General features: G+C 41.4%; 5 protein-coding genes and 2 non-coding genes across 9 annotated transcripts; 3 read left to right on the top strand and 4 right to left on the bottom strand.

The window, feature by feature from the left end:
* Positions 1 to 5,397: 5,397 nt before the first annotated feature.
* On the bottom strand, positions 5,398 to 15,083 carry eif3ba (eukaryotic translation initiation factor 3, subunit Ba). The gene is made up of 19 exons (XM_049571186.1): positions 14,862 to 15,083; positions 13,063 to 13,255; positions 12,858 to 12,977; positions 12,708 to 12,765; positions 12,419 to 12,547; positions 12,155 to 12,312; positions 11,352 to 11,483; positions 10,188 to 10,254; positions 10,052 to 10,098; positions 9,741 to 9,951; positions 9,564 to 9,636; positions 9,348 to 9,470; positions 9,169 to 9,247; positions 8,804 to 8,942; positions 8,551 to 8,676; positions 7,497 to 7,574; positions 6,761 to 6,869; positions 6,560 to 6,672; positions 5,398 to 5,971 (listed from the first exon to the last, which is right to left on the bottom strand). The coding sequence occupies exons 1-18, from the start codon at positions 14,959 to 14,961 to the stop codon at positions 6,572 to 6,574; spliced, it is 2,043 nt and encodes a 680-aa protein (XP_049427143.1). The 5' UTR covers positions 14,962 to 15,083; the 3' UTR covers positions 5,398 to 5,971; positions 6,560 to 6,571.
* LOC125886677 (small nucleolar RNA SNORD60) lies at positions 7,697 to 7,772 on the bottom strand. The gene has a single exon (XR_007449086.1). It is a non-coding gene; the product is annotated as a small nucleolar RNA SNORD60 (small nucleolar RNA).
* Positions 9,025 to 9,106, bottom strand: LOC125886675 (small nucleolar RNA SNORD60). Its single transcript, XR_007449084.1, has one exon. It is a non-coding gene; the product is annotated as a small nucleolar RNA SNORD60 (small nucleolar RNA).
* Positions 15,084 to 15,185: 102 nt separating the features above from the next.
* On the top strand, positions 15,186 to 25,136 carry brat1 (BRCA1-associated ATM activator 1). Of its 3 annotated transcripts, none has more exons than XM_049571184.1 (12): positions 15,186 to 15,637; positions 17,309 to 17,457; positions 17,534 to 17,681; positions 17,831 to 18,290; positions 19,464 to 19,586; positions 19,747 to 19,838; positions 19,923 to 20,023; positions 20,125 to 20,311; positions 21,215 to 21,288; positions 21,910 to 21,994; positions 22,089 to 22,378; positions 23,732 to 25,136. In XM_049571184.1, exons 1-12 carry the CDS (start codon positions 15,511 to 15,513, stop codon positions 24,605 to 24,607), a joined length of 2,712 nt encoding a protein of 903 aa, XP_049427141.1. In that variant the 5' UTR covers positions 15,186 to 15,510; the 3' UTR covers positions 24,608 to 25,136. The 3 variants fall into 3 exon arrangements, with proteins under 3 accessions (XP_049427141.1, XP_049427142.1, XP_049427140.1); XM_049571185.1 differs by having other exon boundaries at positions 19,461 to 19,586; positions 19,926 to 20,023; XM_049571183.1 differs by having other exon boundaries at positions 19,461 to 19,586.
* A 1,940-nt stretch (positions 25,137 to 27,076) lies between these two features.
* On the top strand, positions 27,077 to 35,339 carry LOC125885705 (GRB2-related adapter protein-like). The gene is made up of 5 exons (XM_049571425.1): positions 27,077 to 27,280; positions 27,376 to 27,473; positions 27,915 to 28,034; positions 32,310 to 32,622; positions 32,712 to 35,339. Exons 1-5 carry the CDS (start codon positions 27,203 to 27,205, stop codon positions 32,889 to 32,891), a joined length of 789 nt encoding a protein of 262 aa, XP_049427382.1. The 5' UTR covers positions 27,077 to 27,202; the 3' UTR covers positions 32,892 to 35,339.
* Positions 35,340 to 35,455: 116 nt separating this feature from the next.
* Positions 35,456 to 63,842, bottom strand: slc5a10 (solute carrier family 5 member 10). Its single transcript, XM_049571213.1, has 15 exons — positions 63,390 to 63,842; positions 63,209 to 63,280; positions 61,991 to 62,095; positions 61,339 to 61,398; positions 60,925 to 61,029; positions 60,706 to 60,811; positions 60,523 to 60,603; positions 60,224 to 60,429; positions 55,406 to 55,541; positions 44,890 to 44,997; positions 44,644 to 44,794; positions 44,342 to 44,510; positions 39,903 to 40,118; positions 37,733 to 37,826; positions 35,456 to 37,553 (listed from the first exon to the last, which is right to left on the bottom strand). The coding sequence occupies exons 1-15, from the start codon at positions 63,495 to 63,497 to the stop codon at positions 37,360 to 37,362; spliced, it is 1,911 nt and encodes a 636-aa protein (XP_049427170.1). The 5' UTR covers positions 63,498 to 63,842; the 3' UTR covers positions 35,456 to 37,359.
* On the top strand, positions 46,838 to 58,755 carry LOC125885564 (protein FAM83G). Its single transcript, XM_049571211.1, has 5 exons — positions 46,838 to 48,196; positions 50,288 to 50,455; positions 51,412 to 51,536; positions 53,138 to 54,533; positions 57,626 to 58,755. Exons 1-5 carry the CDS (start codon positions 47,684 to 47,686, stop codon positions 57,995 to 57,997), a joined length of 2,574 nt encoding a protein of 857 aa, XP_049427168.1. The 5' UTR covers positions 46,838 to 47,683; the 3' UTR covers positions 57,998 to 58,755.
* Positions 63,843 to 64,242: the final 400 nt, after the last annotated feature.

Below are 64,242 nucleotides of genomic sequence, written 5' to 3'. Positions count from 1 at the left end.
ATTAAACATCTTGGTCATTTTTTAAGCTTATATTTTTATCGTGTTGCATATAGGTTTTAAGTTATTTCACCTATTTTGCTCCTCTGTCCCTCCATACATGTAGTAAATGAGACATAAAAAATATTAAAAGCAACCACAGTGGTGGAAGAATTATTCAGATCTTTTTTAAACTGCAGAAACACCGTGCTACAAGTAAAAGTCCTGAATTCAAAATTCTATTCAAGCAAAAGAACACAAAATTTGCAAAAAAAATATAAGGCAAAAGTACTCAATGGGCAGCAGAACAGCCCCTGTCAGTGTTATATTACTGTATTATATATTTATAGATTATTCCTGATGCAAATTAGAGATCTTATAGTGATGGGTGGTTATTCCAAGATAATGTGTAATTTAAATGTTTTCTGTGCAAAATCTCAATGTGATAAGTAACTGTCAGGTAAAAGGAAGTGGAGTAAAAAGTACTGTATTTTCTTCTTAGATGTAGTGGAGCAGAAGTAGCCTATGGTAAAACTCAAATTAAGTACATATACATCAAATCTGTAAATTGTATATATACTCAAGCAAAGTTATTTTCTACCACTGTCCAGCACAACACCACCATGAAGTACAGCCTACATAAGAAGTAGTCCAAAAAAAAAAAAGTTGAATATATGGAGATATTTATAGCAGGGCTGTTGTACTGAAATGCATTACTCTGCAGGTGTTTCTACAGTATTTTTCTTTTTACTCTGTATATATGCTGTCTTATTTTCTGACCTTATTTTGTGAGTTATAAAAGTCCAAACATGGCATCATCCATGTTTGAATGAAGAGCTGTCTCCTAATGAGTATTTATAACATCTGTGAGCGGATGGGAAAATGATGGGGTGGCCAGTGTCTCCACATCAAAGGGACCAGGCGGCTCAGCAGCAGTCCACACAACGTTAAGACCACACGGATCCTGTTACTAAAATAAGAGAGAGAGAAATTTCACTTAAGGCATTTTGTCCAGAAAGTAAAGAAGTGTTGGACAGTGCCACAACAAGTTTAGCAGATTTACAGTTTGACGCCTCTCTCTTAGGACCAGGTGGATCAATGTTTGGATAAATTACTGCCAGCTAATGAAGCTGTTTATATATAATATACTGCTTATGTCAAATGGAATTCAGCAGTTTTGACAGGCTGGTACTTTACTTGAGAACTGCCACTCTACACTAATTTATACCTCTGTTCAGCTATATTCCAGACGATGATACTGTACTTTTTACTCCACTACATTTATTTGACAGATATAGCTTTTACATAAAACACATGATAGGCGTCTGTGATCTGATGCAGTACTTTATAACTAATCAGCCCAGTGGTATATAAAGTATCTATAAAAAGGCAGGCTGTAACATCTGAATACTCATATTTGTTAGTAACAAAATCAGAATAATAATTCTCGAACACTCTGAAATGAGGCTTTCTGAGTGAATACTGTGGTTACTTTAAGCTGGCTACATTTTGCTATACTTGTACCTGTGTAAAGTTTGGACTTTTACTTGTAATGGAGTATTTTTCGACCATGTTTTTTCCTCTATTTTTACTCTAGTTAAAGGTCTAGGGCAGGGGTCGGCAACCTTTGCTATCATAAGAGCCACTTTTGACCAAAAATAATTTTCAAAAATCTGTGTGGAGCCACAAAATATATTTGAGACTTTTAATAAAGGTAAAAAGGCCTATTAAGTCTAAATTAGCCTATATTAATAGTCTAAATGATCATTCATTCATGTCTTACCACAAGGTGGCGACTCTACAGGGCACTGTTCATGATTATTTGGTACTTTATCTTTGCAGAGCTGGCGGTGGAAGCAAACAAATCTGTCCGCACACTAGTTAATTCTCTATCTTATTCTGAGACTTTTACTTTTTTGATCTGGCATCCATAGCTAACCAGCTAGGAGGACTCAAGACGAGCCTCTGCTGTGGAGGTTTGGCACAGTTTCAAGGCAAATGTGTCAGGCAGTAGATGTGTTACGCACATTTTAGTTATTTTCATTTGGTTTGGAGGCTTCACAGTTTCACAGTTGGAGAATGCAGGAGTTTCTTTAGGCCTACAACACTGACATATAAAAAATAAAATGTTAAAAAACAAGAACATTACTCATTTCCATGTAATTTTTTTTTGTCAAGGAGCCACTGGAGAGGTGCTAAAGAGCCACATGTGGCTCCTGAGCCTCAGGTTGCCTACCCCTGGTCTAGGGTGTAGGATTTAGGGGGATGTATTTGCAGAAATGGAATATAATATAACAAGTGGATTTTCTTTAGTGAATAATCACCTGAAAAACAGCATTGTTGCATATTTATTTATTTAGAATGAGCCATTTCTATCTCAAGAGGGAGCAGGTCCTCCTCCATGGAGTCCGCCATGTTGCACCAACATGTTTGCCCAGAATGGACAAACCAAACACTGGCTCTAGACAGGGCCTTTCGCATCTTTGTGTCGGCTACTGTAGTTAGCAGCCCCTCTGCGTAGTGAGTTTTTTAACATGAGACTGCTTTAAGCTGTGTTTTTATCAGTTTAAATGTGTTTGTTTTGGAGAGGAAGAGACCTCTGTGGACAATTCAGCTCCTGGTAAAAACTCTGCTGAATGTCTGGGTCTTAAATTATCAGGAAAAAAGTTGAGCAAAGGTTAGCAGGAAGTGGGCTACAGATGGAGAAACACTTAAACATTAAACTTTTATTTAGTGTTCTTACCGCTTTTTATCACCTGGTTCTTATGTTTTGGAGAGGAAGAGACCTCGGACAATCTGGCTCCGGGTAAACATTTCCTGAACAATGAACACTGAAGAAATTCTAACCAGGAGAATTTTAAGCTGGTTGTAATCTACAGTCCTCACCACTAGATGCCACTAAATCCCCCTGAATCTTAGACACTGCTCCTTTTAGGATCTGAGCACTGGCAAAACTAAAAGCAGCATCCTAAATTTAAGTCATGGTTCAGATAGTAACTATGAAGGTACATTTGGGGACTAAACTTTAACACCAAGTTTCCACCTCTTAGATAATGTCTCCTATAAATAAGTTGTTGGTTCACCCTGTCAAACATCCCAGTGAACATCTGTACATACATTAGGTCATGAAGTTAATGAGGTAAAAGATCTCTGCAGTCTATAGAGTCAATATATAGAGTGGTCCATCACTGTCTGACCTCAAATCTCCATTAAGGATTAACTAATGAAGTGAAATGGTGCTGGCACATCAAGAACTAACTGTTCCCTGTATGTCGAGTCTCTGCACAATCGCTTTGTCTTCATAACAGTGACACAAATGTTGAATATCAAACTCAAAACTGTGCTGTCATTATGAACTCTGGTAAAACCAACCTGCTAGAAAACGTATCAGCAATCTTTAGAACAGTTTATTTATCCCACACAAAAGAAATTATACTGTGTTTTACTTTCCACAAGCAGACTAAATTACTTGTGAGTCACTGGAGGGACGGCTTGATAAATTTATGAGGAAGACTTTCACCTTAATGACAGGCCAGCTATCCAGGGGAATACAGAGAACCCTGTCATCTTGGCTGCATGAAATCTTTCAGGACCACAAAATACACAGTAGATATGAAGCAGTGACTGACCTATACTTACAAATGTTTTGAACTATGGTGAAAGATAGCAATATTAAAGTCATCTGTGCAGACAGATTTGTACCCTTTAGCACTTCTGAGCTACAATTTAAGGCAGAGTTGCTCAAAGTGCAGCCGAAACATTTAGTGCGGCCCTTCAACTACATAAAATGCATAAATTATGTTTTGATCATCTGCAGTCCTTTTCTTTTTTTAAAGAGATTTTTTGGGGCGGCTTTTGGCCTTTGTTTAGTGGGGCGGATGTGGTGGGCTGTGGGTTACAATTGAGCCTGTGGCTGCTACGTCAGGGACACAGCATTTGTGCATGGGGCACCTGTTCTGCCAAGTGAGCTAGTGGGTGCCCCATCATCTGTGGTCCATTTTAATACTTTCACATTCAATAATGTACATTTAATATGCTGCTCAGGTACTGTTTCAATTTGCGCCCAACAACAAGCGTTTGTTACCCTGGAAATCCAGAGTTCTCGCAAGAGCACAATTTGAATTTGCTCAGCGAGTCACTCTGGCAATCAGTAATGATGCTCATTACCCATGCCGTTGGAGCCGAGCTGCACCAATCACATCGGTGTATCTGATATAGGCGGGACAGAGGTGTGCTAAACAGATGACAACAGCGCTGCAACGACGAAGTCTGGAATCAATCAGTAAACATTGCAAGATGGCTACGGATGAACACCAGCTGTTTGAAACGGCTTTGGCCGCTACAACGAACGAGTTAGACTTGGCTTTTTCTCTAAAAGAGGAACAGAAGGCAGCGCTCGAATCTTTCCTTTGCAAGAAGGGCGTTTTTGCTGTTTTGCCGATAGATACATCAAGAGTCTAATCTACCAGTTAGCTCCACTGGTAGCCAAGCTCTGGATACGTCACCCCGTGTATTGTTCTGATTGGTCGTAGTGTTATCCAATTGCGTGCAGTGATATTTTCAAAGCACGCTTGGTGCCGCCCCTCGAGTTGGGCCATTTGCATTACTCATAGCCAGACCCTAAATCTTTCTAGATTTGGGTCTGGATTTTCAGGCTAAGCGTTTGTAAGGTTAGGAATGGCAGCTTGCGGCATGTCGCAACTGTTGCGAGATTACATACTTTGAGCGGTACTATTGCAGATATCTTAAGTTAGCGATTTATGTGGACTACTGCAGTTTAAAGGTCCAGTGTGTAGGATTTAGTGGCATCTTGTGGTGAGATTGGAGATGGCAACCAACTCAACTCAGTGGGGGACTCTGTGGAAGACGACCCACTCCATATGTAGGAATAAATGGCTCATTCTTAGGTAACAAAAAAATCAGTGATTCTTATTTTAAGATGATTATAAAGTAATGAAAACATACTGTAGTTATGAATATTATACACCATACACTATGTCCTTAAATTCTACACACTAGGACTTAAATGTGGAAATGAGATGGAAAAGCCAGCAGAGCAATAAACGCTGTATGGTTGAGCAGAAAGCAGGTCTCAGGAAGTGTATTAACTTGCTGAGCCTAGGAGGAAATGCCTTATCTGCAAACAGCTAAATTCAGTGCTCACGGAATTCAATGTTAAATGCCATTATGGGCCCAAACACAAATCCTACAACCTTCTTTGTGACCGGCAGTGTTTGTGCTTCAGTGCAACCACCTGAGTTAACTAAATTAACTGTATTTTGTTTGTTTATTTTTGTCTTCTGTGAATCATTTGTGCAGATTATATATAAAGTACTCTTACTGGCCGTTTACTCGCAGAGCTTCTTCTTCTTGGACAACAGAAGATTCCCTCTTCAATAAAGAACCAAACACTAAGTCAGGTAGTATTGTGTTTGAATGTTTATTTAAAGTTATTCCCACTGCGCACCCCCCCCTCCCTGTGTGAAAGCCTAGTCTGAAAGGAGGAGGATACAGGCCACTATAGCGCCACATCAGCACATTTATAAAGAAGGCTACTTGTTTAGTCACAACACCTTCACCCCCCACTGGTTTGGCACTCTGTGCTGCCCTGTGATAACACACTAGCATGATGAGGCTAGTTCATAAAACAACCCTTGGAGAAAGAAGGTCCAATAAGAGACGGGGCTGAGATTAGACAGGGAGTGACTCCAATTAATGAATAGAAAAAAAAGGAGGCAGTATTACTGAATGTCAAGTTCCACAGAGAAAAAAAAAATACAGGGTTGGATGATGCTGAGAGACAGAGAGAAAATATTAAATACAAAGTATCGTCTCTCTCGTCCCTCGATGTGGCTGCTGATCCGCAAGGCGTGCTTTGATGATGTCACTAAAGTTGAACGTTGAGGCTTGTGAACCCCAAAATTCACAGCGTGGTCGTCGTCCTCCAATCAATGACGCAGTTCCTCTCTCCTCCTTCCACACAAAAATGGATGGACTGAAAGAGAAAGAATGACACATTACATACAGATGGAGAATATTTGTGTGTATTTACATTTTGGGTGTGATATTGTATCGTGATGAAACCAGTGATTTACACCCCTAATCATTATACAAGGCAGACTCAAGAATGTGACGAATTCTTCCCGGATGTTGTCAAATAATTGTGTTTTGTTCTATCTCTTTCTCTGAGCACACACACAAGAACAACTTTCATTCATAAAACTGCAGCTGCACGACAAATGAATGACTTGGTTCACAAAAGTTCAGCCATTTTCCACTGAATAGACATTTTCAATCAGAGACACTGTTGTGATTTGCAGCTGCTTTTTCAGAGCAGCACATTCTTAATTACATTCACCTCTGTAGTACTGGGCAGAATAATCATTTCTAAACCTCAAGCAAATAAAACTGAAATCATCTACACGGTCAGACACAATAGAGGGTAAATGTGAAAATATCTTTCAAGTAATTTGGGCAAGTCGACCCTTTAACTGGAACTAAAAATGGCAAAAGCAACGGCTGACTGAAAACTACACAATGACACAAATAAAAATAAAATATGTTTTTCACGTGCAAGTGTTACCTGCGTAGGGGACTACAGATCTCCAAGGGGAATGATTTCTTCGTTGATAAAAAACTCAATGGTCTCCTCCTCCCAGTCGTCCACATTGCTGTCCAGCTCATCAGTGTCCACTCCTGGAAGACACAAACAAACGTCAGCAATTCTCTTAATTAAAGACCATGGAGGGAGACAAGTAAAAGGTTGGTGAGAGAGAATTCCCACCTCCTCTGAGCTCGAGGCGAATGCTCTTCTGTTCCAGATAGGTCTGCTGCGCTGTCTCTCTGTAGCGACGGTAGTCCTCCATCATGGACCTGCGCTTGTCCACCAGCTCCTACTCACAAACCACACACATAAAAAATTCAGCTTCACAGCACAGTGTAATGTCTGCGAATGTAAACATGCAGGCTGTATCACTTCTTATTCCTAAAATCTCTGAAGTGTTAAAGGGGCTCCATAAATAGTTTGTCTTTAATATGGAAACTACAATTATGCTACAATAGATCTAGGGAACTTTAAAATTTCATCTCAAGGCACAAAGATTATTGAACCACAACTTCAAATGTGCTTAAACACACAAACTTGAATCATACTGTATGTTAACACTGTTTGAACTGGATAATGAAGGAGGAGAAAATACAGGAAAGCAGTTGTGAAAGATGCACTCCCAACAAACTACAAAATACAAGGTTCAGAGAGGTGTACAGAGACATCATTATCTGTATCTGTTCAACCAGCTAACACACTAGGCGTTTGAATCACTACTCAGCAAATGACACCTCCTCCTAATGCTTTCTCAGCCCACTGAACAAGTTAGTGAAACCCTTGGGTATAAATAATATCTGTTTTTAATCGAGTCATTTATGCTTTCCGGCATAAAATATTCAGATGCAGGTACATTCCTACGTGAAGATATAGATGTGAACAGTTTGGATCAGGTAAAGACATTAACAGGTCAAACCTTGGAGGCCTTGGACTGGCTCAGACGATCCTTCTGCTCAAAGATCTTGGAGTATTTCTTAAGATCCTTCTTGATCATCTGAAAAAGGAAGAGGATGATATTTAGTGCAAAGAAAGGTTTCACAGCCACATATAAAATAAAAAAAATATGGCAGTACAGTAGCAAGTAATGTGCTGCAACAGTTCTCAGGATGTATTTGTGAGCCTCAGATCAGAGTTAGAATCAGGAGCTGCGAGTGCAGTGTCAGAAAAGTTATTTAGTTTGTCATCACTGGCTCTACACACAGACACAGACACACACAGTAATAGGCTTGGGCGAAATCAATATACACATGCCTTTCTAAGGTTTCACTGGGGTATACACTTCATGACGGTACTTGTGTGGGGTGCTATCTGCTACCCACCCACCAGTGAGTTCGCTACATTCCACAAGTTTTTTCAGTCTAATAAAGGAACAATGTAACCCATGGGATGCCAGGAAAATAGGTGTAGGAATATTTCTTACACCTACTTCTGTATTAAACAAAGAAATACTGCAGTACACCTTCTGAATTCACCAAACTAAGACTGGTTTAATTGCTTTGTTAACTCAGTGAAAAACACTTTATTCAAACTCGACCGACACACAATAAAACTCACCAAAACCGTCTTAGTGTTCCCGCTGTTCCAATAATCATGAACTCTGGTTTGATCAAAATAAACCCTTGATTCACTGATTTAGATGTGAAAATATGCTGGTTTCCCAGCAGTCTCTCTCTGCAGTTGCTTGCGGGCTGTTTACAGCCCTGTAACATTTTCGCCACCACTTTCAGTCGCCATGTTTGTCAGCTCAGTTGCCTGTTACAACAGGAGAGACTGACCTCTGTTGGCGCAGCAAGTGTACTACATATAATACATCCTCAATACAGCCTCTCCATATGAGTTTAATAGAAAGATGTGTGCCTGTATTTTTGACGGACTTGAAAATCATGCCATCAAAAGTTTGAAATATCCTCAAAATAATACCATGATACCACCCAAGCCCACTCAGTATATACAAAGAGATAAAATGGTACCTTGATCTGGTCTGCACTGAGCAGGGTGGGGGGTCTGGGTCTCCACAGCAGCTGACAGAAGCGGTCCTTGTTGTTCTTCTGAAGAAGACGACCCTGGAACGTCCACAGCCAGTACGCATTGTCCACCTAGACACACATAAAAGGTGGTTGTGAGTGCAGGTTCTGTATGAAATTTTCCACCCATTAATGTTCATTTGGTCTGGCAGGGAAAAAAAAGACAAAATTATATGTGGCGTCACAAAGCAGCACGTACCTTGTGGCTCCACCAGGAGACGGAGGTGACCACATAGCGACCAGTTGGGTCCCACTCTACGTCAGAGGCCATGTAGTGCTCTGCTATGTTCATCATGGTGCAGTCTGACGTGTCCACAAAGGCAAGAGCTCCGTTCATACTGCGCACATACAGGAAAATAGATTATACCCAAACACACACAAGATACTGTTCAACTGACGCACATAAATTTAAAATACTGTGAGCCTCAGATCAAAGTTAGAATCAGGAGCTTAGCTCTCATACGAGGTGTCAGAAAAGTTATTTAGTTTGTCATCAGCGGCTTCCTGTGTCTGTTAATCACAGAAATAAAAATACACAGAGAGAAAGAGGGAGGTTTCACTAACCTCCTGAGTCCAGCCAGCACCAAAAACTGTCCCTGGGGGCTCCAGAAGATGCTGTTGGCCTGCTGCTTGTCGAACATCTCTGCAGGAAAAAAGGACAAAAAGTGTCACATACAGTGCTCCCAGATGGTGCAACACAGTGTCAACAGGGCAGTTAGCATACGTCTGTCTGATCTACTCACTTATGAGCTCGATCTTGCCGTTGTTTTTGACATGATAGAAGGAGACGTTGATTCTGGGAGACTCTCCGTGGAGAACAGCGAACTTGCTGCCGTTGGGTTCCCATGCGAATGCAATGATGCTTTCTAAAAAGACAAACACAACAACCAACAGATCAGGGATTTTTTTCCTTTAGAAAACATTGAAAAAGTTATCTTTGGTGTTTATTATGTTCTTACCCTTCATCTCCACCACATCAACAGGAACCTGCTTCTCCCTCATGCGGAAGATTTCGAAGTTGGTGACGACACCCTGAAAAGATTAAGAACTAAATTCAGCATTTCATTTTAATATATTTATTTTATTTTTCCAAGTGACGTCTCAGCTGTTTCCTCTCTTTCGCTTTTCCTCTCTACCTGTGTTCCTTTAGGAGTCCTGTCCACTTTCACACACAGGTAATCTCCATTTCTCTGCCAGTGCAGTTTGCAGTCGACGACGTTGAAGAGGTTGCGCACGCGGATCTCTTGACGGGAAGGCATCTGCATCAGAGTCACTCTGGCTGGGATATCTTTGTCCTCAGGTACCCAGAATGCAATGATGTTGTCACCAGGAGACCATGAGAAGTCCCTGTTGACACAAAAACACGCAGATTATTATCAAAATCTCAAAATTTAACAACTGTAAATTGTAAGAAACAGATTATAAAAGCATCATTCAGGCCTCTTACTTGATTCCTGTAATCTTGAGACTCTTCTTGTCGAGCAGGCCCATAGACTGATGGAGTAGAAACATGGCTTTAGTGTCAATTGAACACTTAACATTAATACAACTTTTTTTTTTTTTTTTTTGGTAAATTTACTTACTGGAGTCTCATAGATGCTCAGTGTGTCTGTGGTCATCCTGGCAAAGAACTTCCCATCGTGGCTCCATCTGTGAACAAATAGATCATAAGGGGCAATTCTTTTCCACAGCGCTTAACACATCAGACGAACGCACATACAACAGCACACAGTAACAACATACAATGACAGACAACAGTACACACTCAGGCCAGTTCAGTGAGGCCTATTGTTGAATGTCACTATGGCTGCGGGGATTAGGCTTCTCCCAAAGCAAGCCCTTCTGCACCCCAGGGCTCTGTACCTGCGCCTGGAGGGCAGTAGGGTAAGGTGGTGATTGAGCAGGTGTGTGATGTTCTGTCCTATTAAGGTTGTAATGGCCTTATTGTTTGGTTAGCAAGGTTGAATGCAGGGAGATGAATAATCCTGGCAGTGGTGCTGGTTATGCATCCGAGTCTGTTGTCCAGTGTCGTTCCGAGGTGTTGGAAATTGTCAAACATTTCAGCTCTTTAGTTATTAGTGAGAATGGGATGCTGTTGTGAGGCCGGACTAATTATAATTTGCAGTGTTAACCCTCTATTCATTCAGTGAATTATGAGCACTGCTGCTAAAATTTCACACAATTATTAATTTCTTGTTTCACCAAGTGCTGGGCTTAGCCCCTCCAAAAACATTCGGACCATGGGAGAGACTGCTGAAGTAAAGACAACATCCAGAGAACATTTTCTGTTAAAACAGATCTGTGCAAATAGCCTTTTAAATGCTCCATTGCTTGGCAATTTGGCCTTGTGTGCTCTGAGTAATTAGGCATGCAGTTAACACAACAGTCATATTTTTAGTTTAATGAAAACTCAACTCCTGGCATTTCTGTGTGGTGTTCTTCACGGCTGGAAATAATGGGAGCAGTGCATGAACTGGCTTTAAAAGTGACGTATTTTCATAAATATGCACAGCTGATCTAATTAATGCCAATGTGGAGAGTGGTTCATGTGAATTTTAAAAGATAACTTACACGTAGTTGGAAAAGTAAGTGATTAATATTTAAAGAAATATAGTGTTACATTGTGAACTGAATTTAATGTAGTGGTCGGTGTTTAATTGGGTTACATTTAAATCACTACAAGAGAAACAGATCTGAAAACAACAATGAAGTAGATGAAATCTTGACTATGAGAGAGAAAAACTGACTTGAAAATGGGCCAGTGTGCAGAGCTCTCGCAGTGGAAACCTCTCTTCTTCTGTCCGGTCAGAATGTCCCAGATGATGATGGCCTGTGGGTCCTCCTTGGTGTCCATCAGTGGACTAAAGGTCACCACATACCTGGAGGACACAACAACCACACATGGAGTTTCAGACAGCTCAGAGACAACACAGTTCATCTTAAATTATCCATCATCCTTTATCAATAAGTACAACTTATCAGCTTAATTGTTTTAAACCAGGACCTTCAGTATTTAGATCAAGTAGCTTGTGAAATCAACATGTAGGTAAATAAAAGTATCAGGCCCAGTGTCGGCAGATGTGCAATATCAAATGACTACAACTGGGAACTATAAAACTCTGCTTCCTTAAAAAGCAAAAAATGAAATCACTATTATGTTAATCTAGTTGAAAATCTACATTTCTCTATTAAGTATGAACCATACTGATCAAATTTTACAGGAAAGGAACAGGAAAACTTAAAATCAAATTGAAAAATGTCAAAAACTGTACAGTTTTTAATGGTTTGCCAACTTAACAGTGCTGGTAAGTGAGAGGGAGACTGTGTTTCTGTGCATTTCTTCTTTGGATGCCACAGATATTGCCACATTTTGCCACATTCCATAATTACAGCTGTATTCTAACAGCTGCATCAGTCTGACATCATCAAACAGTGCATCCATTCACATCACTCAATAACGCTTGAAGCTAATGCTTATACACGCTTCATCCAGTAATGACTAATGCTACGAAGGTGTCAATTAGTACTGCTAAACAGAAATATTGATTACCTCTCACATGGTGAGAAGTCGATGAGGGACACGCCCTGATGGCTGAACCTCTGGATCTGTTTGAACTTCTCGCCGCCCCACAGTGCAATGCCCCGCTGATGGAAGGTGGCCAGGTAGGTGCCTTTAGGAGACCAGCGGACATACGTCTCTGTCCAGCGCTGAAATCAAGGCACACAAAAAAAATTTATAGATTAGTCTGTAAGCCAAACACTACTGTTGAATGACGTTTAACATGACCCCAATTAACCCTTTGTTTCTACTTACTGCTCTCTCTTCAGCTGTGATTGGTTCTTTAGCATCGTTAGAGAAAATGGCGGTCCTCTCTCCAGCTTCGTAGATCACACTGTACTGATCACGGCAGTCAGGGTCCTCAATCCAATGGCGCATATTACCCTGAACAGACAGACATTTTGGCATATTAATTTGTTTTAAAGGGTTAAATAGGGGCATAACTTCACATTTTTATGAGGAGTTCAAAAAGCCTACATTTTAAACTACCTATGATCAGTAAAACAAAGTAGCAGCTGAAAAAAAAAAAAAAAAAACAACTCACAAAATCTTTGAATGGCTGCTTCTCTGGAGTTTCCCACTCATCACTGATGTTCATGTACCTGGAGAAATAAGCAAACAGGATTAATCTCCTTGTCTCACACACATCTGCCACCACATTTGCTGCATTCCTCATCAGACACGGCCCACTTACTTGTCAAAGTCAGTGAAGAGGTTCACCCTGAATGTATGCTGTTTGTCGAGTTTATATCCATCCGCGTTCTTAACTGCCTCAAGGGCCTGGGTGGGACCAGCATACTCCAAGAAGATGTACCTGCATGAGATATTGGTCTGTTTAACATCTTATATCCAACATAGCAAGTGTAATGCCATAACAGAGTACAGAGCAAATTACATACCCTTTGGTCAAGCCATCAGCCTCTGGATAGAATTCAGTGGTGATCTTGCCGAACTTGGAGAAAATCTTGTGTATGACATTCTTGAGTTTCTCCAAGCGCTCCGGGCCCACCTGAGGGACATTGTCCACCACCACCACCGAGTCTATGCCGTCAGCCTCCTGAGGCTTCTCCCTCAGGATGTCATCCAGGAGCTCTGAAGGGAACAGAAAGAAGGTGGAAAGACAGAAGAGAGAAACAGAACTGTTAGTCACTTATTTAATCTGTCTGTGTGAACCTGGGCTTCCAAATACATTTTTGTGCACTGACAGCTCTCAATTTAAACTGTTATGAGACCACTGGCTTCATTTTTTGAGATCATGGGTGTAACTGTCAGTACATTTTTTGCCTTTATTAGACAGCAGCAGAGTAAAAGACACACGGGGAAACATGGGAAGAGGAAGGAGAGGGTACGTGCAGCAAAAATCCTCAGATTGAATTGATTATTATGAGCCCCAACAAAGATGCCACCATGACATATCACTGGCGGGACTTCCATATTTATCAATAGTCTCAGTCGGCGGGATGTAAAGGGCAGTATAGTACAAAAACAGTCCAAGATAGTCTAAAATTATCTGACCTATGGTGTAGCCTACTACACTCTGTTGCCAGTTCAATAGGTACACCAAGTTTAAATTATTACAGTGAGTTCTCAAACTGAGGGGTGGGCTCATCTGGAGGGGCACAGAGCCACTGCAGGTGGGGCGTGGATGACCAGGAAAAAAATATGTAGTGAAACAAAGTTGAATGAATACACAAAACAAGGGTTTGCTGCTGCTGCTATCATGCTGACATTTATTTCACTAAAATTCAATGTGGATCCTTCTTTTGTTAGTTGCATCACCAATTATTGTCAATGACTGATAAAAAAAAAAGAAGTGACAGAAAACGTTTGACAATTGCTGAACTAATGCAATCTAAAGATATAGAGAAATATCAATCTAACTTTATGATTATCTGAAGCTGGAGGTTGTAGTTTGTGATGCTGCTCATACTAATTCTTCATACCAAGAAGTTTTTCTAGTATGTAGTCTATCCTTACTGATGTAGATGATGTGGGCAAAATATATTATCATCACCACAAGCTACAGACTCCAAAAGAACCATAAAACCATGTGTGACCAAATACTGAACATTACACACTTCACATGGGGACATTTTAATGCAGGGCTGTTATGTTAGACTTTACTAATTTCAGCTAGATGACCTTACACACTGTATTTCAGTGTTGCTCGTTTTGCTGGTGTGTCAACTGTTCATGTTTCATCTGCAGACCTGAGGGGCATTATGGATCAGACCACACCACCCTGCGTTGGGATTATCGTTACACTGATGTGAAAGGTATCTAATGTTTCAGACAAACCAGACAACAGGTTCGCAGTGATGGTCTTGGCCTTCATTATCCATGCAGCTATTACAAAATGTTCTTCATTTGTCAACTTCGCACCCGGTTTCGGTTTTTCAACTGACAGCGACAAGGCCACAGTGAGTGTAGTCTGGGTTCTGGGTGAGGTTTTCAATGGGCGTGAGATTACACTGAGATAACGTCGATTAACATTAGCAGATGTTGGGCATATGTTTAAGGAAAATGGCGATGTAACTGTTTAATTCCTAATTATCAGACATTTACATTTGTATACTGAAGCCCGGAGGCTAACAGACAAGCTAACTAGCTTTGTGGCATCTGTAGCCCCGTTAATACGGCTGTTAGCTAACTGTTAGCAACAGGCCGGAAAGCCGGCGCGTTTCCTGCTGCCGCTCACCCTCATCTTCGATGTCATCCACGAAGTCCTCTGGGTCGCTGAAGGAGGGCTCCTCTTCCTCATACTCTGGGTCGTCCACCATATCCACCGTGTCTTGCATTTATCAGCTACTACGAGACGGATTTCTCGCCACAATGGAGCAGAATGACAAAAATTAAGAGGCTGACGGTCCTCGGCCGGTGCGGCACCATGTGCGATTATGCGAAAATGGACGACGTGACGGAAACGGAACTGGCTCGGAGGCCAGGGCGCGCTGCGGGGAAAAATTAGAGTTGTAAAACATAGTGACCGGCGCTGCGCGGCGCCTGCTGTTGTAATGTCACCTATCAGTAAATATACAGATCAGTAAAAAGCGTAGGTGCTCCTGTTACGACGCTCATATTTTACACTGAAAGAAGCGGAAAGCCACGCACCGGTAGATCCGAAACTATTTCCCGCGAGATGGATGTTTAGCAAAACTACAAGGAAAAACTACATTTTGCTATTTAAGCTAGCTGCTCCCTTTCAGTCAATACTACATTACAAAGCTTCTAGCTGTATTTCCATATGTGTACGTCGACGTTAGCTATGTGTGCTAAAGTGTAACTGTTAGCTGTAAAGTTATTAAGGCTCATTAACATTAACACACACACACACACACGCTAGTACCATGGACAGAGAGTGTGTGTCGCTGCTGCCCAGTGTGTGTGAGGTGCTGGCGGACTCAGGGAGGTCTCTGCCCGATGACACCAGCCTGGAGAAACTGGTGGACTGGTTCACAGGGCTCGCCGAGGCTGGTTAGTACTGGAGTTGGTGGGATAGTTTGGTTTTCTGTGATTGTTCCTGCCTTCTGCTCTTCCTGGTTTCATCTCTGTCTGACCTCTTAAGATGGAGCCTTTAGGTGTTTTAGATACTTCTCTGTGGATTACTATAGGTAGATGTGAGGTGAGCTGCAGACAATTAAGTTACTTTACACCCAGGTAACTGTATGGATATAAGGCTGAGCAAAGTGAGCCTTGACCTCGAGGGTCCCCAAAGTTTAAAACCTCACAGTGTGGCAATTCATTTGTGGTAACTTGATTACATTTTGTTTGAGAACATGTACCACCAAATAACACCACGGTTTTGATCTACAGGGTATCATTTATTTTGATTCATAGATAAATCTTTTGTTTAGTCTCCAGCATGTCATAAAATATTGTCACAGCCCAGCTCTTAACTGGGCCAAAAAGGTGAGACACACAGATAAACTAAATAATAAACTATTTTTATTTACCACAAAATATTCAAAACAAACAAACAAACACCATAAAATTTCAATTAGTAGTCCAGGACATTATTTGCTTTAATCACTAAAATCAACAGGCCTATATTTGGGACAGGCCTTTAATTCCTTTCAAACAAAACTGTTGCTCAGCAAAGATGGGAAATACAATCAAGTTGTTTATTTAAACCAGTATGAATATTGCTTGTTTAAATATTAGGCTTCATATAACATATAAGTTATCAATCATTAATTCAATTTAGCTCCACCAGAGTTATGGTACTCAGGGATTACAGCACCCAGCATACCAACACAACACCACTTTATCCTGTTAAAACAATACTCACAACTTGGATTCATTTTGATCAAAAACCCTTTTCATTCTTTTGATCTGAGGACCCTTACGGACTAAAGGAATATAAATAATTTACAGGGTAATCGAGGAATAGAAATATAATTGTAGGTAGCCAACAACCTGGTTTTATACATCTGAAGAACTGCTACTACTTGTACAAAAAAAATGAGCTGCTTGGCAACCACATCAGGTCTTTAACTGAGGCAGGCGATTATTTGTCTAAATGTGTAGCCACAACAGGCTAGTAAAAGGGACTGGGTATTTAATTGGAACTAGGCTTTTGATTGACGTTTTACGGTAGATTGTAGTAATCTGTGAAGTCAGTACAGCATGAACAGACAAGTAAAAATGTGCTGCATGGATGCTCCACTGTGAAAACAAAGATTAAGAAATAAAAGCCACAGCACTGAGGGGATGAAAGGAAATCTGCCCACAGGACTGACTGCTGCTTTTATATGCATGTGGCACACTGGTCCCAGCTGTGTCCTATGCTGCTGATTAACCTCCAACAGGTCTGCAGCTCTGGAGACAGAAAGCACAGTAACAGCATAATGAACCAAGAAAAGGGGCTGTCACAACAGTAAAAAAAAATGCCACAGTTCACCAGAGTCCAAGGTGATACAGTAATTGTTTTCCAACAGTCCAAAACATAAAGAAATTCAGTATAATATCACATTGGACGAAGAAAAGCAGCAAATGGTCACATTTGAGAGGCTGGAATCAATGAATATTTATTAATTTTTGCTTAAAATCTGAGTCAAATGATTGTAGCTGCCAATTCATTTTTTTGTCAGTAGACTAGTTAATGAAACTGCCACTGTCTCATGTTGACCTTTTCCCCTGATGAAGGTGTATCTCTGCCGGAGGCCTGCCCATGTCTGCTTGAATTCATATCCACTGTGGTTCGTAACACAGCTTCAGACCCCGGTGTCCTCTCCTTCTCTCTCAGACTCACCGGACTGATGGCTGCCACTCAGGACGGCTTCAAAATGCTTCAGGTAGAGTTAACAACACTTTGTACTTTTACTAAATTGTTACAAACAATTTCTGACATTGGTGATGTCCCCTCGGCAGGAACACTCTGTTCTGAATCAGGTCTTCAATCTTCAGCACTGGCAGGATGCAGGACTCTGGGAGGATCCATGTTTACGAATCGGCTGGATCCAGGGCTTAAGGAGCATGCTGCAGCACCCTAAGGCTCTCAGTTTTTTTGTACAATCAGGTGACTCTTCATGCAGGAAATGAGATCATCTCTCCTAATATGTAATATATTATAAAGGACAATTTGATGAGAGGGAGACAGGCAATATTTAGGAATAAAGACTAAGAATTTAACCAATTGGTAACTAAAATCTGTCTTCCTCACTCCAGATTTCATTGGACCGCTCCTACAACTCCAGACAGACACCAGTCTATTCATCGCCTCAGCTGCCAATCAAATGCTCGCCCACATCCTGCTCTTCTTTCAGCCGGTCTCCTCTGCAGGATGTAACGGCGTAGCTAAGAAGGAAGAAGAAGAAGACAGGAGGACACATGTCTCCATCACAGACTCAGAAGACCCAGCCCTCACCCTGGAAACCAGCGCAGAGTACACCACTGTTGTCACGGTAATGTCAGAGTACCTCAAGGAGTCACTGGTTCCCCCAGAAAACACAAAGCTCCATCAGAGTCTGCAGATCCTCAAACTGCTGGCCCTGCTCCTGGCTCAGGCAGGGCCTCCTCTGCGGGACGAGCTGCTCCAGACAGTCGCAGACTCTCTGCAGGAACTGGTGACAGCAGGCTGCAGTCAGCTCACTCTACCTCTGATGGACGTCATTCTGGCTGCATGCAGGTAGACTTGCTCTCTCATATGAACGCAAACACAGTGTAACATGGGAAAATTCAGTTTAAAGACTTGAATTTATATGTTTTGTGCAAGAAGAGAAATTGAAGTTTGTTTGATATTGTCTGCCATCACTGCAACACAGCACAGTGAGAAGTGTTCACACATTCAAACCTCTGTCTGTGAGCTTCTGTAAAGCCTGCTAATTAAATGTCAGTGCTGTAACAGCAATTAACCTTTATCAATGTCTCAGACTATGACATGTTAGGTCCTTAAATTCGAGGGGAATTTGGCAAAAAAAGTATTTTAAAAGTCTTCGAATTTGATGTTTAGGAAGAGCGTGGGAACTCTGTAAAAAGCAAACATATGATGGAATAAAATAGATCTGAATCTGTAAGTGCCCCCTCAGATTGACATCTGTAACTTTATGGCACACTTTGCAATTTTCCCAGCTCACATAGGTGACTGTCACACACCAGTGGTGCTGATTTCAACGCTGTTATTGTATTTAACCTTTATTTAACCAGAATAACCTCTTGAGATTAAAAGGAGGAGGGTTTTCAAGACGGTCCTGGCCAAGACAGGCAGCAATATAAGTTACAGACAGACAACGTACAAGAAAATACAGAATAAAAATGCACAACTCTAAAACAAGCAATGTAAAACACAAAGTAAGATTACTATAAAGAAAAGCCAAAAAGTATGTCAATGTATATTAGAAGTCAACCATAAAAATGCAAAAAGGGTAGCTACAAATTATTTCAAAGACCAGCTAAGCTATGCCTGGCATATAGTATATATTCATTAAAAATACTGAGTCAAAGGAACAGTTCAGAGAAGCTGAAACGACTCCCCCCACTTGCACTCTCACAGAGCACCTGCTGTATAAATATAGCATAAAAAGAACAAGGGGATATTTCATTGTGATAATAGCATAGAGCTGAAACAGTCAGTCAATCAGAATCAGAAGCAGTTTTATTGCCAAATAGATTTTCACATAAACAGAATTAGCCTTGGTTTTGTGGTGCATAACTGGCACAATAAACCTAGTAAGAGAGAAGAAAAACAAGCACAGCAAAAAGTCAAGAACTAGTTAAACAGAAGAAAATTATTCACAACATATGACACCCTTTACAATGAGAGGATTCAGTGTTAAACAGTGTCCATGTTTGTCTTCAGCAGCTCGGGCACAGATGAACGTGTCCCAGACCAACGCGTCGCCCATCTTCTGTCGTCCATGTTGAACATTAACAAACCCGCTGACCTCATGCACGCTGCAGCTGCTTTTCTTCGCAGAGGTCACCAGTAAGCATCTGTTAACAACTTCACACTCACATACAGAATGTGGCTTCAGTGTCACCAATATGAGAATTGTAGTTTGGTTTTTGGCACCAAGTTATACAAGAAAACCAATATTTATTCACCTATGGGTGCTGCTTTCTTTTTCCTCTGTGTTTCTCTCCAGTGATGCAGTCCACACAGCCCGGGCAGTAAGAATACTACTGCTACCCCTGGACGTTATAACTGGTCAGACTCTACTGGGCACAAACACCACTGGTAAAACACACAGGAACACTCTATAATAAAGAAAGAAAACAGTCTGTAGTGTCTTTATAACTAAATATGTTTTTGTTCCTGCAGCAGACGAGCATCAGTTAATGGCGGAGCAGATGAAGAGTAAAACCTCCTGCATCTCTATGACATGTGTCTGCCTGACAAACACACCACTGATCACACTCAAGGTGAGGCTATAAGGACAAAACGGAGGACAAGAAACTATATCCTTCATGTGAAGCAGACTAACGTCGCTGTCTCTCTCTCTCTCTCTGTCTTTTGTCCTCAGCCTTCCAGCATCCTCCCCTGTCCTCCACAGCTAATTGTCACTGCAGTTTTATCATTGTTAAGAATCTGCAGTGGCGTCTCTTTCTCCTCATCCGCTGGTTGCAGTGAGGTTTGCGGGAATGTAATCGGCAGTGGCAAAGTTCAGAAGTGTGCCCTAGAGGCTCTGACGGCTCTCAGCAGCAGCCCAGGTAACGCTGTGTGTTTATGTGGGGTGATCCAAATAGAAAAATGTTCTCCTCTCTTTTACCAACCACTTTTACGTCAGCGTGAGGGAAAACTTTATTGGAGAGGAAGCCACAGTGGCAACAGAGTTTGAAGGGGACCTATTATGCTCTTTTTCAGGTTCATACTTTTGGTTTCTACCAGAACATGTTTACATGCTACACTGGTCAACAAACACTTTATTTTCCTCATGCCGTCTGAGCCGGAACTCCTCTATTTAATCTCTGTCTGAAATGCTCCATTTTAGCGCCTGTCTCCTTAAGCATCCCTTGCAAAAAGTCCAGTCTGCTCTGACTGGTCAGCATTTAAGGGTCTTCTGTATCTTAACGTCTCTGCACTGCCATTAAAGCTGGGAAATGACTGTAACAGAGTATAGCTGCACTTTCTACTGTGGGAAATCAGCAGTAAACGTTTCTAAGTGTGACTGGACATGTTCAAGCAGGAGTATGATCCAATATTAGGGAAAATTTAAAACATCAGCAACCAAATTTACACATTTCCCAGCATATGGCTTCATGTTGCCGTGGAGCTATGGAGCAGATGACCATATAAAGAAATCTGTCACGAGCTGTTTGTCTTCAAAGTAGAAAAAAAAGTTGGAAACTGAGTAATACTGGAAGCATAAAGCTGAACAGTACAGATGATCATAAGTCATGTTCTCAGCACTGAGAAGCTGAATCTCAAATAAAATAACTTAACAATTTGTAGGATTCTCCAGCAAAACAGAGTAAAGTAAGATAAAATATCATCATATACTGACACAAAAACAAATGCGATAAAACTTTATGATATATGATATGTGTTCAGTGTGTGAAAGTGATGTCAAGGTGAAAGTATTTAGCACGTATCCTCCATCTTGTGTGTTTCAGGAGCGAAGGAGAAAGTCAGTGAGGTGTTCACAGCTCTGATACAGTATCTGGACAATCCTGGCTCTGACCCCACTGTAAGTTGTGTTTCCTGTTTATGCATATTTGAATACAACTTATTTTGTCACTGACTTTCAACTACAACTGGAGAGCAGTGACCTAGCTCACTAAATGTCTTTACCATACGTGACTGGTGCACTTCTAGCTTGTGTTGGTTCGATGACAAAGATGCCGTGACACCTTGATCTCTTTATGGATTACCTCAGTTTATTCAGACAGACACCTAGGGAAAGAGAACCTCCATGTTAATCACACTGCCCACTCTAGCTCTTACACACATAAATCATACACAACAGAAGTAAGCTTCATTTACCACAACTTAACCCAGCAACACACACTCTTAAAACAACTGTTTCTAAGTGTCAGCTTGTTGAAATCGATATATATAAACAGGTTGTGACATACATTATAACATTATGGGGAAGGAAAATATAAATAGTAAATGGCTGTTTGTCTGGTTACATGAGCGTCTCTAACCACTAGAGAACTCCTCCACACTGACTGCTCCATATCTGAATTCATAAAGTCACAGTGAGATGTAGTCTCAGTCTCTTAGTATGTGGGTTACAAACTTATGCGTGAAGGATCTGTCTCACGTCGTTTTCTATCATTGTAATGACTCTGTCTGTGTTTCTTAGGTACTTCACAAGTCCTACCAGGTCTTAGTAAAGTGGATGAGTGTGTGCACAGACCTCTCCTTTATTACAGACCAGCTCAGACAAGGTAATGTGTCACCAGCAGCCTCGTCACTGAAGCTCATAAATACTTGTGGCTATACACAGGCATGTGTTACTGAAATTATGTTTCCATGTATTAGATCTTGTTGAGGTAGTGAGGAAGCGCGTGTGTGACATGCGTTGGGAGGTGAGAGACTCAACAGTGGAGTTTCTGGGACACCTGGCAGGTGTGCCGGTTCCCCCGAAATCAGCCGAGGAGGAGGAGGTGTGTGACGTGTCTGATGCTCTGCTGGGCAGCTGTTGTACCACTCCTCTACTGAGGGAGGCACTCCAGGATATGGAGAGTTATGTGAGAGCCAGCGCCGTCTCTGCACTGGCAAAGACACTGAGACACAGCTGGCAGCAGGGGGCAGCACTCACTCAGGAGGAGGTAGGCAGAAAAAGATTTACATTTGGCTCTGATGGGGATGAACTGTGGTGTGGTGGGCATGTATCAGATGTTGGTCCTTCTTCTATCCATCCAATCAGTCATGAGTTTGGATGTTTTAACAGAAGCTTCTACCTCACTTTTCTGCCACATTACAGTATCGTAATATAAACTTTTATCATTTTATCTTATTGTAAAGTGAGCCTTAATGTTGATCCTACCTTGTCTTATGTTCTGGTCATGCCCAACTTTCCACACGTACTGGGTTGTCATGACCTTCGCCTTCCACCTTGCCACCATTTCTAGAATAATCAGAAGCAGAACTTCTCATTCATGCATTCATCTCATCCAGACTGGATAACTTATTGCACTCTTCTCAGGCCTTCCTCTCTGTAGATTTACAAGAATACCAACTAGCCCAAAATGCAGCCACCAGGATCCTTACTAAACCACATTTAAACACGTAGTACTGATTCTGCCCTTACATCACTGAATCCCTATTTTATCTTGTGTTTTGTAGTTTGTTCACACCTTAAATTTACCCATGTACGCTCAGATCACTGAGTAGATGGAAGATTAAAAGTGATCTATTGGTGGCAGAGCACATTCTTATCTTACCCAATCAGAGGCAAACACTGTTGAGACTTTTCTCTTCGCTCTTATAATGGTTTTTGTCCTTTATTTACAGTCTTCTCTGTAAATAAGCAGTGGAAACTCATTTATTGTTTGCACGTATATTTGAGTATTTGTATAGTTAGCATTGTTATGTGTCTCTTTCTGTAATAGTCTTCTTTATTATTTTGTGATCTGTATTTACACTCAAAATAACTTCAGTGTTGTAAGCTTCAATGTTTGTTTTCAGACAAGTAAATATCAGTAGATAAATACCTCTGTACATGGAAAGATAAAGACAAAGTAATAGGGATTAAAAAAAAAAAAGTAAAAAAAGACTTAAAGGTCCAGTGTGTAGGATTTAGCGGCATCTGTTGGCAGGAATAGTATATAATATTCATAACTATGTTTTCATTTCTTTATAATCACCTCTCTCATGGAGTCCGCCATGTTGTTTCTATAGTCGCACAGAATGGACAAACCGAACACTGGCTCTAGATCGGGCCATTCAACGCTAGATGTCCCCCGCACACTAGACCTTTAATTAAATCAATAAATAAATAATAAAAAAAATAATAATAAATAAATAAAAAACTAAATAAAAAAGTGATATAAATAAATTAATGACAACAATAAAAATAAAATGAATTAAACAATGAAAATAAAGATATAAATGAAATAAAATTAAGAGATATTGTCAGTGATACAGACTCGACTCTTATTAATAAACGTGTGTCTTCCCAGACTGAAATCGTGGGCCGGCTGCTTGAGATCCTCTCCCAGGACACAGAGGGATTCCCCAGGAGGGCCGTTGTGCAATACTTCATCGCCTGGTTCTCTGTCCACGTCTCACACTCGCCTCCATCGTCGTCATCCTCCGCCTCTCTCCTGATGCAGTGTGTGCGCTCCGTCCTCTCACAAGGGAGCGCCGATCTGGACTGGGAGGTCAAAGTTCACACCCTGGAGCTGGCCGAGCTGCTGCTGGACAAAGCCTTTTCAGGTCACCGGGGTTACAGGAATGGCTCAGACGTAAATCGTGCCCCGCCGCACCCCTATGGTGTGATTTCTGAGCAGACTTACACACTTCACTCTCACACTGGTACACACACGGAGGGAGTGGAGTCAGATTTGGCCGGTGTGGTCGAGCAGGGAGTCGTCTCAGCGTTGTTGAGCGGTCTGGTTGACTGTGATAGACCTGTTGCTCTGAAGGCCTGCCGACTGTTGATAACACTCAGAGACACAGTCTGCCCTCCGTCGCTAGGGGCCCTGGATGCAACTGCTGCCATGGCAACAGTGTCCTGTGAGCTGCCTGGCTGGGGCTGGGGGCAGGAGATCAGACGGATACTGGGGATGAAGGAAAGCGATCGGGCCACAGAGACAGACACCGCAGCACAGAGGAGTTTCAGTGAAGCAGATGAGGGAGGTGACGGTGTGACTGTGAGTGTGTGTGAGACGTTGAGGTCTCTGGGTTTAGACGAGAGGCTGGACGTCCTGACTCAAAGCAGCGACCACATCCATAACTCCCCCCTGTCTCTGCTGCAGGACATACTGACTGCGAGTGCTGCTCACACACATCCAGACACACAGCAGGGGCAAGAGGTCATAGTGGACTGCTACTGACGCACATGCATACACATGCTGCCTTATGGTGGTTTGATATTAGTAATTAACAACACACTTAACTCAGGGTGCCTTTCCCTCCATGATTTTGTGATATTTTGGGTAATCTAGCAAAAAAAAAAAAATCATCCTTATTTTTACTGTTTTATACCTGTGTACTGTCTCCATACAGACCTGAGATCTCAGGCTCAGCAATATCTATATGTCAGCAATTTCATGATTTTTGATGTCACATAAAAAATTTGGATGAACGCTATATCGACCTTTTATTGACCATCAATTAATGAGCCATCTGGTTGTGAAATTTCTTAACATTTAATATTATACTTCCATTAAATACTGTGCAAGAAGCTGTTGATCTTTGTTGGCTATTTTCCTGATTTTTAAGATGCATTGATACAGTGCAATAACGCTTGTCTCTACACCCACTCACCAATCAGAGTTCTGCACAGGCCTAAGACTGAGAGTTGATCAGACCCGGACCCGTGTCTTTACAACCCGACCTGACTGATGCTGTCAAAATTTGTATCTATGCTTCATTTCATCCATTACTCATCTTTAGCTCAGCAGGATTCAACTCGTGCCTCCTTTGTGCATCCACACATGGGTGCAGATGATTAGGACAGTCACATGTTGTCCCAGGGGCTGTGCAGTGAAAGCAGCACACGAGACAGCTGTATTGATTCAAATTGAAAATTTGCCTGAAAAAACACCAAAAAACACTCTTTAAACATGTTCTGTGTAGATTTGTCTGTGAAGGAGAAGAAAGAGAAATGAAGACAAACAGACACATTGTTGGGTTTGTGTCTGGCAGCAGAACTCACTGAACTCATTCTCATATTAACATGTCCTCAATGTTGGAATACAGTTAAGTACATTTACTCATGTGCTGTTCTAATGTACAGTTTTGAGGCACTTGTACTTTACTTGAGTATTTTTATTTTATGCTACCTTACACTTCTACTGCCTTACATTTTAGAGGGAAATATTGTATTTTTACTCCACTACATTTCAATAACTTCAGTTACTAGTTGTTTTGCATATTAGGATTACTAATACAAAGTATAAACAACAAACTTCAAAATCAAATCTTCGCAAACAGATTTTATATTCACCATCCAGTTTTCCTGTCTTTTCAAAAACTTGTCCCAGTGCAGTCTAATAGAAAAAGTAATCCTTTCCATCCTAAAAATGTGTAATGTCAATCCAGTCATCCACTGTTGGTATTGCCGGCTGTAGCCACTGTCTGGTAATGGCTTTACTGCTAGCCAAGCAACTCTGTGCAGTTAAATAAGGAAGTACCACGATATTTCCACCATAAATTGATGCAGAGAAGAGACAAATTGGTGCAGGAATGTTGTAAATTAAGTGCTAGACCCTCAAAATATTGAGGGGCAGGACCCCCAGATCAGCAAATGTTAAAAAAACAAAACAACTATACCCCTGATGACACAAGCAGACTCACGAGGTGCATGCAGCACCAACCCTGCTGTCACAGCTGGTTATTAATCATGATGTGTAGTATTATCATGGATTAATCTACCCAGCTGTATGTAAAGTAATCAGAACCAGCTCCACCTTTACCAGCTGTACCATTAAAGTGATGAACACAACAATCCAGTAATATATGTTATTCTGAAAGGGGCCATGTTGCATAATGAGTACTTTTACTTTCTAATACTTTTATACTTAAGTAAAATTTTGAATGCAGGACTTTTACTTGTCACAGCGTATTTCTACACTGCTTCTTTTACAGCTCTGTACTCTGGTCCACAAATAAATTGTTGTAAATTATATATGCAGATGAATCTGTGAAATATGTGTAATTTATTTGGTCCAACATCTACTGACAGATGAGCAACCACATCCCCCTCTGCTTCCTCTAAATCTGTGCTGTTGAATTATTTACCTGTGCTATAATTAGACTTTTTCCATTTAGTTGCCAGTACTCTTAAGAAGAACCTTTTTTGCAAGCATAATTCAATTTTAATCTCTGAATCCTGCTCTTCTTAATTGCTGTAGCTGGTGAGAAACATTTTTTATATACATACACTGCTGTAGCTGACACCCTTTTCACTTGGTGGTGTAGCCTCTGTCGCTTTTATCATGTCAGATCATAATTTAAATCATGTGTGCGTCAGCTGGAGGCTCTTGGTTAACCTTTGCAAAGGCTTGTTATCATCATAAACACTTGAGGTCATCATCATGCTCATTCGCTCCCCTGCTCTCTTGCCTTCCACCCACTGTCACTGATTTCATCCCGTGGAAACGCTTCATTAACACCCCAGAGTTTAAAGTGTGTAGACATCAGAGATGGAGATGGAGCAGTCACCACCTCCACGTGTTCACACACACTCTCTCAACTCAGTCACATGGAGGAAAGAGGGACACACGCGCAGAGAAAACTCTCCTCATTAACTAATGAGCAGGATGTTAGCAACCGCCTACACACACACACACACACACACACACTGATTATCTCATCCTGTAATAGGGTGTCATCGTCCTGCCGCGCTCTAATCACACAGCTGTATTCTCTCTCTTCATTCATGAGGTGAAACTATTTTGGTGGCCAACTCGACTCTTGTGTTCAGGATGGAGGCGGTGGCTCTTTTCTCTTTCGCAGCATCAGAACCAGACGAGATCAGTTTCCAGAAAGGGGACATTATCAAGGTAAGTGTGGGTGTATTGATCCTTCAGATGTTTTGAAAGTTATCTGAAAGACTGCATGTTCACACAGTAAGAATAATTGCACATGTGTGTTATAGGTGACAGAAATGGAGGATGATTCTTGCTGGGTCACAGCAGAGATCCAGGGGAAGCGTGGCTACGTGCCAGAGAACTACATTTCACTCCTTCCTTATCCGTAAAAAATTATTTGTACACACATTTGAACAACAAATTAATGTAAGATAGAAAGCTGACATTATTTCCTGCAAGCATAGATGTGGATTGTTTTAACTACCATCACTGACATCAGCAGTTCCCAAACGTTTTGTGTACTTGTGACCCCTCAGTGCAGGTTGTGATTGTCATGTTCAACAAAAAAGTGACTTTACGTTGCATTTTCAAGGCCTGAATAAGTGGAATTATTCATTATTTTACAAGAGAAGAAGCAAAAACTGGAGAAAAATGTGGAAAAAATAAACATAATGCGCCTTTTGGGGTCTTGATCTCCAGGTTGGGAACCACTGATGCATAACTGAGCTGATTTTTTATCCAAAAATGTTGTTATGCCAGTCTAAAGAGTGACATGAATATGCTGTAATGTGTAACTGACATGCTTGTGTGTTGTGTGTGTTCGTAGGTGGTTTGCAGGACGGGTGTCAAGACTCGAGGCTGAAAAGCTCCTGCGCTGGCAGGACACCGGAGTGTTCCTGGTGAGGGAGAGTGAGTCAGCTCCTGGAGAGTTTTCTGTCTCTGTTAGGTCAGTGAAGGCACCACACACACACACACACACACACACACACACACACACACACACACACACACACACAAACACAAGAGACAAGGCTGACACAGATCTCAAGCTGCAGGCTGACGCAACCTTCTTCCGTCGTCTATTCCCTCAGTGTGATGTTAATAAGCTCCTAAATGTTTCTGTGCTGTGGTGCAGTGGTTATTTTTACATGTGTTGAATCTGCTGTGATGCTTTTATGTCTTTAATAAACAGAGAGGTGAGCATCTGGCCCAGGGTCTGATCCCAGAAAGACACTTTAACACCTTGCTGACAGCATTTACTGTACAACCGGAAGTGTTGCATGAAACAGGCAGGCAGCAGCATCTCCTCATTGTGTTGTTTGTGCAGTCGGATGCTTGTTTTCAATCACATTGAGCACATTAGCAAGTTACAACATCCACGTGTCTGTGAGTGTGTGTCAGGACTGGTGGAGGCGAGAGTCAGTCTATTTAAATATGTTATATGAGAACCAGCTGCACCAAAAATAGAACAGCCACACAGACAGTAAGAGTGTGTGTGTGTGTGTGTGTGTGTGTGTGTGTGTGTGTGTGTGTGTGTGTGTGTGTGTGTGTGAGGAAATGTAATTTGGGTCACCAAAGTGATGTGGGAGTTGTTTAATCATTGAGGGTAAATTGAATGTGTTCAATAATCGGGGCATTGCGTAACACCTCTCAGTCTTTAATTAAATACAGGTACATTATGCAATTGACACATGCCACAGACACGCATGTACATACTGTGCACATTTTCATGTTTCAAGACACAACATCTGTCTGCCTTTAGGGGCTGACAGATAAGAGGTTTGCTTTATTCATGCACACACACACTCGACCACTTCACTCCGAGTGTAGTCCTCAGAACGATCAACAGAGGGTGGTCATGTTCAAGAAGAGTTCATAAGATCCTAGCAGATGTGTTTTTATGGCTGTGACCTGCAGCGACTCATTAAAGGAGATTCTTTCAATCCTCATCACGTCTGCAGCTCATGTAGATGACATCATGGCAAACACAACACTCTATTTTGAGAGGTACAAGACAGGTGAACTTACTCTGAACTGTTCAGTCATTATCCATGCCTCCTTTTTCTTTTATCACAGGGTGAACACACATTACTTGGGTCCAAATTAGAGTGTAGTGTGTTAAAACATGAAAAATAATGTTTACTTAAGAAAGTCTGTGTGCATAAGACACACGTGATTTTTTGAGCGTGCTTTTGAACACTTTTGTCCCACGGCACAAATATGCACAGAGGAAATGGAGGAGCTGCTTACAGATGAATCGTTGGTGCTGGTGAAACAGCTCAAGGAGCACCTTAGAAAAGTTAAAATAACTGGTTTAAAAAAGGTTTGTTTTCTTTTTTAAGCTTTCAGTGCAAGTGCTTTTCATATATCATACTTTCATATTCAAAGTTTTAAAAGATTCCCAAAGTTAATCACTTTATTTTCACTGTAAATTACAAAATGGTCGGCAGGCCACCCAGCACTCTATTGTGGGCCAGATTCAGCCCTCTGGCCTTAAGTTGAGTATCCCTGCAGTACAGTGTATCCTGTATATATTTAATATGTAGTATGGAATTGGGACACAGCAATAGATTTAAAGTCTCTAATTACCTATTTAACCTAACTGCACACCTCTGGACTGTGAGGAAAAAATAAACTGGTGCAGAAACATGCAGACTGTAGACAGAGAGGAGAGCTCATGTTGTCAGGAAACCACTGCACTGATCCATCATTTTACCTAAAACACCACAAAATCCTCCAAACCTGTCATTTCTTAAGCTGACACGCCTCAGTAGTGGTGTTGCCCTCCTTTTTGAGTCATTAAGTGATTATCCTGAGGTGTGTAAGGGAGGAACAAGCTTATGTAACTCAGAGGTGCATTATGCATGTGTGTTGTGAAGCATGGGCCTAAATTTAACTTTTGTCCTTAAATAATTAGAGACACAAAACAACACAAAAGCAATTACCAACAACACAACATAAAATGTTATGTACAAACTGTAGAAGGTGTTGGCTGAAGTTACAGCTCGTTATGACTCCTCCTCTTTTATAGTGGAAAACACTATCATGTTATTTTCTTTTGGAACTGAATACGAATATGATGAAATATGTATCACAGCTGATACACGATAGTGTATGTTGTCAAGTATATTACACCCCCAATGTCTATACATTATTATTATTATTAGTAGTGGTAGTAGTAGCAGTAGTAGCATTATCATTATTTATTATTTATTTTTTAATTTTAATTTTTTATTTTATCTTATTATTTAGGCTTGCAATGAATGATTATTTTCATTAACTGTTCATCTGCAGACATATTTTTTTTTATGTATTATAGAATAGAAACAATTAATCAGCAACTTGATTCACAAAAAATTAATCAGACACGATTTTGATAATTTTTTAACCACTGAAGTACATTTTAAGCATAAATGCTAAACTTTCTCCAGTTTCATTTTCTCATTTGTGAGAATCTGTTTGACAAGATAAGGCATCTGAAGATGTTGGTTTGGGCTCTGGGGAATTTTTCAGTATCTTTTTAGAGTTAAAAAACAAATTGATAAATCACAAAATAAGCAGTTTAATCGACTGATTATTTAGCCTTAATCTATAAAATATGAGAATGTATGTGGTGAATAAATGACTAAAGTGATATCTTCACATACCTTTTTTTGTCTAACCAATAATCCGAATCCTAAACATGATCGATTTGCCCTTTAAAATTATTTCTAACTCTGGCCTAATTGAGTAAATTCTATGAGTCTTTTATAATCCGACAAACCCAATTAGTTCAATACAACCAACATGATTTGCTTTGATCTCAAAAAGCTTAATTAAGTTGAACTGACTCAATATTTATCCAGAAGTTGTGGTGATGGTTAGTGGTCAAATTACTTTAATACATTCTAACTTTCCATCCAACTCAAAAATGTCAAAAATGGTTTTGATTTCAACCAACTTCTTAAAATTACTTGTCACTTTCATATAGTAACATATTTTCATGCTTGAAAACCTTTCTATTTTAAGCTCCATCAACAACCCCATGAATCATTTTTTAGAGTGTATTGAAATATAAAGTTATCATTTATTATAAACAACCCCATTTTTAAAAAGTTGGGACGCTGCAGAAAATGTAAATAAAAACAGAATGCAATGATTTGCAAATCCTTTTTGACCGTAATTCAAATGAATACAGAACAAAGGCAAGATATTTAATGTTCAAACTGATAAACTTTTTTGTTTTCTACAAATATACACTCAATCTGAATCTCATGGCTGCAGCACTTTCCAAAAAGTTGAGAAACAGGCATGTTCACCACTGTGTTACATCACCTTTCCTTTAACAACATTCAGTAAGCGTTTGCGAGCTGAATTCAATATTTGTTGTAGTTATGAAACTGAAATTTATTTCCCAATATTCACAAGAGATCCCCCCAAAATCCTTAAGATTTAGGGTCTGTGTGGAAGAATGGGCCAGAGTCCCATCTAAACACAGTGAGAGGTCAGTGTCTTCATACAGGAAACATCTTGAAGCTGGCATTGCAGACAAAGGCCTCTCCAAGTAACGTGTTCAGAATTTTTTTCCTGTGTCATTCCACTTTATTGCACATATTTTTTTTGTGGATTCTTCATCTGCATAGCTTTATTGGGTTAATATAAAAGTCTGATCCAAATAGCTGCATCGATAATATGTTTAATGAAAAAAAAACAACTGACTTGTTAAATACTTGTTTCCCCCACTGTGTGTTGAAAAGAATTTACAGATCATTCTGTTCTGTTTTTATATACGTTTTAGCGACCCAACTTTTTATAAATTGGGGTTGTATTTATATTCATCATATTGTATTTATTTTCTGTCTGTTGGTTTTACTGCAAGAAAATTGCCCCTCAATGAGTTGCACAATATCAGCGAGACAAATATTTACTAACTAAACAACTGCAAGCCTTTCAAAACAGCTCGGAGCTGTTGATTGTTTTTTTGTGTGTGTGTGTGTGTTTGTGTGTTGACATCTGAGATTTATAACCTGTGAGAAAAACACCTATGAAGCTTTCAGAGATACACCCACACATGCATTTCCCACACACACACAGGTATGCTCACATCACCTCTGCATGACTTCCTGAACAAAGACACAGGTGAAGGAATGAAGACTGACACGTTACATCATCACACTGTAGGTCGGAGCATAAAGCAGCGTGCATACCTCCCTTTACACTTCTCACCTCTCTTATCTTACAGCTACGGTGAGAGGGTGGAGCATTTCCGAGTGCTGGAGGGGGGCGGTCAGTACTGCATCTGGGATGAGTCGTTTCGCTCCCTCAACCGGCTGGTGGATTTCTATAGAACTCACAGCATCGCCGTGGAGAACGTGGTCTACCTCAAAGATCCCCCTTCGTCCCCTCGCCTGCTGTCCTACTCAGGACATAACCCATACCCCAACCCGTACAAAAGCAGCTCTCAGGAGTCCCTCCCCTCAGCCCGCCTCTACTCTCACCCCTCTCACCCAGAACGAGAGTCCTCGCGGCGTCCTCTGCCTGATCCAGCTGTGGGGGTATGACGAATCACGCAGCATCATTACTCTTCATCTGTTATTACACACACACCTGTTTGTCTGATGGCTTTACTCATGTCTTTGTGTAGAGACCTCGCCTGGCTCACGCCCTCTGCGACTACACCCCTCCTCAGACCGCCCACCTCCACTTCCTGCGTGGTGACATCATCGACCTGCTGGACTGCTCGAGCTCTCTGACCTGGAGGGGCCGCTGTCGAGGGCGAGTTGGAATCTTTCCGGCAGAATACGTCCAGCCGCTGTACCACTGACACCATATCAAACTGTATCACTGACACTTATCTGTGGAGCTGTCGTGACTCACCTCTCTTATCCAATGATCCAACTTCTGATGAAACAATTAGACCAACAATCAATAAGTCCATCGACTATTAACAACTATATGACAATAAACAGCTAAATTAACTGCAGCCCAGTCGCCAGAATAAAATATTGGCATTGTATGTTTCTGCAAACCATGGATACAATACGTCTTTCATACACATCATATCAACATTTCAAAAGTGACGTAGTTCAGATAACACGTATATGAGCCGAGTTTCCATCAGGGGAAGGAGGGGATGGGATAGTTTGACACCTAGGCAAGATGGCTGCCAAGCAGCAGACCAACAGACAACAAGACTATATATTTCTAATGAGATGTCAAGACATATACAGTCAAGTTTGCAGTGACAAAATCCAGTATTCTAATGAGACGTTGGAACATTTTCGGCCATCTGTGGGGACCAAACTGTAGCCTGGTGAGACCATCCTGATGACGTGAGCTCAACATTCTGTTTCACCCTCTGTTTCAGTCTGGACTCCGGGCCGCCCTAAACACTTTCCAGAAGTTAAAATCAAACTGGGGCCAATCAGGCTCCACACTGTAGTTGACAACATAAGCAGTCAATCAGGGATTGCGTTGTAGTTGATGATATAAAATGCAGGCCGTCGCAGTAATGGCGGCTCCAGGTGCTACAAGCCTAACTCTAATATTAGTAGAGTAAACACAGCAATAAGTGATGTCATTGCAGACATAGAGTTGATAACAACAATTAAACAAGAACAAGAGTATGCACTTGAAGTTTCTCTGAGGGAAAGACGTTTTTCTTTCCGTTCTTCTGACTGGACTCGTCAAAAACTTGATTTATCAACTGGCTCCACTGGTGATGAAGAAGATGCTCCCGGTGATTTGTCATGTTCATCGGCTGAAGGCATTTTCTGTCAAGGCAAGTACTACTGCCACTGGAAGTGCCTGGGGCCACATTGAGTCCAGAGTCATACAGAGAGCGAAACAAAATGTTGAGCTCATGTCCAACACATTCTCACACTGACCTCGTCATATGTTGACGTTTTGGTCATGAACTTTCCATGTCCACAACAACGTGCAAGGTACCCTTGATTCGTTGGTTGTTGACGTTCTCGGACACCTTGTTAAGTTCTCTTCTTTCCAAATACACTCCCATTTTCAGTCTTTTTCAAAATAAACACACTATGCAAATTTGCAAATTTATGTTTTTTCTCTTCATCAATAAACACACATGGTTAGGTTTCGGCAACAAAAACACGTAGTTGGGTTTAGGAAAAAAGAACAGGCTTTGGAATCTTGCGGGACGCGAGCAACGCTCTCGTGTGAAGGTCAGTGTTTGTCAGAACCATCCGCCACCGTTCCCACCCACTCAGACTTTCGCCGCCGTAACTTTTGTCCTTGTCCCGCCGCACTTCCCCCTGACACCAGCTGCCAGCAACTAACCACGTATCATGCTGACTTTACAGGATGCCTTTTTCGTTGGTTTCTGACACCACAAGTCACTGTCCAAGTGCCAGATTTCGACGTCTTAGGAGTGAGACCGTGCTCTGTCAACAGGGTGGTTGCTTAGGTGAAACCAAAACCAGGTATTTTTTACGATACATTGGGCCATTTACAGCCCTGTTTGTGGCAAACTGGATATTTTAACCCAAAACATGGTCCAATCCTCACCCTAACCAAGTGGTTTTGAGCATGAACATAACTACACGTTAACCACAGCAAAGTCACAACATAAAATTAAAAATTGAAATGTAAAGAAACATGAAGTTTCAACATATCCATTCATATGAACTGCACAAATTCAACATTAGAAACATTCAGATGTGACATATCTGTGGTTTGTAGACGTGCCAACATTTATTCTGGGACTGAGTTGTTAACTGAAAACAAGCTATGTGAAAACAGTATTTTCTGCCATTGGATAATTTCCTGTTTCTCTCGGGGCACTTCTCACTGGTTTGAAGTGGGCTGGTTTTAGTGTCACATACTTGCACCAAGCAGGATTTAGCAGTATTTGAACTGGATGACAGTTGATTGTTTGTCTGGTCACTGTCAATCAAGTCTGATTAAAACCACATGTACACAGTCCTGATGAGTTTTTGAGTGTTAAACTTTAAATAATACCTTTTTTCAATTTAACTCAGTTGATGTCACTTGTGTCAGCTTCGACTGGGCCTGAAGAAGTTTGAGAATGAAAAAAATCCCACCAGACTTCCAAAACTTGCCCTTATCTCCGGCAGAGGCTGGTGGCTCGAGGCTACATGAGCACAACTATATCTTCTACCAGGTTTTGACTTGGAAGAAGAATCTGTGGAATTAAAAAAGTCAAGTACTTCTTGTTCTACTGCTTCTACTGCGCAAAATTTGATCTTTTCTAAATCCAAGCCATTGTGAGTTCTACGGAGCTACAGCAGGGACTTTAGGTTTGGCATCAGAAAAGAAATGTGGCATTGAAAACTGAAATATTGAAAAATAAAACACAAGCATTAAAATATGGTATTTTGTTTTGATATATTTACTTTAGTATATTTTTAAGTGTAAAAAAAAGACTGAAAAATCTGAGGACTGACATTGTCATTGCACATTACAACGCAAAAAATATAAAAAATTAAATTATTCTTAATGCCTGTGTTTTATTTTTTGCTGGAACTTTTTCAGTGCCTATGTTTCCTTTTTTAATACCAAATTTTATGCCCATTGCTGTCACTGTTCTAATGTCACACTCTGACAGTGTTATAGGAGCGTAATGCTACATTGGTGCAGTACTCTTTACCAAGTTTTCTGTGGCTTTAATCATTTAAATCAGTTCAACAATGAAGCAGAAATGCCAGATATTTGCTGTCTCTCACCACTGACATTTCAGGATTTATCACTTTTGTATACCTTATATCATTATTAACAGAATACATCCCTTGAGCCCTAATGTCCTCCTTCAACCAATAGCCTTTATTGAAAACATAAATCAAAAGTGAAATTTTTCCCTTTGTTTTATCTAACCATTTTATCTTTGCCTCTTCACCTCTGTAGTAAATGTAAGTAAACTTTACAGAAGGCAATAAAGAGTTATATTATCTGGTTATAAGTACTGTGTGGACAAACACTTGTAGCTTTGATGCACAAATCTTTACATTTATTTGAGATATTACAAGAAAAAAAAAAAAAACATTTGACGGACAAATTGTCCAGATATTTTGTCTTCTGACTGACATGAGGTTCTTCACATCCAACAATCTTCACTTCTCAGTAGTTCTTAATGAATTTAACCCAAAAAATAAATCAAATGCACATCAACAAATTATAACAGTCTCCTCTGGTGAATGTCCCTTATGGGAGTCTGTTGTCAAGCAAAAAGGGGTCATAAACAATATTTTCAGCTCTGATACTCTGTCTGATAAATCTAAAATAATAAAAAATAAATGTAAAACCTCTCATTATTTCCACATGTTTTGGATTTTCCAACTGCACTCTTGATTACAAAAGACAAACATGTCATATTTCAATTTGAATTTGGGGACCAGAGAAGGTTGAGAAATTCTGATTTATATATATTCATAAACAACCTAAATAGCATGACAGAACTCTACAACAATAACTGAAGGTTCACAAAACCTTTCTTGACAAACATCAGGACATAAACACGACTAATGAATTACCATTAAGCATACAGACTCAAAGGGAACTATGGAAGAAACACACAACCTAAACTACATAGATTGACTATATCATCTCACCATATATTTTATAAGCTTTAGATCTAAAATGACGTGTGATGCTCTTCTATTTAGATGTCATATTTACCTAGCATTAACGGCACATTCATGTTAGCTTGTTACAAGCCACAAGCTTCATTGTATATTTGTACAATACCCTTCTGAAACTTTAAAACTAGGCTACATCGAAGAGGGCGGAAAGGTTTTATGAACAAACCAACAGCCTCAAGTGGGCCAGTTGTAACAATGTAATGTAATTATAACATCTGTAGATATACTGTGTGTCTAATGAAATGATTTTAAAAGACAACACTGAGCTCAGTCTGAGCTGCTCAGGATTTTAAGCCATTGTGAGATGGAGGTTTTTAAACAGTTCAAAACAACAAAATCTCTGCTATGTGTACCCAATAATTATCTATCATCATGTGTAATTTGATATGAATGTAGATCCAGATGCAGATTAAAAAACTCAACATTGACTTTTTTCTTTAAATAACACATTTAGAGGTTTGTGGTTAGAGGTATGTGATCGCTCTGTGTTTTCTGGTTTTAAATGTGTTTTTTTAACGGCCCCTGAAGCTACATTAGCAGGATTCATGTAAAACCAGTCCAAAAATCACAGTTTATTTCCCCCACCTTCTTGGATCTGGAATTCATGTCAGTGAGATTGGCAGGAGTTCAGCAGAAGGGTGAGACAGGATGTTAAATCTGTTTCTTTACTCAGGCAAAGTAGGCATAGAGGAAAATGTTAATGCTGACCACCAGGAGCGCGTTGGCACAGCAGAACCTGGACCAGAACACGCTCTCTCTGACGCTTTGAGCTCGGGGAGCTGGAATCTCTTCTGACCGCCTTGCTGCTGAGATACACAGTCCTGTCCCCTGACCGCATGTCACCCTCCGTGTTGGCTCAGAGCCTGATGCACACACACAAACACACAAAGCAGACAGGAAGTTACTCACACATAACTACAGCAGCATGTGTGTGTGCGTGTTTGCATGTGTGCATGTGCGTGCGTGTATGTGTGTGTGTAGATGACTGTTTATCACATGATGGCTGGTTTTATTCCAGAAGTGAGAATATTCAGACCCTTACTCTGGGAGCTACGGTGGCTGACAGAGGACACTTTCTGTAGAGGAATATCTCTCGGTGGCTCTTCAGTCAGAGTCCACCAGGTCAGGTTACACACCTGGGAGAGAAGGACATGGAAATATAACAAATGTTATTGATAAGCAATTACATATTGGCACAAATATAACCTATATGTAGAGGCTGAATATGTATTCATGTTGACAACATACTGACGTAAAGGAGGAGTTCAACAGAGAGTCAGATGAGGAGGTCAACACCACTCTCATGTCTGTATGGTTAAGATTTATAGCTGGAGCTAGCAGCTTTTAGCTTAGCTTAGCACAAAGTCTGCAATCAGGGGGAAACAGCCCAACACCAAGACATAACATGTTAATTATTTAGCTTCAGAAGTGCTGTTCAGTGGATTTTGTTACACTTGGACAGAGCCAGGCTCGCTGTTTCCTTGTATTTCCAGTCGTAATGCTAAACCAAGCTAACCGGCTGCTGGCTGTACCTTCATATTTAAGAGACAGACATGAGACTGGCATCAATCTCTTCTTCTAACTCTTGGCAGTAGATCAAATAAGAGTATTTCCCATAGTGCTGAACTACGTCATTAATGATTCACAGTATTTATTCAAACCCAAAGTGTCACTGACCTTCACCTGCAACATGATACTCAAAGAGACTGACCAGAAAGAGATACAAAAAGACCACAAAGAACACAAAACAACTACAAAGATGCAAAACAGCTGCAAGGAGACTCGCAAAAACAACACAAACAACAGGAAGTAGGCAAAACAATCACAAAGAGACACAAACACCACAAAGAAACACAAAAAGTTCACAAAGAGACACAAAATGACCACAAATGGACACAAAACACCATAGAGACACAAAAAGACCACACAGAGACAAGAAGACTACAAAGAAACACAAACAGCACAATGAGACACAAAAAGACTACAAAGAGACACAAAACATTGCAAAGAGACACAAAAAGACCACACAGAGACAAGAAGACTACAAAGAAACACAAACAGCACAATGAGACACAAAAGACCACAAAGAGACACAAAACACTGCAAAGAGACACAAAATGACCACAAAGAGACACAAAATGACCACAGAGACACAAAATGACCGCAGAGAGACACAAAATGGCCACAAAGAGACACAAAACACTGCAAAGAGACACAAAATGACCACAGAGACACAAAATGCCCACAAAGAGACACAAAATGACCACGAAGTGACACTACATGACCACAGAGACACAAAAAGACCACACAGAGACACAAAATGACACAAAATGACCACAAAGAGACACAAAACACTGCAAAGGGACACAAAGGGACCACAAAGAGACACAAAATGACCACATAGAGACACAAAACACTGCAAAGGGACACAAAGGGACCACAAAGAGACACAAAATGCCCACAAACAGACACAAAATGACCACAGAGACACAAAATGACCACAAAGAGACACAAAACACTGCAAGGAGACACAAAGGGACCACAAAGAGATGCAAAACAACTACAAAGAGACTTAAAGTGAACACAAAGAGACACAGAGAGATGTGAAATGACTACAATGAGACACAAAATAACAACAAAAAGAGGGTAAACACAAATGTCTGTGTCTCTTACTCCTACAGTATGTTGGAGAGATGATGAGGCCATCTGCATGTCTTGGCCTGGGGGCTCTTGTCTCATAATCTGCTTACGTAGAGAGGTTATGGATGACAGTGTGGTGTCTGTGCACTATACGGGGAAAGTTAAACAAGTCCGCTCCCTGTTTTCTAGTTTTGACTAATTCTCTTGAAACAGGGTATTTAATCAGAAAGGCTGTTGTTTGCATTTTGAGTTCAGAGTGATGTCAGATGTGACAAATGTGTCACAGGCTTTAAATATGATTAATTTTGTATGTCTTGCTATTGTGTGCAACAGTACGTCTTCTGTACTGTAAGATTTTGCTCTTTGGTCGACTGTTGATCTTTTGGATTTAGACAGGCATGTCCTCTTTGATTGTCTTGTAACATGGAGGCCAACCTCCAGCTTTAATCTGTGCCTTTACCTCCAGTTAAACCCTTTAGCAGATAAAATTACAGGTGTACCAACAGCAAAATACTGACGTACGCATTACTTCCCAAATACTTCTGTTATTTACTGTATCTGTGTGTACACACCTGTTCGTGGTTGGGTGGTGGTGTGAGCAGCGATACTATAGTAACCACAATAGCAGTGAGCCCACAGAGCAGAATGGCGAAATGGAGGTAGTGGACATTACGCAGGACTGTAGGCGCCGAGTCCACGACACCACATCTGGGAGGCGGGAAGGCAAACTCCACCACCATCCTACACACACCCACCACCAAACCCACCATCAGGCCCCAGAATGCACCCTGAAGATACAAGCACACATTCAAACAGATTTCATTACACGAGGCATTCGTGATTTAATATGCTGAATTTCCTGCTGCTGAAGGCATCAGTATGTTGGGTGTGTTCAGGCTCATTAAACTCTCACTTTCCCACCATGATAATCTGTCATCATCGTGTCACTTAAGTATACACACGTGCTGTGACACAAAAGTCAGCCTTCAGAAAAGAATGTGATCTGTGTGGTTTGAATCAACACACATGAAAATAATCACCTTGTTGCAGCACGCAAAGCAAACATCTGTACCTCTACTTTACTTTTTATCATACTCTGTCTTTCCTCTTTTATTCCTTACACTCTATAATCCAAACAGTTCTTTCTTTGATTTGTGTCTCTCTCTTTCTGATGTGAGAGTACCACAAAAAAAACCCATTTAATTTAACAGTTATTATTATTGTCATGTAGCCAACTGATGTGGAAAGGTCTGTTTTTCCGGTTTTAGTTCACATAAACCTTAAAACGTCACACACAGGCCTCTCTCTGTGTATTGTTTTGGAGTCAAATCATAAAATGTACACTTCTAGGATTACTACAAAGGGAGTGAGTAAATCCAAAGACACCACATGCGAGATATAATGACACTAATTACAGGGTTAATCTGCATTTTTATGAGTTACATTTGCCTCGCTGGTTCAAAGGCTACAGCCGTCATGTTCCCGTTTAAATAGATCTGCATTGTTTGCTCTCTACAGTGTTGAACTAGTCAGCCTGTGTCTCAGCCTGTGTCACATCCTGTGTGGTAATGTGTGCCCTTTGACCCCATGAGTCAACACCATTAAGATTCTCACAGCGATATGCTCGCTGTGTTTATATGAACAAATAAAAAGCTCATGACTTTTATGTAACAGAGCTATTGACCCTTTTCAATAACTTGCTGTAGAGGTATAAAAATGAAATGGTACCAGATCAAAAGAAATAAATGGCGGTGACACTTAATACGCCCTACTGTAAGCATGGGTGTGATCTTTGCAGATGTCAAGACATAACAAGTAACAGAAATTTGTCTTTGGCAAGCTCCGAAATAAAATAGACAAGGACACACAAAACACAATAGACATTATACAAGATATAGGACAAAGCAGTGTATCTGGATGGGACTTCGATTGTTATTTCAAACTGTTCAGGGTGGTGATGGCCGTGGGAATACAGAATACAGGGAATTAATACAGAATTAAACTGTGCTCAAGTTGGTATGAATATGGAAGTTTTTTAGCATAAGGGTTTCAACTGCATACTAGTGACAATATTTTAATGTGTTGTTGTGTTGTTGAAACAGGGTGTAAGAAGCTAAAGCAGGGCTAGGCATCCTGTAGTTCCAGGGCTGCATGTAGGTCTTTAGTCCTCTTCAGCTCCCTGTGGCTATGACAAATACCATTGTTGGGGCTTCAAAGCTTCAGTCATAATTACTAGCAAATATACAAACCATCAACGGTACATGGCATGACCACCGAAACCCAAACCTAATTTGGCTGGACTTAGTGCCACTGAGTGTGTGTGACAAAGAGAGTGATAGACACAAGGAAGAGATGTGGAAGGTGGGCTATTGCACGCAATGTTTCTGCAACATGTTAATAACTCTGAACCCCACAGGTCAGGCCACATCATTAGATGCAAAACAACAGCTAGACACAGATAACAGTCTGCATTTCCTGTCACCTGTTCCTTTTCCTCGTCAGACAGCCAATTTAACAGCTTCAAGTAAGGGTCAATGACTGTACTGAGGACACCGGCCCCAGTCTTGTCTGACAATTGCTTTCAATTTCCTCCACTAGTTTACTGGTGGAAAAAAACCCAGATACAAAACAACAAAGCACTTGAATACTGATTTGATGTTGATTAACACGGCGATGATTAAAACTTTGAAGCTTTGAGGCATTTGGATAACTTACTAACTAACCAATAACAGTAGAGCCTGGTCTCACTCTGAATTCGTCGAAATCCGGCGCTGGTGCAGTGATATGCAGTATCAGAAACCAAAAAAAAAAGGCGTCTTTTAACGTCGTCATGATACGCGACCAGTTGCCGTTATAGTTGAACAGCGCCAAATCACCAAGGGTACCTTGCATGTTGTATGTGGATGTGGAAAGTCCATGACCAATGTTAATATCTACAGTAGTAGGCCTAAAGTAAGTCTAAATTCTCCAGTTGTATAATGTACAGTCTACACACTGAACGAGAAAAACATTCTGTGAACTAAAATGTGCACCACAAATTTACGTCCTGGTGCCTTCTCCTCGAATTTTTGCTTGAACCTCAATAGCGTTTGCTAGTCTCTCCCTAGGTAGACTGACAATGGATACCAAATTTAAGGAAGGAAAATAGAGAATATAATAGTGCATGGACAGATTAATTTGCTTTAATGCTACAAAATTTTAGAACCAAATGATCATAAATAATTGACTGCAGAGTAGCCAACCCATGGTAAAACATATTAATGAATGTTCATTTAGCCTAGATCTATTAGAAATATTGATAGGCTAATTTAGACTTAATTGCCTGTTACCTTCATTATGAGGCCCAAATATCTTTTGTGGCTCCAGACAGCTACTAAAGCTTTTGCTTGTTTGTTTTTGGCCAAATTTGTCTCTTTTAATAGTAAAGGTTGCCAACCCCTGGGCTACAGCTGTGCCAGCTGCTCTGTCAGACTGTACTGTACAGTAGTGCTCTGAGCTAACATGCTTATGCTAATTTTAATGTTTTCTGTGCTCAGCATCTTAGCTTAGTGTGCTAACATGCTAATATTTGCTAATTAGCACATTACACAAATTACAGTTATGACTATGCTATGCATGTATTTGGTAAAAAACAGACCTCCTGGTGGCACTAGAGGAAAAGTCAGAGGATCACTGAAGTCAGTAGAATTTATCCTCGGGGGAACATTAAAGTCTGCACAAAATTTCTTGGCAATCGAGAAAATATTTGTTGAGATATTTTAGTTAGGACCAAAGTGGTAGACCAACCAACTGATAGACTGACGTTGCCATCCATATAGCAGCAAGTAAAAAACTGTTGTTTGTTCGCACCTGTTTGTTCAACAGGCAAATCACCAACTCAGTGTTTGCTGGGTGTTGCCAACCCATGATGTAATGTTACCCCAGGCCACTTTATTGTAAACACTTTGTCATGAAAGTAAACGAAAGTAGTATTTATGTAGCTTCATTCAGAGTTGGAAAAAAAGGTGGTTTCTACATCACAATAAAGAGGGAATCCTTTCACCCTGAAAAACCTGAAAGATTCCTTTTTATTAAAGAGGTTAAACAGCATGTCCACAGAGAGCAGACACACCCAGGACGTGCTCTGTTCAAACACAGATCCAATCCTGACTATCCAGTGGACTGTTCTTTACCTGCAATCGAAAAATGTTTCAGCATGTGTGTTGTTCTCGGCTGACACACATTGTTGCTGTTATCTCCTTTACCTCCCTCTGCTAATCTTTATCTTCTAATCATCACACCTTCCCTCACTTGCACTCTGTTATCAGCCAGGAACACTTTCAATTATTAAAGTGAAGGAGCAGCACGATCCTGCTGGTTCCCACTGAGGAAATAATAAACAATGCACTTCATGAAATGAGCGAGGAACACAAAAACCTTCATGTGCGCTCCACACCGAGCAGTGAAACATGTTGGCAGCTGGAGCTCATGTGAGGCTCATAAAACTGTACAGCAGTACAGTGTGGGAGAAGGGACAAACAGTGCAGGGAAACCTCAAAGCTCATTACATTCTGGTGAGTAGTGTGGTGTCCAGAACGGAGTACATTGTGAATTAAGTTTGGTTATATTTGTAACATGGCAAGACTCCCAAAAGTGTTCTTTAAGTTACATTTAACTCTTTAATTTTACAGGTGTACTTGTAATCAGTGTTGTAATGATTAGTCGACTAATGGATTACTCTACAGAAGAAAATTGATTGTCAAATTCTGTTGATGTTGTTAAGACATCTATCAAAGCAAAAATGCCAACTTTATCTGGTCCCAGTCTCACAAATATGAAGAATTACTGCCTTGTCCTTTGTCATATCAGTGTAAATTCGAGAAAAAAAATGGTTTTGGACAGTTGATTACACAAAATAAGCAATTCCAAGACATCCCATTGAACTGTGGGAACTTTTAGTGGATGTAGTTTTTAATATTTTACAGGCAAAACTATTCATAGATTAATTTAAAAGCTTGTGTGTGCATGTTACCTGCTCGTTGGTCCTCTTCCAGAAGACTGCCAGGGTGAAGACAGCAGTGACGGGTGGAGCGAGGTAGCTCGTCACTGACTGGATGTAAACATACAGCTGGCCACTGTTGGCCGACTGCAGGATGGGGATCCACACCACACTCACTACCACCAAGATCACAGTCACAATCCTGAAACAAACACATCTCTTTGACTTTAAGCTTCTCTTTTCTTAATTGATCCCGGAATAAAAAGTTCTCCTTCCACACCACAGCATGATCAGATGTTTTCTGACCACAGACCATCCATCTGTGAGCGTCATACCTGCCTACCAGTAGCAGCTCCCTCTCCGAGGCCCGGGGGCGATGCTTCTTCCATATGTCCATGGTGAAGAGTGTGGAGCTGCTGTTAAAGATGGAGGTCAACGATGACATCAGAGCAGCCATCATCACTGCTATCATAAGTCCACGCAAGCCTGTAATACAACATACAGATGAACTCATGCACGCAGATTAAAAAAAGACACACAAAAAGCTTATCAAAGCAGTTAACACATAACAGTATTCTCACCACTGGGCATGAGTTCAATGACCAGTTTGGGAAAGGCGATGTTGGAGCATCCCACCTCGGCTCCACACACTCGCACACACTCTTCTGGATCCACACATCCTACAGAGTCTGAAATATGGAGACACAGGTCATTCGCACACAAGACCGGAAAATACTCATGCAGAATTTGTGCTTTAATTCTATCATGCAACAGATGACCAAATTTGTGCTGAATGATTTTGATTATGATGAAGGAAATGACAACATATCCCTCCAAAAAGGTAGCAAATATAATAAGGCAAAATCCCACTGGAGTTACAGTCATTACTGTAACCCTCTTTTTTTTGATTATTGGTGTTCCCCAGTTCTTCCAGGCTGTGGGGAGTAAGCAGGCTACAACATTTGTTTCTTCCTCTTCGTTTAATTATTACCAACATGGTAAGACAGTACTAACACATCCCAGCTAATGGGTACAGTGACTTCACAACAAGGGCGAGTAGGAACCAATCAGCTCAGAACCAAGGGAACACACTGACTCCGCTTAAACACCACACGCAAAAATAGAAATGAAACAAAAAAAAAAAAGAACTATAAATGACAATGACGTAATAATTTACCAGCAACTTAATGCTGAATCTATTACTACTACTACTACTACTACTACTACTACAACTACTAATACATTATACTTATATAGCACTTTTCAAGGCACTCAAAGACGCTTTACAAATTCAGGGACAAAACAAAACAAAAAGTCAGTGATTGTAAGCAGTGTTGAACAGGTGAGTTGTGAGTCATGATTTTTTGAATATGGAGAGAGAGGGGGAGTCTCAGATGGGTTTGGGGAGAGAGTTCCAGAGGGTGGGAGCAGCGATGGAGAAGTCTCTGTCCCCCCAAGGATTTGTGCTTCGTTCAGGTGAGGTGGGGATAGGAGGTTGGCATTGGCAGAGCGAAATGTGTGGGTGGGAGTGTGATGATGGAGGAGCTCAGACAGGTACGGTGGTGCCTGGTTATTGAGGGCTTTGTGTGTTATGAGGAGGATTTTGAAGTGGATTTTCTGGGGGATGGGGAGCCAGTGGAGCTTATGGAGAATGGAGGTGAAGTAGCCGAGCAGCAGAGTTCTGGATTACTACTTGAATATAAAGAATGTACCCATTAATAAATAACACAGTTACTTAAGTAATAAAAACAACCCAAAAATATCATGTGTGCAGTAACTGTGGTTACATTAGTAACTTCACCCCTTCTTGTAGCACAGTGAGTTAATATGTGCATGTATAAAATCCCCATGCAGGTGTGCACAACTATGAACACTTAAATGAAACACACCCTGCTCTGTAACACAATAACACACATTTTGCATGGGACATCAGATTTAGAAACACAAATATTCATCAGTAATGCTCTGTCAAAAGATGTTAATAATTTTAAATTTAGTTAGCTATATTTCTTAAATCGTTTACCTGTTTGTTAGGTGATAAATTAGACTCAAGGTTCACCTGTGTGTTTGGTGCACCTCTATCTATGCAACCCTAAACCTGACCTCACTTTTATCCTATTAACCCTGATCCAGACATCCATGAGTAATTTCTCAAAATACTTTATCACTAAACTTCCAGCAGACTGTACAGTGACACATCACTAACCAGCAATCACATGGTTAGCAATAAGTTTGGTATCTACACTGCATTACCTAAATAGGAATTGGCACAACTAACATTCACTGTCTTAGTGTTATTGTTCTTTGAATTGTTTTATTATTACGTGAACTGGTCTAATACAAGTAAGTCTATAACTAGTGAAATGTATACTAGTCTTAGTCCATTATAATACAGCAAATGAATTAAAAAGGGGCCCCTATAGTGTGTCATAGCTACAATGTCTGGAAGGGTTCGGTTTTGGGATGAAAAACAAGATTTCCGTCCGGGCAGGAGGGTGGAGTTAACAGCCCCTCTTTCCTAACTACCGGACACTCCGCCTTTCTGCCCCCGGTGACAGAGCTTCCGTTGCCGGATTCCAGGGTCAGTCACGCACCGGCAGCTCCACACTGTTCACTGGACCCCGGTCAACTTTTTGTCTGGAGGAGCGTTTATAAGGAAAATAATGCGAGATAAACCGACATGGACTCGGGCCCAGTGAAAGAGTGAGACACGTACACGTCACGTTGAGGATACAAACGACTTTTTGTGCTCCGGGGAACTCAACAGTTGCCATTTTTGTGTTTCTAACAGCTGTGAACCGTGTCTGCCAGACGCTCCGAGAGAAAAGAAGAAAGTGACTCGTCAGCACAGCAGCGAGCTTGAGTCACGGACGGTTTCAACACTTTTAAAAAGGGAGGATTAATGAGTTGTTTCTCTATCTCAGGAAGGTGTTCCGCTTCAGTTTGACTCATTGGCAGACAGACACTCATCCACCCAGACAGCTGCCTGCCTCCATATCTGCCGAGCCCCGCGGCTGGAGCAGCTGAACCGGGTCGCCCCTGCAGTTGTCCGGCCCCTGTCAGGTGAAGGCGTGGCGCGGGGCGGAGGTGCTTTGTTCATCAACACCTGAATGAGAGTGTGTTTGTGGAGTAACCTGAGAGCTCAGAGTCCGTGTTGAGGAACTGTTCTTGCGGTTTATTTCACTCAGGTGAAAATCTTCACCCACCGGAGGGATCTGTTTACCACCACGCGAGCCCACGTCACGCGGACACGATATGGACCGTAATGACAGATCGCACTCTTTCGAGGTTTGACCCTTTGGACCGACGACTGGAAACTGGGTCAGAGTGGTTTCGGTACTTAACCGTTTACTGACCGGTGGATATATCGAGGTCATGGCGCTGTCTCAGGTCCAGTGTCTGGACAACCACCACGTCAACTGGCGCGTGAGCGAGAGCAAACCGGAGTTTTTCTACAGTGAGGACCAACGGCTGGCGCTCGAGGAGCTTGTCACCAAGGGCCGCGATGCGTTCAAGGACTACATCCACAAGAGTGGCGTCCGGGATTTCCTCTCGGAACCGGAGTTGAATCGGATTGCAGAGACAGTGGAGGCCTACCGGCCTGGGCACGAGCATCACCAGAAGCCAGAGACCCCGGGGCCGGGGAACCTCACCCCAGGGCCGGGGAACCTGACCCCGGGGTCCGGGGAGGATCTGGGAGACGGTGAGGTGTCCCTCCAGTACTGGCCTGATCGGTCAGAGGCCTCAGTGGCAGAGCTGGATCTCGGCTGGCCCGAGGCCATTTCATACCGAGGGGTGACACGCGTGACAGTGTACACGCAGCCACCAACCGAGGGGCAAACGCACATCAAGGAGGTGGTGCGAAAGAGCATTGCATCAGCACAGAGGGTAGGCAGTGAAGAGGATGATGATGATGATGATGATGGTGTTATAATGCAATTATTAATAACTGAACACTGTAATGTAATCCAGTACAACAGCCTGTAATGAATAGCTCGCTATCTTTGTGTTACCTACACTTTTGAGAACACACTTGTGTTGTTGTATAGGATTACATTTGGTTTTAGGGTGTTTATATCTGGCTCCTCCATTTATGAATTCCACCACATCATCACAATGCACAAAGGAGTGCTTGTTCCACACAGTAAAGACAAAAAGTTTATAAGCTTCACAAGGGTACAAGAGATTTTGAGTTTACTGCCGACATGATTAGTTGATTATTCAATTAGTCGATTGGCAGGATTAACCTGCAACTATTTTGATTACTGTATCAATTGTTTTTCATCCAAAAAAGCCAAGTACTCTTTGGTTGTAGTTTCTCCCATTTCAAGTTTTGCAGTTTTCAGTTTTGTAATATTTGACAGTAGACCGCATATCTTTGGCATTTGAACTGACTGATGAATGAAGAAAATAATGGGCCAGCAAATTATCAATGAAAACAGTCACTTTTAGTTATAGTTGCAGCTTGGATTGTGTTCAATTGCATTGCATTGTGAGGTGTTTTTGTTAACATGACAGATTAAAGGAATACTTCAACTACAAAATGACCATTTGTAAATCAGTTAGTCACGCCATGTTACCTTGAAGTCAAGAAGAAAATGATTTTTTTTCTGCATGCCTGGTGAGCATAATGATTTATTGACTGACTGGGGATCAACTTCAAAACATCCAGTAACAAACTCTCACACAACTTGTGCAGAATAATCCAAGTCTCATTTCTCTAGTTGTATGCTCAGTACGTCACAAAAACTTGCATTTTCGCTAAAATCTTATTTTATAAAATTAAATTAAAAATGAAACTTTAAGACTTTAGACTCCAGTACTAAAGTTTTATATTGAAAATGCATGTGTGTGGGAAGTGCTGAGCATAGGATTGGATTCATGAGACCTTTGTGGTTGAAGTTAGTATTCCTATAAGAACGATTATTTTGATCAGACGTTTGACTTCCTTTGCTGTTTTCTCCACTGCTGACAGTTATGCAGTTGTACACAAAGCAAAATCATATCCTCAAAAACAATCTGACATGGGCTTTTTTGGACTTAATTTAATCCAACGTCTCTCTAATTTAAATGTCATTATTTGCCTCTGTCTTGTCTTACAAAACCTTCTTCCCTGTCCCTTCATCTCTTACATGGTGTGACACACTCACACATGCACACAACAAGGTTTGAGCAATACAAGTCTGATCTTGACATGACAGTGGGGAAAAAAAAGCCCTGACGTCAGTGAAAGTTTCATGCCATCACCGTATACCTTTATCTTGTATGAGCCTACATAAATCTGTCACAGGTACATATAGAAGTTTCTTTGGGACAACAAAATACTTGAATTAATTTGATTCATTTCCAGAGTTGAATACTTTTTCACTGCTTGAAAGGCACTCTGCCAATAACTTTTCCACAAAGCTGCTGTTCAGCAGAACTCAGCTGACAACAACTGCTCCCTATGTAGGGTTTGTATGGTTAATTCTTCTGCTTTTTATCACAAGTTGGCTTCTTTTTGCCTTGTAGTGTGACAAGACCATGTTTCATCACACTCAACTATCATCACAAGTTGATTTGAATAACATATTCTAACCTCAAGCTATGATCTTGATCAGCTTATTCGTTATTTTGTTTGACTTTGGGATAAGTCTCTACCAAGTTTTAAATTAAAAAAGTGGGTCAGGTGAAAAGTGAACAGACAGTGCTGTGTGAAGAGCACCATGCTGTTACCAGAACACACACAGTCCAGACACTTCACACTCTATCACCACTCCGCAAAGCGCTCATTGTTTCTAGCAGTCTCTCTATGGTCAGACATTTCTTTGTGTCTGAGGGTTTAATTGACTTTTTAGATGCAGTTCTCATAAGTGCCCCAGCTTCCTTTGAGGATTTAATGGGTTTTAGATTGTTAAATCAAACCCACCCTCACAGACCAGGAAATACTAATGTTGTGTGTGGTTTCCTCTGTGTGTTTTTGTATGTGCGTGTGTTTAGGTGATAGCCGTGGTGATGGATGTGTTTACAGATGTGGATATCTTTCGAGACCTGCTGGATGCAGCCTACAGACGCAGAGTTCCTGTATACATCATCATTGACACGGCTGCAGTCCCCTGCTTTCTTTCCATGTGTGGCAGAGCTGATATGCACCGTGGACACCTAAAGGTATGCACGCACACACACACACACACACACCCAGATGATGTTTATATAAGCTGGGAGATGAGCTTGTTGGATAGATGGCTCCCTTTGATAAGCATACAATAATAGAAGCCTGCTTATTAAAAAGCTCCAGTTCCAAAATTTCAAATCATATGAGTTTCATTAAAGACACATTTTGCAATCATAAGTCTATTACTATACAAGGGAAATATCTGAAAGTAGGGAGCATGATTGACGCAGGTGAAACAGGTTTTTGCCTGCAGGCTTTGACATGGTGCCTGCACCAGCTAGTAGTTTTGTCATAGGCTTCAAGTCTTTGCTATTCTCTGCCTCTCTGAGTTGAACTGGTGTAGGCAGTAACAGCAAACACTTAATGTTGCACGGGGGCTCTTCTAAATGTGTTGGACCAGAAAGACACTATGCACATTCCTTTCTGTGCTGCAGACAATTACATAAACCATGCACACTCTCACTTTACTTTCTGTAAATGTTTCTCTTTCATTTCTCCTTGTCTCTTCCTCACAGTGTTAACCGCCAGACCTCCCTTCTCTTTCAGCCTCTTTCTCATGTGCCATCTCTGCCGTTATTATGATCATTTACGACTTCTGTGCTTGGTGTCCCATGTGAGATTTCGCACAGTACATTTACTTACGAGGTAACGCTTAGCCAGGAACCACACCCTTATCACAGGGCCAAAGACAAACACCGCAGGGTGTGTCGCACAAGCATGCGCATACATAGATATCCATGCTCTAACCTGTAGAGTCAGCCAACCCGATTTTATGGTGGTATTAATAGAGAAGAGCTGTAGTTGAGCAACAACAAAACTCATTCTTTTCTGCCCTTGTTTCCCCTTTGTTCACCCAAACCCCTCCTCCCACCAGCACTAAATCCACAAGAGACTCACTTTACATTGCATTAACCCTCTGTATACTGTATGTGTGGGTTTGTGTGTGCAGAATCTACGTGTGCGCTGCGCTGGTGGTGTAGAGTTCTTCACACGGTCAGCACAGAAGGTGCACGGAGCACTGAGCCAGAAGTTCCTCTTGGTAGATGGAGACAGAGCCATCTCTGGTTCATACAGGTGAGCAGAATGAACTGAGTGTATTTAAAGGTTCTCTTATCAATATGTTAACATTCACAAAGATTAAATAACTCTGTGACATGTGAAAGGGGTCACACCAAACCCCTTTCCCAGTGGATAAGAAACCCAGTAACAGCCGCTGACGTCTATCTTTTGTATCTAATGGGAAGGGTCACAGTCAGCATTCACTCCCGGGACAAATGACTCTGCAATAGTCACTGGTGTTTAACAGCTCCACTTCTGATTGGCTCCAATCAGCAGTATTAGAAATACTGCACCCGGGTGGATGCGCTAATTTTAGTCGCTTCGCTGACACAATGGCAAACAGGCTGCCACAAAAACTAGTCAGTCTCCGTCCATGCAGCGCTCGAATATTGTTCAAAATTTAGTCTGCATGGAGTCTGAGAGAGACTGAATAAGTACAAGATAAAAAAAAGGAAATTTTCACTGGCCTCCATGCTGCTTTCTGCTGCTTATTAACCTGTCTTCCAGCCAGTTTGGACACTGAGCTTGACACAACAGAAAGGCTTGCTCGTCACTTGCAGAGCTGTGTACACTGCTCTGGTCTACTGGCAATGGGACAGCAGTCTGTTCCTATTTTTAACAGGATTTTCCATGTTTAACAAACCTGCATGCACATTCTTTTTGGTGGAAAAGGGTGTATGAGACACACCTACATAAAATGATGACCATACTCTGCAGTTCCACTTTGCTCTGGAGAATCATGATATCTTCGGTTTGGTTTTCTGGTTGCAACTTTACTGTTTTGGTTCAGTCTCTGCTCTCTCACCCAGTTTCCAGCCACAGCATCAGCTGATTTCAGCAAAAAACCCACTAAAAGCCCACAGTTACACACCCTGCTCAGCACCAAACAGCAGACAGACAAATTTAGCAGCAGAGAGAACATTCGTTGGGTTGCCAAAACTCAACTCCGAATGAATGCTAATGTTGCTTCACGTCTGCTGGATGTCAATAAGCAGCTGTCTGCTAAATCAAGTACCATAACAATTGGAACACTAATATGAATAGACTGAAAGCAACAAAGTGACGGCATCAATTTTCAACAATATTGTCAGATGCCCTTAAAATAATTTGAAATATGCTATAATTACTGTTTTTTTTCTTTGGCATGTTCCTGTATTGACGTTGTTGCATCATGCAGACTGTTGTTTACACAGAGCTTTAACAGACAGTGCTAACTTTTGTAAACTATGCAGATCTTAGACAACTATAAACCCTCACCTCAACACACACAGACTTAGTTTATTGTCGTTGTCATCTAGTTATCTATTTACCATTACATCTGTATTATCTCAGAGACTGAAAGGTGAAGATACGTGTTCAGAAATTATGCAGTCAAAGAGCATAATGTGATGCATGACCTCAGAGTACAAGTGTTTAGTGTAATGATTAACTGTGACTGTAAAGTTGGATTCTCTCAGCAGGAGTTGTGGCATAGAAGAAAGAGTGTAGATGTGATAAACATGAACTGGCATGAATTTAGTTTAAAAAGTGCTTGAAATCCGAGCATTTGTCAGATGAGCTCCATATAAGGGGAGTCACAGCTGAGAATTTATGTTTCCATGTCTATGTCATTCCAGCTTCACCTGGTCCTCATCTCGTTTGGACCGTAACCTCATCACTGTGATCACAGGACAGGCGGTAGAGACCTTTGACCTGCAGTTTCGTGACCTTTACCTCATGTCCAGAGGTGTGTCTCTCAGCAAGGTCCCCATGGCAGATGAACCAATCCCTGACCCGGTCCCTCAGGCAGCTCCTGCTCCAGTGTCAGCTGCTGTTGCTCGGAAGCTCATCAATCCAAAATATGCCCTCGTTGCCACGGGGACTCACGCAAGTGCCACTTCTTCTGACCAAAATTCCAGCAACAAGAACTCCCAGAATCCCACTGGGCTCAAGTTCATGAAAGCACGTCTTAGGCATGTCATCGAAGAGCCACCCTTACATCCGGGATTAGCGCATTTGGAGAAAGCGAACCTGATCCCATACCTGCCCATCTGGCCAGAACCAGACCCACCAAGTGATGTGATTGGCTTTATCAACATCAGGGATGAAAAGAGAGCCCATCAGGTTCACTTACAGAGGTCGGAGAGGTTTGAGGTCAGCCAGGCTATACGCTTCAGTGCACCTTTGGTGCTGCCACCACAGAAAGAGGAACAGGCTTTAGGTCAGGTTGCAAAAACTGCAGTGGTAGCTGAAAATCCTTCTGAGAGTACAGGTGCAAAAGCCTCTACTCCTGTGAGTCCAACCAACAAACAGCTCAAAGAGCAAACACACACAGTTCCGAATAAAGACCAAACGGATGCGACAGATTCCAGAGGGCCCCCTCAGCAGCCCAACACACCTGTAACACAAGACACACACAAACCAAACACACCATCTCTATCCAATGTTCCCGCTGATTCACAGCCAACAGACAATGCTAAACAAACTCCAGAGACTCAAACTGCAGCACCTCCTGTTCCTAAACGCCGCACACTACAGTTAATTATAGACCCCGCCTCCCCAGAGGAGCCTGGCCAACCACAGGTCACTCTGATGAAAATGGACCAATTGGAAAGTCTAGATGGCTTCGATGAAAAAGAAACCCAGAAGGAGCCGAGACTAGTCCGTGGCCGTCTAATATCAAAGGACGACGGCGGAGACTCTGGCAGCACCGGTGAGGGCAGCCAAGACAGCACCAAGGTCATGTGTGACCGAGCACAAAATGACAATCCTTCAAGTAACTCCACTGCGTCAGAGGAGGAGTTCTATGAATGTCCCCAGCCGCAGCAGAGTGACCCCCTGGCCAATGGAGTGTCGTCAGGGTCAGGGCGCGGGCAACGCCATGGAGACGGGTTCAACATGATGGCCCGCTTCTCCCAGAGCATGCTGGATCTGCGGAAGCCCATACCGTCAGAGGACAGCACTGCCCTCATCCACCAATCACAGCAGCTCCGCAGACAGGGGAACCCCTCACCGCATAGGCACATAGGACAGGTGAGCACCCAGTAGCATCAGTACTTCTAATCCTGTGATATTGAAACAATTAGTCAATTGCTCAGTCAGCTGGCAGATAATTTATTGCCAGAGATGTGTACTTAAGTCATTTTGAGTCATAAAAATGCAATTTATTTGCTAGTTAAAGGTTGTTAAGTGTCAGATTTTGCTACTTTTCCTAATTAATAACAGTGCATTTGGATTTTAGACTGTTGATCTGAAATAACCTGGGTCTAGGAAATTGTGATAGGCATTATTAGGTTGAACTGAAAATATAACAGATTCATTGATAACGACAAGGGAAAGTTAATTATAGAGGTGAAATTATAGTCAATTGCCAGATAGAAATGATCTGTCAGTCAAAAATCATGGTCTTAAAAATCAGTCAAGTCATTTTCATCTTCTGGGACAAAATAAGCACTATGAAGACATAATCATGGGCTTTGGGAAATCATGTTAGGTAAAAAGAATCAATAAATTATTTGTTAATGGAAATAATTGTAAGTTGCAGCCCTAGATAACTAACACTAACAAGTAGGTGCTAACACAATGCTTGTCTTAATCCTTTAAAACCCCTCTTAATATAAAGTAATCACTACAAAAGTAAGTGCAGAGGTTTGTGACGTAACTGTGTCCTTGTTGAGAACAAGGACACAGTTACGTCATTACAGGAAAGACACAAACATTCTCTCTCTCACACACACGCACGCACGCACGCACGCATTTATATGAATCACATTGAAAATGGGTGTGTCTCACCAGGGGTGTCAAGGCAAGCTGCTACCTGCTTACAGTAAACATGTCATTCCTTTTTCCAAATTAAAAAGGTGTGTGTTTCCACCGATTGTCCGCCCACATGTGCGTGCACGCACCTGGATAGAGAGCTCGGCTGATCATGCCAGGGAGGATGATGAAGATGAAAGGCAGCATCTTCAGATAGGCAGCCAGGATTGATGCGCCTTTAACATGACTCATGTTCTTAGCAGACAGGGACCGTTGTACAATCACCTGAACACACAGACGAAAAACAACAGCAATAAGAGTTAACTTTATTTATGTAGCACTTTTCAAGAAGAAGAACAGGAAATGTATATTACAGTGAAATATACTCAGATATGGTTAAAATAAACAGCAATTTAATCAAAAGAACAAAAACACTAAAAGCACATAATAAAAACAGTTTAAGAAAGTGAAAGTTTTGGAGAGGGATTTAGCAGGTTAAAATCGACTTTAAAATGCACAGGCAACCACTAAAAAGGTGCTTTACAGGCAGTGCTTAAATAGGTTGTATTCATTTTGAGGTTGTATGATGTGATTAAAGCAAGGACTACAGTTTCAATGCTTTTAAAATACAATAGAAGAATACTGGAGATTTCAGGAGGTGATCAAAATTAGTAGAGTTAAAGTATGAATTCCCTGCATTGTGTAAACAGATCTAAACTATGATGATACTGCAGCTTTTGTGAACATTTTTCCATATTTCAAAAGAGTATAAAACTATTTTTGGACCTTTTCGTGGTCATGGCCCTGTTGCCATTTCCCCTATTTTTCAACAAGCGCACGCAGCATCGGTAATGTGCCATTTTGGAGAGCCAGTTATGTTGTTACATTAGGGCGAACTCGTTTTTATACAGAAAGCGGAAGCTTGTTAGCTTAGGTTGCTAACATTAGCACCGATTCCCATAGACGTTACTTTCTAATTACTATCAAGAGTCATGCTTAAATTTCTGCTGTAAGGGGTATGACTAACACCCCATTTCCACCAAATTAGCTCTGGCTCTTGAACCGGTTACATTCAGGACTCTTAGAACTTTGGTGCTATCTAGCAAACCAGCCTGCGTTTCAGTTTCCACCAGTTTTTATCAGAGCCAGTGTAATCAAGGATGTGTCATCAACTGAGGGCGTTACACAGTTCACAACGGAAGTAAACAGAAAGATGGCAGATTGCACTGACTACCTATGAGCTTTTGTTCTGTTGTTACAGATATTTGTTTTTTGAACCCAAAAACAATTATAGACCAACTGTTAGTAAGAGCACTGCACGCTCTTTTTTTCTGACGATCACTCATATAACGTGTTGTCCTCCATCCTCTCTTTCTAACCTGTAGAATATGACATGCCTCCAGAGGTTGTCACGTTTCGCAGAAAATCTGCTATTTTTCGGTTGTAGCTAAGAATCAATCTTTTAGGTTCTGAATCAATTTATTTCTTGTTGAATAACGCTGAATGGTTCAAAATTAGGTACAGGAACCAGAATTGAACAATGGAAACTGGCATGATGCTGTGGAAATATTTGAGCATATAGACAGAATCACAGTGATTGTTTACATATAACGTACATAAAATGGGACAGCGCTGAGCAAATGCTGCCTCAGCTGGTTAGTTTTAAAGCCCCCAGACTCTATGAAGTTGCTGGTCTGCTGCTGCCTTGATCAGTTTGTGTGTAAAGCGGAGAAAATATTTGAAATATAGTGTATACTTAAACTGACATAAATTTTTAGGTAGGTCTTTTTGTGGCTAAAATCAATCAGTCAATCAATCAATTTTATTTATAAAGTCCAATATCACAAATCACAATTTGCCTCACAGGGCTTTACAGCATACGACGTCCCTCTGTCCTTATGACCCTCACAGCGGATAAGGAAAAACTCCCCAAAAAAACCTTTAACGGGGGAAAAAAACGGTAGAAACCTCAGGAAGAGCAACTGAGGAGGGATCCCTCTTCCAAGACGGACAAACATGCAATAGATGTCGTACAGAACAGATCAACATGATAAATTAACAACAAACAGTAAAATATGTTGTGCTGCAGCCTCCGTCCATAGCAGTACATTGTGTAGCTTCCATGGCAGTAGATTTGGTTAATCAAAGACGCAAAACAACACAGTACATAAAATAAGCACAGCAGGAACATCAGATAGGTCAGACCACTGTGTTTAACTATAAATACTTAAACGTCACAGTTACAGCTGTAAATGACAACAGAAATAAATGATGTTGCCCACTTAACTAGTCCACCAGATAGTGGAGAATTTACAGTAGACGCTATGTGTAACTCAACTCATCTCTGTCTGCTTCCTCTTTCTGTCTAGTTGTTCCAGACCTCAAAATCTCCAGCACATGATCCACGACAGAAAGCACCTAAAGTAATCATCGCCAAACCAGGAAGTTTTCATCGTCCTGCCCGAGCAGCTGCCCCTGTGATTGGAGGACACCGTTACTGGCAGGGCCAAACGCTGCAGCCTGATTCAGCCCAGCTGCGTGTAGAGACACGCTCTGGCCGATCACCACGACGCCACAGCCCAGGTTACAGGAAAGGAGGTCACGCCTCGCCTCAGCCACCAGCCAACCCTACAGGATTACTAGGAGTATCTTTCTCAAAACTGAGCAATTTTAGAGTCTTGCGGGCGCGAGTTGCAGGGCCACAAAAGAAGGCATCTCAAAATAACAAGGCTGACAGGTAGAACTGTGGGCCAGCACAGGTACACAAGGATGAGTGATGACATACAGACTTTCTGCTAAGAAAGTGGTGACTCTTCAGTGTGGAATCTTCTCTATTTCTGGCATGTGTGTCATTTCCTGCTTTCGTTCCCTGAGGCCCAATATATAACAACAATTAAATGGGGATTTTTCGACTATGTCAATAAGAGTTGGCAGTTTAATTTGATGATGTGTTTTGAGAGGTATTGTCTGTAAATTTGTTACATCCTTTTCCAAACCAATGCTTGACGGCTAAAAGCTTACAGAGGAAGGTACTGATATGGAGGAGATGAACTCACTCTTTTTAGCACAGATACCTTCAGGAGTTGTGCTAAGATTTCTACTAGAGGCACAGGGTATTTTGTAGATGAACCAGTCAGCTGTCGGTCAGCTGTGATAGTCTCCTCCGCCAACTCGAGCACTTCCATTTTGTAAACAATCCTTTGAACAAATATTTCTTAATTACCTCATGTGCTTTTGTTTTTCTGAATTTTGTACACAAAATTTTATTTTTCCGTATCCAGCCTACACACATGCACTGTACCTGTGACAGGCAGATCAGCCGATTGTGTCTCCTCACTCATATGCGAGTCAGGCTCTGGTGATTGGTTACTGATGGTGTAAGGGTGTCGATGGTATATATGAAATCTCAAACACTGATGTGGGACCAAAAGTGAATGTTGTTAATAAAAAGACAGATGTTTGCTGACCCAGCTCTGTTGTTGCCTCAAGCAGTTCAGGTAAATCAGAAGTCGACTGAAGAATCCTGCAGCAGTTTACATCTCAGTGTTTCAGCAAAGTTTATCAAAGGAAGGGTGAAGTACGTAACTGAAGCCTACAGAATTTGCACCCTCACAACTGATCAATTTCAGTATTTTTTATAAATGTGTCTGCTTTGCTTCATAGTTGGCAGAAAAATATAAATAGCTTAGAGATTTTAGGTTTCTCTGGGTATTTTTGAAGCCTGGAGTTTTGGTTTGGCATAAAATCCTCAAAACCAGGGCAACGGGGTGGAGCTTTTGCCGAGATCTGTGGATGCAGCCACATTAGCAGAATGGAGTATTGTAGGGTAGGTAGGATGGACAAAACAAATTTTACAATGAGATTGAAAGTCCCTTGAAAACAGTAATGTCAGTCAAGCAGCTGCCGTGGAGTTTTCTACCATACCTACTTAGGGGAGAGAAGAAAGACATAAATGAAAACACCAGATTACATTTTGCAGCAACTTCCTTGTTAACCTTTGACCAGCTCTACTTACTGTAGTTGAGCGTTTTTGTATGCAACGGGCTGTTTACATATCGTATCTAAAGTTTTCACAGTCAGTTCCTGCATTTGACCTTTTTTGTACCCAGATCTAGAAAAGAAAAATATTGGTTGTGGTGAAGTTGAGCGCAGTGTATTTGATGGAGTTGGCAGTTCGCAGTTCAGCATGCCGAGATGCCAGTGCCTGTGGTGTCTGGTGGCATTTTACGTAACCGAATGCTTCTATTCACATGATGGGTATCAAATGAAATACTCAACTGGTATTGGTATGACAGGTACTGATATCGTAATTTTTCAAAGGGTACTCAGTCATATTGCACATGCTCACTTTATTATCCAAATATGCCATATAAACGGACCATTGGAATTGAGATGGTGGGTCAATAAAACCAAACCCAAAAAGAAGAGAAACTGCCAAAACTCCCCAAAAAGCTAAGAAAAAAGGTTCCCTTTACATTTTTTTAAATGGACAAATCATTTTCAAACGTGCCACTAGAGCACATGTTAGAAGATGGAGACAAACCAAAGTACAGACAAAAAGGATGTTATTAATTTATCTGATTAATTTCAAGAGGTTTGGGGTTTTAATGAAATACTTCACCCCAAATGCCCATTTGTATTTCAGTTCGTCACCCTGTCTAATGTTGAATTCATGAAGAAAACATTGTTTTTCTCGCATACCTCTGGTGAACAAAGAGTACAAAAACGATCGATGAACTGAAGTCATTGAGGACTATGTTTATCAACAGCAACCAGGACTGACAGTTAAAGTATAGATCCGTTTCACTTTCAGTCCCTGTTGCAAAGGGCTGATGGCAATGCGATGTGTTTGGAAAGTACCTAGCATCCAACTGGATAAATGAGACATGTGTTTACTGCGTGGTCGAGGAGGCGGTGGTTTCTCTGTGTTTTTGCCTTTACATGCACATGATTGTGTATAAATGTACCTGGTCAGTGCACCAGTACCAGGTGGCCAGTATGGTGAGCCCCAGAGTCATGCCGGGCCAGGGCAGGTCTCCGGTGACGGCATCTCTGAACAGGTGCATGGCGTCCTGACGTGGCAAGTGGCAGGTACTGTTGGGGATGATCTTGCTGGGCACGGCCATGCTGTACACACGCTCCAGGTTACTGTAGCCACCAATCTTATTGAAGGCTGTGGACCGAGAACACACAACTCCAACTACACAATCCTTAAAAATAAGTGCGGTTGTTGTGCTTGTTTATAAATGCTGATAATTGTACATACCAGTGATTGTTAGGATGATTGCTCCGATAATCATGATGAATGTCTGTAGAGTGTCGGTGTAGATGACGGCAGCAAGACCGCCTGAAAAGACGCGTGTGTTACGGGAATAGTTCCAGTGTATCTAAAACATGAGAGTAGTTTTACAGGATGTAACTGTGTAGGTGTGTGTGGTTGTTTGTGTACCTGCAATGGTGTAGAGAGCAGTGACCACCAGCATGAGGACAGTGGACAGGTAGAGGTTCCACCCCAGACACACCTGAACAAACAAGGCTCCAGAGTAGAGGTCAGTCTGGAGACAGAAACACGACAAAGATTCAGTCTCACAGCAGATGATATTAAATGGTTAAAGGCCAGTGCGGTCAAATACTGAGTGTGATGCTGCCTCTTTGTGTGTGACTTTACTGATATCTTGGTGAAGACGGACAGCAGCAGTGAGAGGACAGCCAGGTAGGTTCTGATCCTCTCTCCTCCAAAACGACGGCCCAGGTACTCCGGCATTGTCACAATCTGAACACACACATTTTCAACACACCAAGAAGCAAACTGAAGAAGCTGTGGGTGGTTTTTAGGGCTCGGTGTGATCTTTCAATTAGCTTCTGGTAACTGTAGACAACTTTGATGTGTTCACACTTCCCCTAGATTTAAAATAACTGTGTGCGTGCGTGTGGTGTAACACCCTGTTGGGGAATTTTCAAGGCGGGGATTGTTAGTAAGGAGAATGTGTCTTGGCACCTAAATGTACCTGCTGAACCAGCCTTAACAAGCAGACATGCACCCATGTGTGTGTGTGATGAGTGTGTGTGTGTGCAAACTAACCCCTGAGGAGATGTAGACAGGCACAAATACCCAGGCCAGAGCCAGCAACACATAGGTGGCCTGAGAGACAGAAGAAAAGGAGACAGAGGGAGCACAGAGAGGTTTGACCAGATCGTCCACAACAGTCGCCTCTGGGGGTAAAAATCTCTCTGGTCAAACTGTGGTAAAACTTTTAACCATTTAGGTGCTGTAACATGTGCAAGCCTTTGCTCTACTGCTGTGGACTGACTCATGCACACTGTACACTATGAAATCCAGCTTGGTATTTAAAATGCTCTGCTGCTGCCCCCTGCAGAGGGCCGTCTGCAACTGCTTCAAAGACATAATTAGATAAAACAGGCAGTAAAGTGCTGATGTCATTTGTTTTCTTTTCACGTACAAATGGTAGTCATTGTAGCTGTAAGTTGTTTTTGTTGCACACATAGACTGTGTTTGTCTAGTCAGTCCTATTAATACTGCCAACCACAAAAGAAATAACACGTGCATAGATTAGCAGGCAAGCTCTGCTTCATTCCAGACTATAGTGTGTTTAGTTACTATTAATAGATTAATTAGAACAGCATCTGTAATGTTTTTCTGACTGGACAGATGTGTGTGTGTGTGTGTGTGTGTGTGTGTGTGTGTGTGTGTGTGTGTGTGTGTGTGTACTCACATTCCATTCAAAACCAGTGACAGCGATGCCTCCAGCAGCTCCGGTCCCAGCCAGACCAATAAACAACCCTGAGCCTTCTGAGCTGGCGAAGAGAGACGCTCCAATCTGAATACATCAGAGATTGCAGAAGTATTCAGATAGTGTCAATGTGGTGGCATAAAAATACTCTGTTACAAGTAGAAGTCCTGCAGCAAGCAGCAATATTTAAGGTTAAGTTATTAGTAAAAGCACTCTGTGCAAGTATTGTTTTATATTTTATTGTGAATATATTTTATATGCATCAAAACATAAGCGTCATTTTGCTGTCGTAGCTGGTCAAAGTGGAGGTAGTTTTAACTACAACATTTAGAATTTGGTCTAGTGCTTCCCAACCAAGGGGGTCAGACCTTCTACAAAAGGTCATAATATAGATATGAGGGGTCATGAGATGATTAATGAGGCAGGAAAGAAGGAAAAAAACAAAATTCTGATCCACAAATTTGTTTTAATATGTCGTTAATTCTTTTTTGTTTTCAAACATTTTTTTAAATGAAGCCATCTGAGAAGTTTTAAGGGGAAATCACATTTTGGTCAGCTGTTAGCAACCAAGGAAAGATTGGGACCATCTAAATTAATCTTCAACAGTGTGTTACTTCTCGTCTCCACTTTGATGTAAGCTTCTCTTTGTTTTTTTACTCTGTGTCTGAGTGCTTTTATTTTATATTGTTTTACTTGGCTGCACTGTAAATGAGGTCTCTACCTCAATGTATGTCCAAGTTAAAATAAAGGTTGAATGAATATATGAATTAGTGTTGTATTTTATAAGCTTTTCATATAGTTTTCAATGTAAAATCTTAATCTGATCTATATCAAATACATGTAATGGAGTAAAATGTACATTATTTCTCCCTGAAATGTGGTGGAATAGGCCTTTAAGTATTGACGTAGCATAAAATGGAAGCCACAAATTACATTTCATGTATGCAGGATTTATGTCTTTTGGCTAAGTCTGTCAAACACAACAAACCAGCAGTCTGTCTGCCCAAGGTGCCAAATAGCATTATCACTAATTTACAGTCATATTCAAGCTCACTGATTTTTACAGATCAGTTTATGGGAAAATTTCATCCAACTACAGATCAAAAACACACCATCACAGGAAGCACAAACTTCTCTTTGCTCTTTATCCACAAAATCAACATGTTGGAGACGCTGCAGAGCAGATCATGAGACACTCACCGGCCACCAGGCCATGTCCCGTCCAGCCAGGAAATATCCGCTCAGAGTATTCCTGCTCACCCTGCATGATGACTGACAGAGAAAACTGTTTCACACCAGCACCCACAACACACATTTACTGAACATGCATACACACACACACACACACACACACACACACAAATACACTTCTGACCCTCACCCAGATGCCGACAGCGAGGTTGAGAAGAAAGTAGGTTACTATGACGATAATGTCAGAGAAGCTGAAGGACTGAGACAGGGCGTAGAAGTTGATGGTGGAGTTAGACATCCTCAGTGTTCACAACCACACACACGAAAATACACCAGAAACACACCTCTTGTACTGCCCTTTCCTTAGAGCCTCACACACACACACACACACACATAAACTTACTGAATCAGACCCTTACACCTGCGCAGCCACTCTCACCAGCCCCCTCTCATAATCTGACACTGTAGACCTACTTTGCAAACACCCAAAACACCAAGACGAACATATTAAACTCCCTACAAACCACCAGACACTTCTTACTTCTCTCCCAACAAATATACAAAGCTTACTACCATTAACACACACACACAGAGTCAAACACACACTCCAGCCCTTTGTCAAAGTCCCCTCTCGCCTGAACCACAAACTCGCTGTTACTGAAAGTGTTGAGTGTTTCATGAACGTGTGAAGAGGGCAGTCCCTGGTTGAATTGATGATTAAACACATCACCTTAATGTGGCACCCGCAGCGCTGACACACACGCTGTGCTAGGGGATAATGGAGTGCATGTATGGGCGAGCAGTGGAGTTACTGGAGTACAGCAGATGCTCATGTGGACCAGAGTCCACGCTGATGCACACACACCCACCCACCCACCCACCCACCCACATACACACACACACACACACACACACACACACACCCACCCACCCACACACACACACACACACACAGATGGTCAATCATTGGCGATGACAAGTTTATAATCATTAGCGTCTAAACACACAAACATCTGCTGGTAAGTGCTAAGTAGGGTCAGAGA

This window comes from Epinephelus fuscoguttatus, linkage group LG3, assembly GCF_011397635.1.
Source record: "Epinephelus fuscoguttatus linkage group LG3, E.fuscoguttatus.final_Chr_v1".
Classification (NCBI taxonomy): Eukaryota; Metazoa; Chordata; class Actinopteri; order Perciformes; family Serranidae; genus Epinephelus; species Epinephelus fuscoguttatus.
Note: the sequence above shows the minus strand (reverse complement) of the source record. Positions and strands in the feature narration are given on the sequence as shown.

Coding starts and splice junctions, on each gene's coding strand:
- eif3ba (XM_049571186.1), bottom strand. CDS start 14,961: ATGCAAGACACGGTGGATATGGTGGACGACCCAGAGTATGAGGAAGAG. Junction 12,978..13,062: donor GCTGATGGCTTGACCAAAGG/GTATGTAATTTG, acceptor TATCTCATGCAG/GTACATCTTCTTGGAGTATG. Junction 6,673..6,760: donor TCGCCTCGAGCTCAGAGGAG/GTGGGAATTCTC, acceptor TGTGTCTTCCAG/GAGTGGACACTGATGAGCTG.
- brat1 (XM_049571183.1), top strand. CDS start 15,511: ATGGACAGAGAGTGTGTGTCGCTGCTGCCCAGTGTGTGTGAGGTGCTG. Junction 17,458..17,533: donor ACGGCTTCAAAATGCTTCAG/GTAGAGTTAACA, acceptor TCCCCTCGGCAG/GAACACTCTGTTCTGAATCA. Junction 21,289..21,909: donor ATCCTGGCTCTGACCCCACT/GTAAGTTGTGTT, acceptor TGTGTTTCTTAG/GTACTTCACAAGTCCTACCA.
- LOC125885705 (XM_049571425.1), top strand. CDS start 27,203: ATGGAGGCGGTGGCTCTTTTCTCTTTCGCAGCATCAGAACCAGACGAG. Junction 27,474..27,914: donor ATTTCACTCCTTCCTTATCC/GTAAAAAATTAT, acceptor GTGTGTTCGTAG/GTGGTTTGCAGGACGGGTGT. Junction 28,035..32,309: donor GAGTTTTCTGTCTCTGTTAG/GTCAGTGAAGGC, acceptor CTTATCTTACAG/CTACGGTGAGAGGGTGGAGC.
- LOC125885564 (XM_049571211.1), top strand. CDS start 47,684: ATGGCGCTGTCTCAGGTCCAGTGTCTGGACAACCACCACGTCAACTGG. Junction 51,537..53,137: donor GCCATCTCTGGTTCATACAG/GTGAGCAGAATG, acceptor ATGTCATTCCAG/CTTCACCTGGTCCTCATCTC. Junction 54,534..57,625: donor CGCATAGGCACATAGGACAG/GTGAGCACCCAG, acceptor CTTTCTGTCTAG/TTGTTCCAGACCTCAAAATC.
- slc5a10 (XM_049571213.1), bottom strand. CDS start 63,497: ATGTCTAACTCCACCATCAACTTCTACGCCCTGTCTCAGTCCTTCAGC. Junction 61,399..61,990: donor TCACTGGTTTTGAATGGAAT/GTGAGTACACAC, acceptor TCTGTCTCTCAG/GCCACCTATGTGTTGCTGGC. Junction 60,812..60,924: donor CCGTCTTCACCAAGATATCA/GTAAAGTCACAC, acceptor TTCTGTCTCCAG/ACTGACCTCTACTCTGGAGC.